The sequence below is a fragment of the Dendropsophus ebraccatus genome, chromosome 2, assembly GCF_027789765.1.
Source record: "Dendropsophus ebraccatus isolate aDenEbr1 chromosome 2, aDenEbr1.pat, whole genome shotgun sequence".
Taxonomy (NCBI): Eukaryota; Metazoa; Chordata; class Amphibia; order Anura; family Hylidae; genus Dendropsophus; species Dendropsophus ebraccatus.
Genome location: NC_091455.1, coordinates 98,600,345 through 98,672,420, shown reverse-complemented (window position 1 = coordinate 98,672,420; position 72,076 = coordinate 98,600,345). Strand labels below are relative to the sequence as shown.

The 72,076-nt window shown below is 43.0% G+C and overlaps 1 long non-coding RNA gene across 1 annotated transcript; it reads left to right on the top strand.

The window, feature by feature from the left end:
• Nucleotides 1-13,669: 13,669 nt before the first annotated feature.
• LOC138783390 (uncharacterized) lies at nucleotides 13,670-48,461 on the top strand. Its single transcript, XR_011361669.1, has 3 exons — nucleotides 13,670-13,848; nucleotides 19,803-19,868; nucleotides 48,304-48,461. It is a non-coding gene; the product is annotated as an uncharacterized lncRNA (long non-coding RNA).
• Nucleotides 48,462-72,076: the final 23,615 nt, after the last annotated feature.

The window sequence follows — 72,076 nt, the reverse complement described above, 5'->3', positions numbered from 1 at the left end:
CCAAGAGTCAAATAACAAGTAGAACAATAAGATACCGCTGGTGTAGATGGAGACCAAACCAGGGGCGTAGCTAGGATTCATGGGGCCCCATAGCAAAAAACTGTATGGGGCCCCCCTCCCCTACACACTAATATATATATATATATATATATATATATATATATAAAAAGAGATATATATATATATAATTCTCTTGTGGCCAGAGGCAGAATCCTATGGTTATATACTGCAGTGTGTGAGTGACCCAGTGTTCTCTAACATGCTGCAACACAAAAAAGGGTTAATACAGAAGACAATTAGCTCTCTCCTTCTACTCCTGCACTGATAACCCCTGACCTCTGCAGGAACTCAGAGAACAGAGGTCAGAGGTTATCAGAGTAGTCAGGCAGAGAGCTTATTGTCTTCTGTATTAACCCTTTCTTTGTTTTGCAGCATGTTAGAAAACACTGGGTCACTTACACACTGCAGTAAATAAGGGGTTAAGCAAAAGGATACAGGAGGCTCTTATCTTCCCTGGGCCCCCTTTCTCCATGGGCCCCATAGCAACCGCCTTCCCTGCCTCTATGGTAGCAACACCACTGGACCAAACATACACTGGCAACTACAGGGTGTAAATCACCAGCTTAAATGCTACCAGAGCTCCCGCCCCAGCCCCTGATAGGAGCAAGGAGTCTGTCAGCAGCATGAGACACCAATAGCAGCCAGGGAGCCCTCCCCTGTACTCAGACAGGAGCAAGCCTCAGGAGAATGTAACACCTGAAGGCTTAACCCCACGAGCACCAGAGAGGAGTCAGGAGAAGCATGAAGCCGGGTGTCGGCTCCCTGGCAGCACAGTATGAAGTGTGTGAATCAGGTCAGAGGGATAGGGATAGGGCGTCGGCTGGTTTTTCCAGCTGAATTCAAACACAGGAAACAAACTCTAACACCATGTGTAAGAAGCCTGTTAAAGGGTGTTCGACAGTTATACAGATTTGTAAAATACAGTGGTGCCTTGGATTACAAGCATAATTCGTTCCAGGGCCATGCTTGTAATCCAAATCCACTCTTAAACCAAAGCAAATTTTCCCATAAGAAATCATAGAAATGCAGACAAATGGTTCCACACCCAATGGTTCCAAAAATAATGACTTATTATTCTGAATAACATTTAAAACAAATGAAACAAACATTCAGAAACAGCAGAATATGTAATATTATAAGTTACTGTACAGTAATGGAGAGGATGGGAAACACAAGGGCTGTCAGAGACTGCAGGGAGCATGAAGGAATAAGCAGGGCAGATGTGGGCACATACATGCAGCACTCTCTGTCCGGGGAGAGAGGGGTTACAGCTATGAAGAGATTACCTCCACAGTCCTGTCCCCTGATGTAAGCCCCAGCCTGAAGTGGATCTGCTATGATTTGGAGGGTAAGGAAGACTTCCTGGGTCAGAGTACAGTGCTATAGACCCCACTATGCAGGCCATTCCCCTCCCACACTTGCGCTCCCACCCAGTACAGGGAGCTCTTTAACCAAAGCAATGCTCTTAAACCAAGTCGCAATTTTGAAAAATTGTGAGCTCTTAAACCAAAATGCTCTTAAACCAAGTTACTCTTAAACCAGGGTACCACTGTACTTTTATTTAAATATCTCAAGTCTTCTAGTACTTATCAGCTGCTGTTTGTCCTGCAGGAAGTGGTGTTTTATTTTATTTTCGGTGTGACACAGTACTTTCCGCTACCACCTCTGTCCAAGACAGGAACTGTTCAGAACAGTAGTGATTTTCTTTAGGGACTGCTTTACTGCTTCCTGCCAAGGACAGAGGTAGCAGCGGAGAGCAGCGTGTCTCAGACTGAAAGGAATACACCATTTCCTGCAGGACATACAGCAGCTGATACGTACCGAATTGAGATTTTAAAACAGAAGTGAACTGCCAATCTATATAACCTTCTGACCTCAGTTGATTTGAAAAAAAAAAAACATTTTCGCCAGAGTGCCCCTTTAATGACCACCAATACTACTTTTTATGGCAGTCCAGCAGTAATTCATATAGAGTAGGCTCAGGAGCTGAGCTCTCTGAATATCAAAAGGGTGATGCCTGCATCTAACGGTCAGTTCACACTGAGGAATCAGCAAGTGGAATCCCCGTTGCGGACTCTGCTCAGAATTCCTGCCTCAGGGCCTCAATGTAAACTGACATGTCAATTCTTTGAGCAGAGAGCTGTGAATAGCCGTGGAGAGGTGCCCTATATCTTACATTGAGGTGCTAAGGCAGGCTGAATTCCAAGGGAAGTCTGTCATGGGGATTCCGCTCAGAATTACGGCGCTGATTGCTGAGTGTGAACTGACCCTAACAGCCAACACCTAGCTGAAGCAACCTACAGCAAGCTTCACTCTCCGCCTGTGCCATAGACTTTATTCTATGGTCAGGCAAATTCCACCTTCCGCCCAAAGAATGGATGGGTTCTTTCTTTGGGCAGAATCTGCCTGACTATAGAATTGAGTCTATGGCACAGGTGGAGAGTGAAGCTGGAGCACGTCGGGACGAGCAGTAGAATCCGCCGCAAGTCCTCCATGTGTTTTCCTTAGGGCCCTATTCCACCGGACGAATATCGTTCGCATAATCGTTAACGATTAACGATCTCTATTGCGAAAGACCTGAAAACGTTCACTCATTTCCATTGACCGATAATGGTTACTTATGATCGTAATTGCAATAGTTTTTCTTCGTTATTTATTCGCTATTGCGTTCGTATCTATTGCAAATGACCGAACAATGTCTTATTCAATGCGAACGTTTTGCGAACGAGCAACGATAAAAATAGGTCCAGGTCTTATAAGCGATAAACGATTTCTCGTTCGGCCGTTAATCGTTAAATGCATTTCAACCGAACGATTATCGTTTAGATTCGAACGATTTAACGATAATCTGAACGATAATTGTCCAGTGGAATAGGGCCCTTAGTGTGCACATACCCCTCTATAGCTGCAATGAATATCAAAAGCAACATGTAAATTGTGAACTGACATGAGGGGAATGATCAAAAGCCCTGCAGCACAATCATGTGGTGCCAATCAGGTATCATGGCAGCTGAAAGCCTTCTGATGGCTTCCATGTCTGCTCTGGTACATCTGTATATCTGCCTCAGGTCCTATTGAACAATATTATCAATCTAATGATTACTTGTAAATAATTTCTCCCCTAATAAAAGTTCCAGTCACCCCACTTTTCCCATTAAAAAATAAATAAATAAAGTTAGTAAACCATGACAATGTATTAATTGGTTGTCACTGTAATCATACTGACTAGCAGAGTAAAAAAAAAAAAAACATCAGTTTTACTGCACGGTTAAATCTTTCAAAAGTTTTAAAAAAAAATTCCAATTTCAGGGCACAAATATTTTCTCTTCCTATTTCACAGTAACTTTTATGGTAAAATAAAGGGTATGTTAAAACGAATACTTGGTCCCACAAAAAACAAGCCCTTAGGTGGGTTCTTTTCACCTGTAAGCATCCAGGAGAAGACAGCATAATAAAATGACATTGCTTGATCAGGGAGAGGACCACACTGCAGCATGTCCTGTCCCTGCTCTGAGTTAGAAAAACAAAATTGGGCTCCATAGAACTCCATTATAAGTCAGACTCTTTTTTTTACTTAGGCCATGTTCCCACTGCGTAAGTTTCGTAATAATCATGGTAAATGCTAGGAATGAAAAAAATACAATGCAGATACAATACAATACAATGCAGATAAAATACAAAGTTTGCAAATGGTTATGTAATATATTTAAAAAAGTAAACAGATAAAAATAAATAAATAAATAGTTAAAAAAAAACACTTGTCAAAAATCTTTTAAAGCAATAGAGCTTGAAAGTTAGTGTCACTTTTCACTTCTGTCAATATCTGGTGTCCAAATCTGTTGTGTCAGCTGCAACAGAAGAGAATAATCATCCCTGGGGAGTTCAACATTAAAACATCAAAGTAAGTGTTTTTCACTGAAGAAGATCAAATACTGTGTTGCTATTTATAAGTGATTTATATCCTGTAATAAAACAATCACAATTACAACCAGCATCACCAATGATGATATTAGAAACATAAAAAGAGATGTCTTTATCCAGCAATGTCTGGAAGCCACAAGTAATTAATACCGCTTGAATTTTCTGGACAAATCAATTGCAATTGCAGCAGCCTTGTTGAAGTAATGCAGCCTAATATTCCCAAGGTGTGAAACCTCCAACATATTCTGACCAAACCTGATTAAGTTCTCATTATTGGCTTCAATGTATCCAATAAGCAATCACTGCTTCCACTGCTGTCTCCATGTTAATTATTTAAACTGTATCCAATTTAGCTTCAGAAATCAAATGTCCGCATCTCGTTAATAAGGTAAATGGAGGCAGTCTGTAAGCCGGACTACTTATTCAAGAAGTTATTGGTTATAACTAAAGTCGTATACTAAAGGGCACATTTATCAAAGTCTGTCCCTAGCGCAAACTTGAAATAAAACAAAAAGTTTTGCACAGTGATCCCCTGTGTACAAAAAGCTGAGCTTTTTTCAAGTTTGTGCCTTGTTTCCCAATGGGCAGAGAGGGGGCGAGGAGGGGGCACCACACAATTTATCAAATTTTTTGCCTGGAATTGGGTCAAAAATAGGCTAAAGATCTGTAAGCTCCGAGCAGCCTCCTTCACCCTAGATTTATCAGGAGGCATGTACCTCTTGATAAATCCAACGTCGGCAACATTTTATTAGAAATGTGCAAAGAAAAGCACATTAAGGCTATGTTCACACTACGTATTAGACCGGCCGTTCCGTGACCCCGGCCGGGTAACAGAACAGCAGTTCTCTGGCCGGATCATCTCTGGACGGATGATCTTTCGGCCGCAGAGCTCTGATGCAGGCGCATCAGCGCATGCCCGCATCAGAGCTTCCCATAGCCCACAGTGAAGCGAGCGGCCGGAGCCGCTCGCTTCACTGTGTGAACTAACAGGTCTTTCTGCGGCCGGAATTCACTGAATTTCGGCCGCAGAAAACTGACATGTCAGTTGTTTACGGCGGCGTATGGGATACCGGCCGGAGCGCACACGATGTGTGTACGCTCCGGCCGGGATCCCATAGAACAACAGGCATTGTTCCACCGCGGTAAAAGTACGGCCATTGTTGCCATCGGCAACAACGGCCGTACTTTTACGTAGTGTGAACATAGCCTTATGATGTAATTCTATGGAGAGAATGAGCATAAACTTATGACTGACCATCTGCGTCTCAGCACTATATACTTCTAACATAGTTATTACAAACTTATACATTGTATATTGTGTCCCCTTTTTTTGCCTTGGTTTAGCTCTCCAGGTGGTTTTAATTAGTGTAGATAGGGTCGACGCCTGGCTTCTCTCAGTCTAGTGACTGATAGCACAGGGTAAGATGTCTTTTTTCAAACTGCTTTTCTTTGTGTGATGTGGTTCCATCAGCAGCCATTGCTGTGGTGGCACTGTGTCTACAGGTGGTGTGGCCTAGAACCCAGGGGGGCTATATCTAGCAGCATTGGGGTTGCTGGACACCTGGTCCACTCCCCCCTGTGGTGCTGTTGTTGCAGTGGTGGTTGCTGTGTGGGGACCCACATGAATCAGGAACCTTGAAGTGGTGAGTGGGCTTATGCACTTTGGCCAAATTGTAACTAACTCCTGATGTTAGTAGTATACAGTGCTGAGAAGCAGATGGCCAGTCATAAGTTTATGGATGTGCTGCCTTGTTTTTTTCTCTATAGAATTGCTGTGTTTTGCTGCGATTTTGATGCTATTTCACTGAAAATTGCACAATAAATAGGTAAAATAGTGCCATTTTGTTGTGATTTTGATGTTTGTGATTTTTTTGGAGCTAAAATGGCACTATTTTAATGCAATTCTGCAATTAGCGTCAAAAGAGCATCAAAAACACATCATTAATGCAAATGTGTGAACACAGCCTATTGACAGGGGCAGATGTAAATGAAGAGATGAGCGAACTGAGTTTGGGTTTGCACTAACCCAAACTTATGGTATTTGAATCCAATTAACTGGAGAAGGATCCGCGACCACGGACAATTTTAGGGACCACTGAAGTGAATGCAGGCATGATCTGTGCTGCAATCTGCACCGCGAAAAAAGAGGGCATGTCCTAGCTAGTGTGGATTGTGGCACAGATCACCCCCTTCCCCTTGCTGCCCAGCCGCAGAGATGACAGAGGCACATGATGTGCGCGTCTGGCATTGCATCTACTACTCACCTATTCTCCAGTGCTGACCTGCTTCATGTTCACCAGAAATGGCCTGGGTGGTCATTAGAGATGACGAAACCGGTTCGCCCGGTATGGGACCTGGTTCGGATTTTCCCGAAAATCCGAGTCCGATCGGATTTATGTTTTTCTTTTCCGCTCCGATTTATGTTTTTCTTTTCTTGCTTTCTAAAATGGCAGCCGCCATTCTAGAAAGCAGGAAGTGTTCCGGGCGGGAAAAGCGCTTTCCAATGATGCCTGGAACACATCCAATCAGCAGGGATCTTGTACTAGCCCACCCCCTGTGTGACGTCGGTATTGCTTTAAAAGGAGCGGTCACATGACAGCACCACGCAGTGTGTAGAGGGAGAGAGAGAGAGAGAGAGAGAGAGAGAGGAAGCAAGCTGCTGTTGTGTACTACAGACTAATGAGAAGATATTGTGGGAAAGGAAAGGAAAGATTAGGAAAGCAGAGAGGAGAAACATCCAGTGATTGAGAGAGAAATATAGAGAGGGCGAAAGATAGATAGATTAGGCATTGGAAAAGGGTGCACGGAACCAAAACGTGCAGTACAGATATACAAGTCCTATACTTCTGATAGTGTGTATATCACATCTGTCTTATCCTGAGAGACAAAAAAAACTGGTTCAGGTGTATAGCATTGTATCTTTAAAGAGGACCTGTCACCCCCCGTGCCCCCCGGGTGACAGGCTCCCGACCCCCTGTTAGATCCCCCTATACTTACGTGATCCCGCCGGGTCCCGCTTCCTGGGCCGGTCGGGTCACGGAGATTTCAGCTCCCGAAGCCCGGCACGCGTGCTGAGAGATGAGTCCGATGCCCATAGAGAATGACGGAGCATCGGACTCCTCTTTTATTCTCTATGGGCATCTCACTCTGCTGTCAGCATGCGCGCCGGGCTTCGGGCGCTGAAATCTCCGTGACCCGACCGTCTCAGGAAGCGGGACCCGGCGGGATCACGTAAGTATAGGGGGTTCTAACAGGGGGTCGGGAGCCTGTCACCCCGGCACGGGGGGTGACAGGTGTCCTTTAAAAAAGTGCTATATACCCAATTTTTATACTTGGACCCTTCTGATTGAAAGTGTGTATATCACATCCGTCTTATCCTGAGAGACTAAAATACCTGGTTCAGGTGTATAGCATTGTATTTTTAAAAAAGTGCTATATATATACCCAATTTCCATACTTGGACCCTTCTGATTGAAAGTGTGTATATCACATCCGTCTTATACTGAGAGACTAAAATACCTGGTTCAGGTGTATAGCATTGTATCTTAAAAAAAGTGCTATATACCCAATTTCTATACTTGGACCCTTCTGATTGAAAGTGTGTATATCACATCCGTCTTATCCTGAGAGACTAAAATACCTGGTTCAGGTGTATAGCATTATATCTTTAAAAAAGTGCTATATACCCAATTGTTGACTACTGCTGATCCTGCTTGCCCTCCATGTTGGCTACTGCTGCTCCTGCCTGGCCTCCATGTTGGCTACTACTGCTCCTGCCTGGCCTTCATGTTCACTACTGCTGCTCCTGTACTGGCCTCAAATGACTATTGCTGGACTTCCACTGGCCTCCAATGACTACTGCTGCTCCTTCACTGCATTTGTGACCTTTCTCCTGCATAGACCCTGTAATGGTGAATTTCCTGCATAGACCCTGTAATAGTGAGTTTCCTGCATAGACCCTGTAATAGTGAGTTTCCTGCATAGACCCTGTAATGGTGAATATTGAAGTCTAAAAAAAAAAAATTGACTTCGAAAAGATAATGATGTTACTGACATGTAGAGCACCAAATTCAACCAAATACACTACCCCTGTATCATATAGATGCTTTAAACTATGAAATCCGAAGAAATCCAAAATTCGGTCGGACCAAACTTTCCGAAAAAAATCAGAAAGTCCGGTCGGACCGCACTTTTGAAAAGTTTGCTCATCTCTAGTGGTCATCCGGTGAGTTCGTGTAGCCGGTTAGCACGGGGGAGTAGGTGAGTAGTAGAAGCAATGACAGGAGTGCACATCGTGCTGCCGGGGTGGGGGGGATCCATGCTGGGTTTCGGAGGGGGCTTCGGCTAGGTGATCCGTGCCGCAATCCTGTTTCGGATTGTGGCACGGATCGTGTGCATAAGGCCTTACTGTAAGTTTACTCATCACTGGTGACAATCTCTGTACAGTATTGTGAAATGTTTTAGTGTTATTAAAGCCATCAGAAAATAAAATACTGATAAAAGTCAAGGTTTACATTGTGTTCATTGTATAAACTGGATAATGCCAACCTCTAACAAACTCATTGGTTAGCCAAACTTACATAAAAAGACCATTCTATTGGCATATATTTGGCCACTATATATTATTATACCTTTCCTTTAAATGTAATAAAAGAGCAGTGATATGCTTTCCAGTGCAACCATATGCCAAGAACATGAATACTGCATGGTGGATGTTTTTCTGTTTTTATGGGACACAGTGACAACCATATGCATGTGTAGGTCTTAAATTGCATAGAGCTTTGATATTCATTTAGTGTATCATCTTTCAGTTTTCGACCACATGTAATGCCCAAATGTAATGTCAATCTAACCTTAGACTAAATTCTTTAAAGATACTAGATACATGAAGGATTATAGTGTAACAAAATTTACATGTTTTGTCCCCTCTATTTGCTAACAAAAAAGGAAACTTTTCTCTGCTGTAGAAATCATTTCTGAATAGGTATATTACCGCGCACTTGTCGAAAGTCCCCATTGACTAATAAAGCTGCCTGGCAGCTCTGGAGTTTATGGAGTCAGCTTTAGTAAAACAGCCGTAAATAACTATAAATTGTATGACTACAAGCTCTGCAATTTATAATCTTCATCTACAGTTTGTTTATGTTGCAATGTGCTTTTTGCAAGTACAATCCCAAATGAAATCCCAACTGTTACGTAATGATTGGAACTTTAAAGGCATTTTATTGCATGTGTGTGTTCCCTGAAGTGGATTCCATTGTTTGCCTCTCACAGAAGCAGAATAGGTTCTCATTCTCTGTATAATGTCATATAGACTGAAACTGGACTTATCCTTTTATTGCACCAATACATTCTGCATCATTTCCATCCATTTGACACAAGGTACAATCCCATAAATCCCAGCACTGGCGTGGCAGAGAGGCATACCATTACTGCATCACAGAAGAATATGCTGTTCCTGATGTGTTACTACTACCAATATGATCTGAGACAAAACATAACAAAGCTAAAATTACTGTATAACCACAGGAAAATTTCCATGTATTTACTTGCAAAAAAAAAGTGTTTTTTTTTCACACAAATTGACCACATAAATATAATGAAATATAATGAAACTTTTTTAAATTTTTGTTTTTATTAATCCATCAGTATGTTAAAAGTTACTTAAAAAGAATCCATACAGAAAAGTCAAATTGGCAGATAGGATACTGAGGGCTCCAAGTAGAGTAACATACACAATGTTTATGCACAGGATAAATGACTTATTGTTTAAACAATGTTTTTATGTTAAAACCCTTAGGGGACACAGCCAGTTTTCATTTTTGCGCTTTCGTTTTTTCCTCCTCGTGTATATAAGGCCATAGCGCCTGCATTTTTCCACCTAGAGACCCAAATGAGCCCTTATTTTTTGCGCAACTAATTGTACTTTGCTATGGCAGATGTAATTTTTGCCTATAATGTGCCGGGAAACCATAAAAAAATTATATGTGTGGTGAAATTGAAAAAAAAAAAATGTTTTTTTTTTATTTTATTTGGGGGGGGGGGGTTGTTTGTACTCCGTTCGCCCTAGGGTAAAACTGACTCGTTATATATGTTCCTTAAGTTGTTACGATTACAACGATATGTAACATGTATAACTTTTATTTGATTTGATGGCCTGTAAAAAATTAAAACCTTTTAAAGAAAATATATGTTCCTTAAAATCGCTCAATTCCCAGGCTTATAGCGCTTTTATCCTTTGGTCTATGGGGCTGTGTCAGGTGTCATTTTTTGCGCTATGATGTGTTCTTTCTATCAGTACCTTGATTGCGCATATACAACTTTTTGATCTCTTTTTATTACAATTATTCTTCATTTGATGCGACCAAAAATTAGCAATTTTGCACTTTGGGATTTTTTTGCGCTTACACCGTTTACCATGTGAGATCAGGAATGTGATTAATTAATAGTTCGGGCGATTACGCACGCGGCGATAGCAAACATGTTTGTTTATTTATTTCTTTTTATTTATAAAATGGGGAAAGGGGGGTGATTCAGACTTTTATTAGGGGAGGGAATTTTGTGTTATTAAAAATACATTTTTCTTTTACTTTACACATATACTATTAGCCCCCTGGGGGACTTCTAGTATATGCACTCTGATCTCTCATAGAGATCCATGCAGTATAGTTATACTGCATGAATCCATGAGATCGGTGTTCTATTGCTTTTGGCTGCTGCAGCCAAAAGCAATAGAATGCCGAGCCGAGATCAGCGCCATTACGGTGCAGACCCCGGCCCGGGATGGATGCGGGGATCGCCCCCCCGCAATCGCGCTGCGGGGGGGGCGATCCCCCCACTAGACCACCAGGTATTGAGATAAGCAAGTATTTAGAAGCAGCTGTCAACTTTAACAGCTGCTTCTAAGTACTTAATTAGCGGGCCCGGCGATCGGACCGTGCCCGCTAATAGCCGCGATCCCGGGCTACATGCGGCACCTGGGATCGCGGCAGTTCAGAGGGGGGTCGCGCGGCGACCTCCCATAGCGGCACAAGGACGTTCAGTAACGTCCTGGTGCAGCTATGGGTTAAACATATTTTTAAGAATTTTTGATTTTTTTTCCCTAATTTTCAGTTTTTTCTATCTATTATAAAATAACCTGGAAATCTTGCAGTTTTCATTGGGGTAAAGCAATGAGTTCTGTCTGTAGACTGTAGTCTGTTGTAAAGTGATCTGTACAGCATTACAGCCTCATGTGACACCAGTAGGTAGATAGGATCAATACAAGACAATAGAAGCTCCCTGCGAAATGACCTTTTCAAAGGTCACAGAGCAAGCTCAAAGACAAATACAGTCATCTCAAGGGGACAGATTCCGTCTATTGTTGTCTATGTCCACAAGTCTTGTTGCAAAGTAAGTCACTAAATGCTTTTACAAGCAGCCCAGGCAATTCAGCAGCCTCCATAACAATGTACAAATAGTGAAATCAACAAAAATTTAAGTCAGAAAATAGAAACAGATCAGAATAAAAGAACAAGTTTTAGTATGTGGAGTCGTAAAGCTAGAAAAACACACATATATCCCAATATGCATTAATTCCAATGCCACTCCGGCGCAACTCACCCTCCACTGGTAAACCAATAAATTTGAAGACCTGGTGTTGTTCCCCACACGTAATGGATATTTAATGGGTACCAAACAGAACGTGCTAGTACATATGCACACTCGCTAGGACCTACTTGTAACATGTGCTCTAATGGGCCCACCATCAACAACTTATGCAGTCTAGCACCAATCCATCAGTGCATGCTCACCTATAGACACTATAGTCTGCCCTCACCAGTGTATAATACAAGTGGTGTGTTCTACTTGGGTTGATTGGAGCTGAAGTCCAGTGACCATGGAGCAGAGCGTGATGGTCCGCAGTGTAGTCCGCAACAGTCAATGTAATGATCCTAATGTCAATCCCAATCATGGGTATATGAGCAATATACAAGAGATAGTCCAGCTGTCTGGGCAGTGTCCAGCAGGTCTGCAATTCCAATGCTGGTGCGGAGTCTGGATTGTGGGCATGCTCCGTCAGCAGCGTGCACCACTTGACTTCCGCCAACAGATGCCTATGTCACAGGCAAAGATATGGAGGCCGTAGAAGACCAAACTCTCCAACGCGTTTCAGAAATTCACGGAATTGTGGGCTTTGTCCATTGCTCCGTGCAGCACCATCTAGAGGTAGTGGGGCAACCTGGTCTCTGTCTATGACGGACGGATATTGCTAGTTGTTATAAGTTTTAGTATGTGATTCTAATCAGTAAAAGAACATTCAGGTGACTTGTTCCCTTTAAGGACAATAGGGAGAGTTACAAGCAAATACAAATAGGGATACAAGTGTCTGCACTTACATAGAAAGTGTCCCTTAATGCAGAGAAGCTAATAATATAAAAATGGGTACATAGTTACATGTGGCATCTCACTATCCTACTACGGTATACCCTACACATGGAATTTAGAAAAATGGATATGCACCACCTGTTAACAAAAAGTTGGGCAGGTGTTTTGAAAATGTGGTATAAATTGTCAAAAGAAGTGCAAACTCAGCTTTTTGTGGAAAGTATATTAATATCTGGTGTAAAGTTCATGCACCACTTTTTGAAAGAAAAAAAACAGGCAAAAAAATATAGTGCAAACAGTTTTGATTATTCCCTCCACCCCATAAATAAAGATATTGATTTCTATGTAAGTTTCTTGTCTAAGGCCATGTTCACACGCTGTAAAATAACAGTTGACATTGGAATTTAAAATAACTGTCATTGTTTTCATTCTTCAATAATTTGCATTATTAAAATCTATAGAAACAATGGCCGTTGGTTCGCACATATGTATAAAATGTTATTGTGCGAACAGTAGGTGTTATTTTTTTATCCAAACTTATTCACATAGCACTTTTTGTCCCCGTTCTTTGCAGAAGGAAACATCAGTGGTGACAGTGATGAAATGTTTCCTAGCACCCACACAGCCTGGCTGCTTCCCTCATTGGGATAAAGTATCTGGGTTTCACCAGTCCTGTAATCCTTCTGGTTCCTACTAGGCTGAATTCTCCCCCCTTGTGGCAAATCTAGCTCCTGTGCTGTTATCTCTGGCTGCTGGTTTCACATAAATCTGTCTTTCTCTGTCACTTTTACTACCTCACACACAACAGAACCTTGCTTCCTTTTACATCACACACAAGACCTTGTTTCTTTTTACCTCACACACAACAGGACCTAACTTCCTTTCTAACTACCTTTCTTCATTTTACCTCATACAACACTCACTGGACTCCCTTCCTGATTCTTCTATGCCCCTCATCTTCCCGCATAAACAGCACAGCTCTTACTGTTAACTCCCTTACTGCTGGACAACTAACAATGTTGTGTGCTGGCACTACTGGCCTTCTCCAACTGCCAGACAGAGATAATAAATTAACCCTTGACAGTGACAGACAAGCTTACCATGGGCCACATATCCTGCTACATAGCTAGATTAGAAAGAGAGATGAAATATCTGTTTTCTTTCCCCTATACTGCTTTGGAGGCTGTCGCTGTTCGGTTGTTTCCCTGCCCCTTGGCCAGGTGCTCACTGATTGATTGATGTTATGTCAGTAGTGGGCGGGGTTTGAGATGAGGTGTTAGAGTTTGCCTGGCAACAGAAGAGTTCAGAGAGACAGAGTTCATATGACTTTGGTCTCAAAAGCGAGGGGGAGGACAAAGGAGCTTAGACCATGTGAACCAGGAAGTGAGGATTTTCTGCAGCTCAAGAGTGTGAATCTAGATGTGCTGCAGACAAACAGCCAAATTCATCTAAAAGAAACCTATTACAAACCATCTTTGATTATGGTAGGAATTCAACAAGGTAAATTTTTATTAAGTGGAGAACCCATTTAAAGACATACCCAAAGACATACCCGCTATTACAATGATGGCCTTTGGACATGCTGAACCACAGATGTTGTTTGGTTCTCAAAACAACGGCTGTTTTGTGTATCTGAAAATAAAAAATAAAAGTAAAACATTTTTTGTGTGAACATAGCTGAAATCATGGAAAGTGTGTTACCAGAGTGGGATGTGCTACATAACTGTAGAGTAAAAGTTGCCCATGGGTCCTATTCTGAACAGCTGGAAAGCTATCCTCAGCACTGTCATTTGGACTTATGCACAAATTGCCTTAGAGTGTACTATATTTATTGGTTTAATTAAGAAAAAAACAAGTGGGTGATGTTTCAGCCATGCAGAGTTCATCTTCAAAAAATCCCTTAGGGGAGGAGTGGGGGATAACATCAACATAGCCTTATCACTGTAAAAATGTGGGCATATATACTAAATGAATGCATAGAATCCACCTTGCATAGGCCATAAGTGTGTCCTTTTGGCCTGCAGTTGGCAGCATACTATAGGAGGTGCATAGGCTAGGAGTCTATGTCATCTATGGCATCCATCTATAGCATCTAGGAATATGTTAGAAGCATATATTGAAGAATCCACCCAACATATGTTTTCAATGCAAAATGCAGTATAATGAATATTACAGCCAATTGGCGTTAATGCCGGTGGTCATTATAAAATGACTCGACTGTGTAGAAGCTCTATAGTAGTAACTCTGCTTTACACACGAAGACAGAAGAAAATTGATAGAAAATCTATCTATCTATAGATCTATCTATATTGTAATACATGTGATACACTGAGATGTAAGGTGGCTTTAGCTAACATTCAACTAATATAGCATTACACTACAAGTGTCAAACTAAGTTACTTAGTCTAGAGAAAGAAGTAAAGGAACCTTTGCGCTCTTGGCTGCTTACTCCAATATTTTCTAGTCCTCACATAAAATGTCTTCATTTTCTTTTCCAAAACCCACAGTTACAAAAAAAGATTATGGACCTTTCAAGCTCGGCACATCCTGTACAATTTATTATTCCTTGTACTGTTCTCATCTCTCCTTATTCGCAGTTCACTAGGCCTTTTCCACTACTTTGTTGTGTAGGATGTTTGATTATTGAATCAGTCAGCATCTTATTCAAGGGACAACTGCAGCTATCCCAAGCCATCATCTCATATTAAAACCAGACCCATGTACTGCATATTGACTCTGTCCCACTCCCTACAATAAAGCAGACAAGTATAGTCTCAAGGGATTGAGATTATATTCTTAATATATAAAATTTTACTTTTCCTTCTGCAACAAGTCAGTAAAAGGGCACAATCCTGTATATACCTATCCGTTTTTCTTGAAAATATTACATTCTGAAAGACTTCATTCATGGTTGTGTGGTGTTCACAAGGAGAACTGGAGTAGTGGTGCAGGGCCAAGTGGGGGTAGTAGTACGGTAGTTTTGTGGTCTAGTTGAGCCCTTAATGTCCTCTTGTGTATGATTTTTGTAACTTTTATAGTCAAGGCTCTAAACAAAAAAGGTAGTCCTTGACCCCAGGAACACTATGGTGTAAATGTCTGGGTGCTAGTGTGCCTGTGATGTTTAGTGCAAAAGACTTGGAGAATCCGCAGAGCACTCCAATACAAAATACAGTCTTTTCAGAGCATAGAGTAGTGATGTGTGTATGCAGGTTTAATTTTAGTGTGTGAGATGTGAGCACAGTCCTCTGTAGTTTCCTCTAAAGGAAGCTACACCACTCACTATTAGTATACAACTAGCCGATAAGTCCTGGAGGATTCCGTCGCTCGTATCGGCGCGCATCTCTGCCCATGCCATAGACACCTTTCTATAGACAGGCCAATTCTGCCGTCCACCAAAGAACTGACAGGTCAATTCTTTTGGCAGATGGTGGAATCGGCCCAGCCATAGAATAGAGTCTATGGTACGGGCAGAAATGCGTGTGAACGCCAGAGTTCGCAAGCGGGTGTGAGCTGCGGAATCCATGACGGGTTTTCCTCCAGGATTCCGTAGTGTGCACATACCCCTATTCAGCTCTGGCAAAATAGGAGCAGAATTTGAGCGGAATTCAAGCAGAATGTAGTGACACTGACACCCCTTTTTGCACTTTTTGCACTTCTGTACACAGGTGTAAAGGGTAAATGTTGCAGTTTTCATACCTTACTTTAAATCATACGTCATGGTGCTTGTTCTAGTGAAAAGTAATTTTTTATCAACTGTGGATACCTGGGCGGGGCTTCACGGCCGAAGTGCCACTTAGCCCTGCCACAGCCCCACCGTAGGCCCTGCCCACCGTGACATCATTGCCGTGTAGGTCCCGCTCCCTCAGCGGCCATTGGTATGGACTGACCTAGAGGGGGTGGGGCCTAGACCTTTAGGCTGGCCTGTTCCAATGGCCATTGACGGGCGGGGCCTATGCGCTGATGACATTTCATAGGTGATTTTTACTGGAACAAGCATGTAAAGGGGGTGACAGTGTCACGTTAAGCCCCCACTGACTTCTATAGGATTCCTCTAGCAGAATCCGCCCAAAGAATTGACATGTCAATTCTTTGGGCGTAAAGTGGATCTGCAGCAGAAAATTCTGCAGTGTGAACAATAGAGCAGAAATTTCATTGAACACAATGGGGCATTGCTCTGTTCATATTTTATGGGAGGAATTTCAAGCGGAAATTAAGAGTAGATTCCTCTTCAGTTCCTTGCCTATTTCTTAGTGTGCACATACCCTATAAGTGTAATGGTTTTAAAGGTACAGTATACTCATACACATCAAATAAACATACTGCCACAGTCACAGGTTACACCTAGACAAAAAGTCAATTTTGCAGATTCTCATTAAAAAAAACATATTTTCAGTATGACTAAACACATTCCACACTTTCTTTTCTTTTTTTTTTGTTTAATGTTTATTGATCCCACACCTATCTTTCCAATAGTCGTATTTATTTCTACATATTATTTCTGCAAGCCACAAATCCAATCTGCTTCATTAGTAATAAGTGGCATATACCTAACTGACCTGCACTTATGTTTTTCAGTGTTTGTCTTATATGAATTACATATTTTTATACCCACAGGCTGTGTTAATCATTGAGCACTATATAGGCTACAGACAGATACGGCTTGACAGAGACCAATAAGATACAGTATAACTACTTACTGACAAAACATTACAACCCGGGGCTACTCGCCAGAGAAGCAATTGCTTTCTAGCTCACTTGGTATACTGTTACATAGGATCAGTCTCCAAATGATCCTGGTTCCATTTTGGAACAAATGTCAATCCACATTGCACTAAAAATAAAAGAGAATGCACCAAGTTGCCATTCTGAAACTTTCCTATAACAAAAGGGTTTACTTTAGAGAGCTCTGCATGATCTCATCACTTATCAGTCAGAATTCTGAAGCTGAAGACTGTAGCAAGAGCAGATCAGCATGATTCAACATCTAGAATTACAAAGGATTTGACTAAGCTCGATCCCTGTCAGAAAACTATTGAGCTTCTGCCATTAGATGAGAAAGTGTGTTATAACCCAGGGTGGCAAGCAAAAAAATAAATAAAATATGTCTTTTTGGAAACATGTAAACTTTAAGAATAATGTATTCACTTCTATGTGAAGGAAGAGATTTACAAATGTTTTATTGCTAAATAACACAATGGATACCTTACTGGCATAAATGCAAGCTAAGTGGCAACTTACAAAGCAGGCAGCTTGTTGAAAGTCTTTGAAATAACTAGAAAGATGTAATTGAGCTGGACAGTGCAAACTTACACAGGTCATTCTGCTGTGATAAAACTGATGCCTTTGTAGACTGTCCAAGCTTACACTGTCTAATCCTTAGACAAGTCCTTAAAAAAATTGGCACATCTGTAGATTGTCTAGCCAGAAGGCCCCCATACACCTTCAATAACTGACAAATGACAATCATTCAGTTGTCAGTTATCTCTCCCGTCTGGCCCACAGCTCTTATCTCTTCCAGAACAAAGGGGCCAGGCAGCAATTATCCATCACATTCGACCCCTATCACCAAATGCTCTTTTTGGTGGGTCGAGCAGTTTTTGTTCACTGTTATGGCCTGTTCACACAGAGCAAAAGAGGCGGAATTTCCAAAGGAGCCTGCACCATGGACGTCGCTTGAAATCCTGCCTTCTGCTTATCCCTATGATTCAATGGGTTTTCTGGTGCGCCTCTGCTCTCCACTCAAAGAATTGACATGTCAATTCTTTGAGCGGAGAGTGGAGGCACACAAGAAATCCTATTGAATCAACGGGACAGGCAGCATTTCAAGCAACATCTGCGGCACGGGTTTTGCTCTGTGTGAATCATTTGCTCTGGATCATTTTTATGAATGTCAGCTTGTCCACATTGGCTGTAAATTGGCTGATCTGCTTGCCAGTGATGACACCACCTGTGGTGCTAAACACTTTTTCAGAGAGCACACTTGCTGCAGGGCAGGCCAGCACCTCCAAGGCATAGAAACTCATGAATGAATGAAAAAGACTTAGTACCAGGAGACATGTAGACACATGCTAATCCACTATGTAGCTAAAATTCTATCTCCTGCTAATATTTGCCATATCAGGTGGTGAGGGTGAATGTTGAGGAGTACGGAGGAAGGTTTTCCATTTTGCGGTCATGCTCACCCTCCCTTCAAAGGTGGTGATGGTCCCTCAGCTGCATTAGCAACTTTCTCCTTCTTGGCCTTCTTCTCCCACCAAGCTCTTTCTGCCAGATGGGAACTCTGGCAGTAGTGCATCTACTTGCACTTGCATTCCTGCATCTCTCTATCATGCTCTACAGATGCTATAAAAGATGCATTATTGTCCTTGTAGCGAAGATCCAGCAGGGTGGCCACCCAGAGGCTTTTCTGTTGTTTGATCCGCTGCAGCTTTTGAATTAGGTGGCGCAGCTTGCCGTATAAGCCAAGGTCCACTGTGCTTTTGCACCCTGTTCCCTCTTTTGCTCTGTTGTTGAGTGACCACCCCCTCTTCCGCTGGACCTTCAATACATATGAGGTCTAGGACCTTGTCATCACTCCTCCCATCGGCTTCCACCCACTCATCTCTCCTGTCTTTCATGACTGTCTCCACACAGCTGGGTCTCATCATCATCTCCTGACAGGGCTGTTTTACGACACTGTGCTGCCCCTAGTAGTAAATTTTCAAGGGGGTGAGGCGAGCTCTTGACTGACCATTCGGCGAGCGTTGTTGGGACCCATTAAATGACACCACAGACCCTGGCACCTGCTTGCACCAGATGAAGATGTATTTCCCACATCTGCTCCCTGCAGCGGCTGCTTATCCAAAACAAGAGTGCAGAGAACAAATAAACACACCAGGTTGACCTGTTGCATTTATTTGTTCTCTGTACCCTTGTTTTGGATAATAAAGAAGCCGTATTTGACTACATCCTTGGAGCTGGACTTTCCTTTTGCTCTTCATATTGCCCTGTATCGGGGTTTTCGAGCACATGAGAGTGGTGAGGAGTGGCTGAGCTGACATCTACATGTTTTTGCAGTCCATTAGCATTGTTGCATCCACACTATCGCTGCAGGTCCCAGTCGACAGTGTGTCTGATGACTGGAATTCACTGCCAGGCCATCTGTCTTTAATATGGACCAGCTATATGCCTGTGTGAAGCCTATGTGTGATTTTACATGTACAGTAGCATTTTGGTCAGTATTTTTACCAAAAAGTGAAACCGACACAGAGAAAAACTATAATGCAAAGGTTTGCACCTTTGTCTTTGTTTGGGACCCACTTCTGATTTGGCTAAAAATGCAGACCAAAATTCTGTGTGTAAAGCCAGCTTATATCTTATTCCTACATAATACTCTGATAGTAGGAATATATAAAACATAACTATATATAAGACACAACTAACACTTATCAACAAGTAACCATTTTGCCTTGCAGAAAATGTGAGCAAGACACAGTAAGAAATGATTGGAAAGTAGGCCTCGATAAGAAGATCTTTGTAAGGTATTCTTTATTAGTGTCATATAGCAATTGGAAAATATGACCCATAGTTACAGAATTCATCACAGATTCGAATGTCAGAGGTAACAAAAGAATAAGAGCTTGCACATGCATTAAGATATTGATCTCCATGTCTGTGACAGATACTTGACAAAGGGCAATGCAAGCTACCATTTCATATAGTTGGTGTATGTAAGGAACTATTGCTTTAGTAACATAATTTAGGCCTTTGTACTATAGTTTCATTGTCCTTCAAAACTACCAGAAGTGTATCTCATAAAATCCAAAAAAGAATCAGTACATGGTAGGAAGTAGTGTAGATCCAAAGGAGACTGGAGCTGCACAGAGCTGGAGAGATAGAATACATAACCACAATGAGTCAGAACTTCCCCAGGGAGTGCTAATCCACAGTAATGCTATATCAATTTTTCCACAGAGGCTATAACATAGAGTGATGATAACCTCATCACAAAGATACTGAGAAACACCAGCAGTACTGTGGAGAGATCTGAGCACAATATTACATTTCTCATCATGAACTTTTCATATTACAGTTGGGTCACAAGACTAGACTAGGCCTCTTAAAGGGAATCTTTTTTTTTAATAGAGTTCTTGTTTCAATCAAGTTTCAATGTTAAACAAATTTAGAAATTAAAATCACAAGACTTTTATTGTCCCTATAAAAAAAAAAATCCAGAAATCTTTCAGTTTTCACATTGGCACAAAAATAAGGTTGTTTGGCAGCCAATTTATGGATTTCTGCAAGTCCCATTCACATGAATGGAACTGCCACAGACATATGTGCAACCAATCTTCCATTTGTGAATATACTTTAAAGGGGTTATCCAGGATGAGGCTGGCTTCACATTGCCTTAATTTTTCAGAAAAATGCTAATAAAAAACACCATTGCCCTTTTTTTTTTGCTGGAAGTCAATGAAAGTTTATGATATGCCTTACTCCAGTGCTTCTCAAACTTTTTGTTCTCAGGCTTACCCAGTGATCCAGGTTTATGCCCGGGCCTCACCACAAACACATACTATTACGCAGTGCCAGATATCCCCTTATAATGGCACAATAATGCACACAAACAGCTAATTCCCCTTTTAATGCCACAATAATGCCCTACAAACAGTTAATTCCCCCATTAGTGCCCCCGAAAAGTTATTCCTCCCATTAATGCCCCCCAAACAGTTATTTTTCCCCTTCTTTTCTTGAGCATGTGCATTCGGGTCAGCGTTTGGACCCAAATATAGGTTTCTATGATAAAGTCCATGTTTGTGTCCGAACGCCGACCTGAAAAAACTTCAAAGTTATACTAGTTAAAGGGGTTATCCAGCGCTACAAAAACATGGCCATTTTTCCCCCTACTGTTGTCTCCAGTTCAGGTGCAGTTTGCAATTAAGCTCCATTTACTTCAATGGAACCGAGTTTCAAAACCCCACCCAATAGGGGGAAAGTGGCCATGTTTTTGTAGCGCTGGATACCCCCTTTTAACACAAAAAAAGCAAACACATTAAAAAAAAAAACTGCCATTCTCTGCATTGGAGTTTTTCCTGGCATTTCTGTGGTGGCCAGAAAGACACTACAAGAAAACTATGTGTGAGGGCACCCTTACCTTTAGATCAAGACTTTCACAACAGCAAATAAGATTTTTCCAAAATTAAAAAATGAATGTAGCTAAAGAAAGTGAAAAACATCCCCAAATCTAAAAATCTATCCATTTCTGTCTCCCATTGACATCAATGGGGAATGTTGAGAGGGAAAAAATATGGTTTAAGGGTGCATGTGAACACATGTAAACACAACTTTAAAGTGACATCAACTGGGATTGAGCTATTTTTTCAGAGCAGATTTTACCAGTTTGAACAATGAGTCCATGGATTCTGTAGTGTGAATGCGACCACAGTCCCCAAACTGTTCGAGCTAGCGATGTCCTCTTCTTGCTCACTAATTTCCCTCAACCCTTCCCCCTCCATAGGTTATAATGGACTCCGCAAACACGTTTTCTCCTTGCTCCTCTGTAATAAAGACAGCTTTGCCTGATAATGAACAGATAAGAAGTGAGGGGGGGGGGGGAGGCTGGAGAACAGCTTTTTGAGTACAGAAAGAGGCTTTTCTGTCTAATAAAACCTATTACAGAGTTTCTTGCAATAAAAATGACAGTTACACCTTATAGATATATAAATTTAAATTTGTAGGTCTTTTTTTAACATAGCTGAAAATTAAATGATTGTCTAATAAAAGGCAATTATGTCTTAAACAGAAAGATTCAGAAAAGTCAGTAGTTTATCATGAGATTGACTTCAGTTGTTCTGGGGGGGAAGAAGCCACATCACAGGAATGTAGAATTAGATGTAGGCCATGGAATAACCCCTTTAAATCATTTACATTTCGCATACATAGATGATATTAATATGTAGGAAAAGTACAATATTTTTAATCCAGTTTGTATCTCAGTCTTAAAGAGGATGTACCATCAGGTACATCCTCTTTAATACGACCCACGGATAGAAGGGCGCTGTCACGGGGAAGCCGGTGTCGTGGTCCGTTTTTTAAACTGCAGCCCGGTTCCCGTGTATGGCACTGTTCTATCCACGGATATCGGGCCGGGGCTGAAGCACTGGAGGCGGGCCCGCCCCCACTGGGAGGGAATTCCATTCCCTCTATGACGCGGCTCCTTTAGAATCAATGGAGCTGCGTCATAGAGGGGCGGGGGTTTTCTCCCACTCTGGGCGGGCCGGCCCACCTCCAGTGCTTCAGCCCCGGCCTGGTACCAGTAAATAGAATGATGCCGTACATAGGAATCGGGCCGTGGTTCAAAAAAGGGACCACAGCATCGGCTTCCCCGTGATGGCGCCGTTCTATCTGTGGGTCATATTAAAGAGGATGTACCTGATGGTACATCCTCTTTAATGCAAAGTTATTAATGGAGTAAGGTTATTAAACCAATGCCATTAGAACTGCAGGCATATCATGGAATCCACCATAAGCAAACGCATAATCCAGACACCAGGCTTCTGAAATAAAGACCAGTGATCTATTTTATAAGATAATTACTCTGCTTTCCCCTCATCATCTCTAAAACCGTATGAAATGGCTTAGAGAAAGCAGAGAAAAATGCGCACAATTTAACATGTGAAAGAAAAACAAGATAAAATACTTGTTACTTATTGAGCGATATTTGTGTAATTTAAAACATATGTCACTTGGGCAAAGGCATAAATAAGACAAGTACCATCATTTTCCAAGCATAAAGGAAATGTTAGTTGTTTTCGAGTGACGGGTCAATTTGTTCTACACTGAGGTGATGTATTCTTTTTCAGTCTGAGTGAATATGTCAGGTTTGACATGGGGAAGTGATTGCTGATGGAAAGAACAGATGAGCTGGAGCAGAGGAGAAAATTTGTCTGCTTTAAATTCAGCAAGGCCAGAACTGTTTGTCTTGCATAAAATTTGTTAGCAAACAATAAGAATATATTACAGGTCATGATGAAGTCTCAGGATGGTACGACATCTATCTTAATAGTACTCGCACCATAAGAAAAGGACGTTATTTTAGTTCTGACAGTCAAAGCTTAGCAAATATTTAATTTTTAATGACACCGGCTAATTTTGCTCCTATCAAGAGATGTAGTTGTCCTCAAATATATAATATAGTATTCATTGTAGAGCCAGCTTAGTGTTAACATATTAAATAAGCTGCTCTACCACCCCTGCATACTAAACATGCTATGAGACTTCATTTGCTTTTTTGCAGTAGTTGAAAGATAGAAGTCAAGCTTCCAGATGTAATTTGATCATGTGACATATATGTCCTTCATCCTGGTAAATCCTTCTCTAAATTTAAACACATAGGGGGACATTTATTAAGTCGGGCGTTTTTTACAACGGACTTATAAATGTGCCCGCATCTCCGGCGCTACGGGGATTTATGTAGAGGCGGACTGCCTCTACTTAAATCCCGTGCGCTCTGGTGCGCACCGCAGAAAACCTACGCCAGCTGAGGACTGGAGTAGGTTTTCGGCGTATCTTTTTGCGGAACGAATGGTGAATCGCGCGGACTCTGAGTCCGCGCCCTCCATTCCACCCCCTTCACACCCTCTCCCTGCCCCCCCGCCGTACCCGTCGGAAAGTGCCGATTTGCGAAAATTTTATTCGCAAATCGGCCATTTGCAAATAAAATATTGCGCAAATCGGCAATTTCCGACGAAAACCCCCGGACCGCACGATGATATATGTCCCCCATAGAATTTAAATTCAATTATAATTTATTTCTAAGTCCATATTTGTATGCTAATCAGAGGTGTAGCTAGCTTTTCCTGCACCCGGGACAGAGGTTAAGTTTGGCACTCCCCCCCCAACACACAAACTTCTCGGCACTGTAACTGCACACTGGACTGAAGGCCACTATACAATACCTGCTGAGTATCGTGTCAGTGGCCTCAGCAACGCTACAGCTCACTGTCAAACCAGCCAACCATTTTTTCTACCAGCAATAAACCAGTGTGTTATTTGCTGGTTAGAGCAGTATTTGCAATAATACCAGTATACAAATAATACCACCCCAACATGACCACTGACCACCATACTGCCATACTGTTACTGAATAAAATCCTATAGTATTCTAAGACAACTATCACCCTATACAATACCATATACTGGTAGATACAAGCTCTACACCAGGGGTGGGGCCGCATCCCGCCCCTGAGACTTCCAGATGAGGCCCGCGGCTCTCCTGTGATGTGCACCGCTCTGGTGGGGCAGGAGCCGGCATACATAGCATTCTCCTGTGTCTGTGACAGGTGCCAGACACAGGAGGATGCTGTCTGTGCCGGCTCCTTCCCCACCAGAGCGGTGCACATCTTCTGTCTCCTGCGGGCCGGGCGCGATGACGTCATTTCATCGCTCGCCACCTGCAGGAGAAGATGGGCACAGACTAGGAGACAGAGGAGGACCTGGGCAGTGTGGAAGCGGAGGAAAGGTGAGTTAAATGTTTATTTTTTTATTTGGAACAGACACTGGGGCCTACGTACACTACCAGGGACATGACTGGGGGGTTAGCTAGACTACCAGGGCATCACTGGGTGGTTAACAATGACCAGCAGGGGCATCACAGGGGGTTAACTATGACCATTAAGGACATCACTGGGAGTTAACTATGACCAGCAGGGGCATCACTGGGGGATAACTATGACCAGCAGGGGCATCACTGGGGGATAACTATGACCAGCAGGGACATCACTGGGGGGTTAACTATGACCAGCAGGGGCATCACTGGGGGTTTAACTATGACTATCAGGGACATCACTGGGGGGTTAACTATGACAAGCAGGGACCTCACTGGGGGGTTAACTATGACCAGCAGGGGCATCACTGGGGGGTTAATTATTACTAGCAGGGGCATCACTTGGGGTTAACTATGACTACCAGGGGCATCACAGGGGGTTTACTAGACTATTAGGGGCATCACTGGGGGGTAAACTAGACTACCAGTTGTACGCCGTTGTGCAGCCCCAGGGCATCCGGGGTGAGCTCCTTCCGGCACACGCTGCTCGGCGCGATGACATCACGTGCGCTGCAGCAGGAAGAAGTTCGGGCACCGCGGGGCTGCAGGGGTAAGCTGCCGGCCTGAGATAGAGGCAGCGTTTGCGGGAAGGAGCTCACCCTGGATGCCCCGAAGCTGCTTTGGGGGGACCTGCCTAGTCTGCCTCTGCCCCCGGCTGTTCCCTCTCCCCCCCCCCAGCTTCTCACCCTGCCTGTGCCCCCATCTGCTCCCCCTGCCTGAGCCCCCATCTGCTCCCCCTGCCCCCATCTGCTCCCCCTGCCTGTGCCCCCCATCTGCTCCCCCTGCTGTGCCCCCATCTGCTCCCATCTGCCCCCCCTGCCCCAATCTGCTCCCCCTGCCCCCATCTGCTCCCCTGCCCCCATCTGCTCCCCTGTCCCCATCTGCTCCCCCTGCCTGTGCCCCCCATCTGCTCCCCCTGCCTATGCCCCCCATCTGCTCCCATCTGCCCCCCCTGCCCCATCTGCTCCCCCTGCCCCATCTGCTCCCCCTGCCTGTGCCCCCCATCTGCTCCCCCTGCCTGTGCCCCCATCTGCTCCCCCTGCCCCCATCTGCTCCTCCTGCCTGTGCCCCCAGCTGCTCCCTCTTCTCCCCTTGCCCCCCAGCTTCTCCCTCTGCCCCCATCTTCTCCCCTGCCACCCCAGCGGCTCCCCCTGCCTCCCCAGATTCTCGCCCTGCCCCTGCCCCCCCAGATGCTCCCCCTGCCTCCCCAGATTCTCGCCCTGCCCCTGCCACCCCCAGCTGCTCCCCCTTTCCGTCACCCCAGCTGCTCCCCCCCTGTCACCCCAGCTTTTCCCCCCCTGTCTCCCCCAGCTGCCTCCCTTCCCCAGCCCCCCCCCCCAGCTGCCTCCCTTCCTCAGTTCCCCCCCCAGCTGCCTCCCTTCCTCAGTCCTCCCCCAGCTGCCTCCCTTCCCCAGTCCCCCCCAGCTGCCTCCCTTCCCCAGTCCCCCTCAGCTGCCTCCCTTCCCCAGCCCCCCAGCTGCCTCCCTTCCCTAGCCCCCCCCAGCTGCCTCCCTTCCCCAGCCCCCCAGCTGCCTCCCTTCCCCAGCCCCCCCAGCTGCCTCCCTTCCCCAGCTGCCTCCCTTCCCCAGCCCCCCCAGCTGCCTCCCTTCCCCAGCTGCCTCCCTTCCCCAGCCCCCCCCAGCTACCTCCCTTCCTCAGCCCCCCCAGCTGCCTCCCTTCCTCATTCCCCCCCCCCAGCTGCCTCCCTTCCCGTCACCCCCAGCTGCCTCCCTTCCTCAGCCCCCCCCAGCTGCCTCCCTTCCTCAGCCCCCCCCAGCTGCCTCCCTTCCTCAGTCCCCCCCCCCCCCGCTGCCCCCCTTCCTCAGTCCCCCCAGCTGCCTCCCTTCCTGAGTCCCCCCCAGCTGCCTCCCTTCCTCAGCCCCCCCCAGCTGCCTCCCTTCCTCAGCCCCCCCCAGCTGCCTCCCTTCCTCAGCCCCCCCCAGCTGCCTCCCTTCCTCAGTCCCCCCCCCGCTGCCCCCCTTCCTCAGCCCCCCCAGCTGCCTCCCTTCCTCAGTCCCCCCCCCCCGCTGCCCCCCTTCCTCAGTCCCCCCCAGCTGCCTCCCTTCCTCAGTCCCCCCCAGCTGCCTCCCTTCCTCAGTCCCCCCCAGCTGCCTCCCTTCCCCAGCCCCCCCCCCAGCTGCCTCCCTTCCCCAGCCCCCCCAGCTGCCTCCCTTCCTCAGTCCCCCCCAGCTGCCTCCCTTCCCCAGCCCCCCCCCCCCCCCAGCTGCCTCTCTTCCCCAGTCACCCCAGCTGCGCGCCTGCACATGAGTTGTGGCTGGAGAAGTCTTCATGATGTCTGCCAGATGGAGAAGAAAGCAAAAAGTGAGCGACGGCAATTGGAGAAGACGTCACCTGTGAGTCATTAGTAACTGCACTGTAATCACTTCTATAGTGTGCAGAGCCTGTGTACCATTGGGGTCTAAATGGGTCAGTGTAATGTTTGCGGTAGTGTACTGACACAGCCCCGCGGACACTACAGTACACTAGTGCAAACTTTTTAACTAGAATCAAACTACAACAGCTGCAGGCACTACAACTCCCAGCATATGCTGAGGTCTGCAGACTGTCAGTAAATGCTGGGAGTTGTAGTGCCTGCAGCTGTTGTAGTTGGGTCCTATACACTGGATGCTTTGTGGTATATAAGTATACATAGATCTGTGGGGGCTCAGTGCAGGGAAGTGACCCCAGAACATCACTAATAGGGGATAGGGGGAGATGTTTTTTGTTCTATCCCCTATTAGTGATGTTCCATACACTTCCCTGCACTGAGCCCCCACAGATCTATGTATTCTTATATGCCACAAAGCATCCAGTTTATAATGCACCTAGGACCCAACTACAACAGCTGCAGGAACTACAACTCCCAGCATTTACTGACAGTCTGCAGCCCTCAGGATATGCTGGGAGTTGTAGTACAGTGTAGACAGATGTATTGCTGGACCTTTAGGGCTGATGGTTGTCACTCACAGATTGCAGCCACCAGGAGTCTCTGCACACAGTGGTTTATTAAAGGGTGGTCCACTGAGAAACTACAACTCCCAGCATAGCCTGAGAGCTGTATAAATGTAGGGATTTGTCACAGATACAGATGAATCCAGGAGAGGAGCAGGTCAGCATGTCGTGTCTCACTGGTTCTATATTGGTGGGCTCCAGGTACCCCAGTCCCACACTGGACAGAACCGGTCCCCAAACTAAGACGTCCCCGACCTCCTTCCTTCCTCCATCACGTCTGTTTGATGAGAATAGCGGGCATCAAGCAGAGCGGCACCCAAGTGCCACGGTATATACCATGCATGTAACCTGCCAGTGCCGGGGGAAGGGCGCCTCAGCAAGCAAGGTGCCTAGGGCAGCATGAACTCTTAATACAGGCCTGCTCACAAGTGACGTCTTCTCTGATCAGAGTCACACACTTTTTTTTTTCCATCTGTGCCAGGTCATGACTCTTCTTATCATAATCTGCCAGAGAAATGTCTTAGTTTCCTTACTCCAGCACATACAGCATTAGGGCTCCTCTGTGCCCCATATAGTTGCTAAGCCCCCTCTGTCCCCTCATATAACAGGTTCACTCTGAGCCCTCATATACTAGTTGGGTTTCTCTTTATCTCATAGAGTACCCAGGTCCCCTCTGTGCCCCCATATAGTAATTTGGCCCATCCTATTAATCCATTTATTAGGGTGTCCCCCTCTAGGGTGTCCCTAATAAATAAGGAAGGTATCCTCTGTGCATCCATAAAGTAGTGAAAGCATACCTGTCAGGACAGATGCTGCCGGACTAGAAGTTTGGGTATACTTGGTAAAGCGCCACGCATGACAAAAATGCACGCATGTTGGATCACATGTGGTGTGTTTCCAAGGATACATGGATTTCCAGATTAGAAGTCGACGTTGCTGCTAGTCCGGCAGCATCTGTCCTGACAGGTACTCTATAAATCCCTTTGTGCCCTTTTAAATCCCTTTCTGCCTCCATTTAGCCCCCTGTATGTTGTATCCTGTAGGTAGCCCCCTGTAAATGTTAGGCCCCTGTAGTTAGGACACCAGTAAATGTTATGCCCCTGTAGTTAGTATCCCAGTAAATGTTAATGTTATACCCCTGTAGTTAGTACCCAAGTAAATGTTTTACCCCTGTAGTTAGTACCCCAGTAGATGTTGTGCCCCTGTAGTTAGTACCCCAGTAAATGTTAATCCCCTGTTGTTAGGACACCAGTAAATGTTAGGCCCCTGTAGTTAGTACCCAAGTAAATGTTAGGCCCCTGTAGTTAGTACCCCAGTAAATGTTTTACCCCTGTAGTTAGTACCCAAGTTAATGTTTTACCCCTGTAGTTAGTACCCCAGTAAATGTTGTGCCCCTGTAGTTAGTACCCCAGTAAATGTTAGGCCCCTGTAGTTAGTACCCTAGTAAATGTTAGGCCCCTGTAGTTAGTACCCCAGTAAATGTTAATGTTATGCCCCTGTAGTTAGTACCCCAGTAAATGTTGTGCCCCTGTAGTTAGTACCCCAGTAAATGTTAATGTTATGCGCCTGTAGTTAGTACCCAAGTAAATGTTGTGCCCCTGTAGTTAGTACCCCAGTAAATGTTATGCCCCTGTAGTTAGTACCCCAGTAAATGTTAGGCCCCTGTTGTTAGGACACCAGTAAATGTTATGCCCCTGTAGTTAGTACCCCAGTAAATGTTAGGCCCCTGTTGTTAGGACACCAGTAAATGTTAGGCCCCTGTAGTTAGTACCCTAGTAAATGTTAGGCCCCTGTAGTTAGTACCCCAGTAAATGTTAATGTTATGCCCCTGTAGTTAGTACCCCAGTAAATGTTGTGCCCCTGTAGTTAGTACCCCAGTAAATGTTAATGTTATGCCCCTGTAGTTAGTACCCAAGTAAATGTTGTGCCCCTGTAGTTAGTACCCCAGTAAATGTTATGCCCCTGTAGTTAGTACCCCAGTAAATGTTAGGCCCCTGTTGTTAGGACACCAGTAAATGTTATGCCCCTGTAGTTAGTACCCCAGTAAATGTTAGGCCCCTGTTGTTAGGACACCAGTAAATGTTAGGCCCCTGTAGTTAGTACCCAAGTAAATGTTAGGCCCCTGTAGTTAGTACCCCAGTACATGTTATGCTCCTGTAGGTAGCCCCCTGTAAATGTTATGCCTTTATAGTTAGTACCCCAGAAAATGTTAGGCCCTTGTAGGTGCTCCCCCACTGTAGCTAGTGCCACAGGAAATGTTAGGCTCCTGTAGATGGTCCCCTGTAGGTCCTATACACAGTCTATTCACCTCAACACTTCTAATGGACAGTGGAATCAGCAGTGCTGATGCACACACACACACACACACATATATATATATATATATATATATATATATATATGTATACACACACACACACATATATATATATATATATATATATATACACACACACACTAACACATCCATTAAAACACATACAAATCCAACCCATCAAGTCCATACACTATACACATGACATGTAACACATACTACATTCATCCATCATACACCTACAATCATACACGTTACACACTACATGTACAGTGTACTTACTCCCTCTAGCAGCATGCTGGGTGTAGTGGTCTTTGTCCATGGCAGCAGCAGCAGCTACAGGCTCTGATCCTCTCACTGCAGCCCTCTCCTCCATCGTCCCGACTGCTGTAACATTACGCCAGTCTCACCAGGAGGACGGAGGGAGGTCACATAGTGCAGGAGGGAAGGGGAGAGAAGGGAGAACACACCCGGAGCAGAGCGTCCTGCAGACTCCGTGTGACCCCTGATAGCAGCCATTAGCTGCAGCCAGGGATCACTGCCAGACACTGCAGGACGCTGTCAGTGCACTCCTGCCCCCTAACACTCACTGTAACTGCGGTACGTGCATGGATGGGTTAGCAGATCTAGCACTCACCCGTCCTGATGGCCCCCCCTTCAGCCCTGCGCCCCGAGCAGCGCCCCCCCCCCCCCCCGCTCCCCCCTCGCTACACCCCTGATGCTAATTAATACCACAATATAAATGTATAGTGGTGGGAGCATCTGACACCCTACACCAAGACCTATATATGGATATGGTATGTGAGCAACCAAGCCTTATGCATCCCTTCCTCTTGAACTGCACTGTGATTAGTGTGTAACAGCTGTTGGGACAACATATTAGGGGGCAACTGGCAGCACAGTATTTGATGGTTGCTTAATGTGGCCTACACAGCACCAAACCAGTGCTGCACCCCCTTCATTCTTGGAACTGAGGTATGTAATACTTTCTATGCTGCTTTCTCTACTAAGATCAAAGGCATACCAACTATGTGCTGGACTCTGACAACCTGAATAGAAAAGGTCAACACAGTACATTGGGGAATATCAAATAAAACTTTCAAAATACAGTGGTAACTTGATTTAAGAGTAACTTAGATTGAGAGCATTTTGCAAGAAGAATTCACAGTTTTTCAAAATTGTAACTTGGTGTAAGAGCATTGCTTTGGTTTAAGAGCTCCCTTTACTGGGTGGGAGGGGAACTGGGGGAAGGGCATAGTCTGCATAGCGGGGTCTACAGCTCTGTACTCAGACCCAGGAAGTCTCCCTCACCTTTAAAATCATAGTACACCCACTTCAGGTTGGGGCTTACATCAGGGGACAGGACTGTGGAGATACAGCCATAGCTGTAACCCCTCTCCCCCTGGACAGAGAGTGCTGCTATACTGTGCTCACCCTATACCCTGCTCATTCCTTCTTGCAGTCTCTGTCATCACTTGTGTTTCCCATACTCTCCATTCCTGCTATAATGTGCCTTTACTTGCACTCAGCTATACTGCAATAATGTGATTGCACTTACACTCAGCTATACAGACTGCTGTATAGAAAAGTTTCTGTCACTGTCCTTCAAAGCTCTGTGATTCTCACTTCCTGATTCGTCCATGATGAACACCCCCCCCCCCTTCCCCATTGCTGTCATGTGACCACACAGACCTCTGACAGCAGGCTTGCTTCTCTATTCTATCCTGTTGTACTATGCTTCTGCATTTTGGGGCTCTACAGTTCCATCCTGTATTTACAAACTGCTGCTGTTTCTTCATTCTTGTGCACTTATTATACATAATACACCACATGCTGATTGCTATACTGTACAGTAATTTATAATAGGATATATGCAGCTTTCTAAATGTTTGTTTCATCTGTTTTACATGTTATTTAGAATAAAAAATCCTTATTTTAGGGGGTGTGGAACCATTTGTCAGAATTTCAATGATTTCTTATGGGAAAATTTGCTTTGGTATAAGTGGATTTGGATTACAAGCATGGTGCCGGAACGAATTATGCTCCTAATCCAAGGCACCACTGTATATTGGTTTATCCATAATCTTTGGCTCCATGGGAGCCATGGGAAACAGGTTCTATTCTGGAGCTTCTCGGAGCCTACATTTCTAACCACTGCCCTGCCCATAGTGTATAAAGCAATTACTACAGATAAAAGTAGCCAGCTACGATAAGTGGGTTAATCCTAGGTAACTTTAAAGGAAAGCAAACTGAAAAATGCATAAAGGATATTTATTTTTCTGTTATTAGTAAAATCATTTCATTCTGTGCATGAAATATTGCGACATAAACTGTCTGTACGTTTCCTGTTGTGATGATTACAAAACCTGCCTAAGCCACATTTCTGCTTTATGGGTTGTTAGTGGAAGACAAGTTGTTGATCAGTAATGCTGAAGTTCCAAAAAGCCACAGTAAATCTCCTTAACTTCCTGTTTTGTTTTATTTTTGGTTTTCTTGACCGTTTTATATATTTAACCCATAATAACTTTCCTTGAGAGAACTGGACTATTTAAAAACAAAATAAGTCTGGATTGAATCGGGATTTGGGTAGACTATACCTATCCACTACAAAAAAAGGACTACAAAAAAAGGAAAATAGTGCACGTTGTGTATCTGTCTCAAAAACACTATTTGTAGGCTGACACTGTCAGCTGCAATTCATTTTCCAAACTGCTTACACTGTTAGATAGCTGTTAGGGCATGTATACACTTGGTACCTTTCATATATCTGTCTGTGCTTCCAGAATGTATAAAAAATGGTTTTATTTTTTGTCAAAAATAGTCTTTCCCAGCTCCTGAGGTGCTGGGGCTGTAATATATCTTTGCTCCCCTTTGCACAGAGACACAGAGAAAAGCGCAGTCCTCATGCTCCCCAAGTCCATTGTTCCTGCCTACTTGTCTCAACGTGTCCTAGGCGACATGGGACAACTTGGAGCCGTTCCCTACACTTATATAGAGGGACAGGACACAAGACAAATATGAGACAAACTTGAGAAAAATACGAGACAAAGACAGATATACACAATGGTGGGTCGTCAACAAGCTAGAGTCAAACCAGGAGAGGCAGATACTAGTACAAAGTCCCTAAGCAATAAAATAAGTCAATGAGGCAAACCAGAGTCAAAAAACCAGAGGACAAAGATATAGACCAAGTCAGGAGACAAACACATAGTCAGGGACACAAGCCAAAGTCAGGAAACCAATAGATCAGGATAGTAAATCACAGGGTAGGAAGTGAGTATAGGCACACTAAGTATACGCTATAGCAGGCATCAGGAATAGTCAGTGACTGAGTTTTAAAAGAAAGTTCCAGTCTCAGAGGTGATTGGGGCAGACAGACAAGAACCTAGGCAGGAGGCTAGGGCTGTCAATAACAGTCAAGGCGAGGAATTAACCATCTAGGTGCTGGTAGATCTCACTCCAGAAAGTGCACGGGTGCTAACCAGCATACAATCGTAGGCCAGGGTAGAATCAACTCATGTTCATTCTAGGAATATACAGAATCATCTAAATTAGTATGCCATATTTTTTTTTAAATATAAATTTATAGAGGGATACAGAGGTATAGTAGAAGACTTGCATAAGTAAGCCATAAGGAATAGTTTACACTTTGCATTATAGAGCAGCTTTTCACCATGGAAAATCGACAGCATCCAGATGTTATGTTTAAATAATTATTGAAAATGTCATTCACACTTACCTAGGACTTGCTTTGTATATTTCTGTCTATAGCATACCTTATTTATCACATATTTTTTTTCCCCTGTTGATGTATAAAAAAGTAGCGGTGGAAAATGTGACATACAGAATATATACAGTTTTCGTAGAAGCAGTTCCAGAAATATTTCCTAGAAGTGCTTAATAAAACACTGTTGTCAAGCATGAAGAAACAACATTTATAGAAAGAGGTCTAACTGCATATCAGACCTGCGTGCAGTATAGATAACTTTGTTCTGAAATATCTGATTATATGAACAGAATTACATCTGAATGACATCTCTGAGCTATCTTTTATGGGTTTTTTTTTTACATCATGGCAGTAAAAGGGCTAAAAAGGTCGTCAAGCCAATGAAGAAATACTCAGCACTGTTACAGCACTATGTGGCCACTAGGGTTTCTCATACAGGCCCATAGGTGTGATACATCATAGCAATCCCCCTTTTAAAGTGCACCTTTTTGGACTTAGGCCACTTCACATGTCTGTGGCTTTTTTATGATCAGGAAACACTCAGAAGACTTCAGGAAACCATGAGTGTTTTCTGATTGTAGAAAGGGATTAGTTAAAAAAACAAACAAAAGAAAAACAACCATACCTGCTTCAGGCTGCAGCAGTGCTCCCAGTGCTCCCAGCTGGCTTCTCCTTTGGTCTTTTGGCGCTGCATGCACACAAGTGATGTCACTTGTGCACTGCAGCACTGGGGTGTGGTAGCGGCCTCCGGAGGTATAATGCCACCGGGCACAAGAGTGATTGACAGCTTGGGGGGCCGATGGCTCCTGGCCTGATCAATGGCAGCAACACATTTAACTGTATGTGCTCCTGATTAGGGGCATGTCCAGTTAAACAGCCAGTACCAGCACCTGGAGACACTTGCACAGTTCCTAGTGCTGGCCCAGGCTGTCATACAATGCATCCGGAATTCCAGACAGATTCCGAATGTATATGCAGAGCTGTCTGGAATCTTGAATGTTGCATTGTCCTTGTGGGGGGAGTTAATTTTTATAACAAATCTGCCACATGTGAACATAGCCCTGGCTAAATGATGGTACAATCTCATGGCAATCTAAGTGGTCTCACGGTATCACTTAGTTCTTTTAGACTAACCGCTTTCCCCATTGACTTTTTCCATTTTTTTGGAAGGGGGGGGGCACCTAGTCTGACTCCAGAAGTATACAGTAGCATATCAGCAAAAAAGTATGCTGAGTGCTGTGGAGTTTCAAACAGTTTTCCCTCTCCTGGCATTATATTGATATATCATGTCAAGCAAAGAAACACTCCATGACAGGGCTTTCCCGCCTGTAGTGTCTGTAATATTCCGGACGTGGGAATAGGCCCTTAGACATAACCATGATAAATCATGCGCAGGAGGGGGCCACACCTCCTTTTCAACTTCCCGAAGCCCCCCTTTCCCATCAGGTGATCAGGATGTATGTTGGGAAAAAGGCACAGATTTTGGGTTTGTGCAAAAATCTGTGCCTTTTTCCCCAAAATATCCCAGGCATTACTTTGATAAACTCCTCCCAATGGGCCGATTGTGAGTATACAGTATACATATCGACATGCTTTTTATATGTATCTGTTAAATTAGACTCTTCTGTAATATGAAGGTGATCAGGATGTGCATATTTAATACAGATTTGGTGCATTAGGAAGGATCTTCTTTCAGGTTAGTTGGTGACATGTTAAAGTATAAGAAAAAAAACCACCAGAATCACATGCACCAAATGGTTTCATTTACTTGAGTAAAACTACTCACATGTAAAATACATTTGCTGGTGTTGTTACATAACATTCCTGGCAACAAGAAATGAACTGAGAACTAATGAGCTGTAACAGAATGTTCCAGTTGTAAGCAAAAGCGTCTAATTATTAGGTTATTAGAGCTTAAGGCAGAGATATTTATAGCAATAAAACATTGCTACGTCTATTAGAGTTCATGTCTATTCACACTGGTTCACGAAACTAGTAGCTGGAAAGTGGTTGTTTTCTCAGTGTCTATGAGGATGCCATTATGCCATCATATTGGCTGCTCAATGGTCTCCCCATTATGTAGGGATAGACTGACTATTCAGCCGTTAGGACAGTACTCAAGAGCCTATGGCCAGAGCCTTGCTTATTTAGGCAAAGTGTTCCTCATTTGCACTATTGCAAATCAAGCATATCATGGCTATAAGGGTTAGTAGAAGATTCTGGATATAACATGTCTGAGGCCAACAAAATCTTGTGCTGGAAGCTAAATAATATATCCGTTTTTTGCATCCGTTTTTTTACCTGTTTTTTTTGCAAAAAACGGATTGCAAAAACGCAGTGTGAACCTAGCCTTACATGAAAATGCGGTAGTACACATACAGTAGGGCTATGTTCACACACAGTATAACAACAGCCATTGCTTAGCAATGGCTGTTGTTATACTGACTGCAGACAGGCAGGTGTTTGCATGTTCCTGCGGCCGTCAGAGCTCTGACAGCTGCAGGAACATTTTCTTTTCATATGGCCCATTCAGGGTGTGTATAGGAATCAATTAAGCATTGATTTCCACACACTCCAAGAATGAACAGACTGCATACGTGTGTGCATGGAAGATTAAAAACGGCTGCGGCCATTGTAAGTGTGGCATGTGCACCGAACCGGCTGCATTGCACTGATTTCAAGTGCATGGAAGGGGCGGCATTGCATTGATTTCAATGCAATGCCGCCCAGGCTGAAAAGAACAGTGGTTGTTTGTTCAAAAATAGTACGTTGTATGAATATAGCCTAAAGAAGCACCTACTTAAATCTGTGTCATTGGCCCCGATTTTCTATAAGGCTATGTTCCCACAATGTAATTTTTGATCAAGATCATTTAACCCATAGCTGCACCAGGGCGTTACTGAACGTCCTCGTGACACTATGGGAGTTCAGAGGGGGGTCGCCGCGCGTGATCCCGGGTGCCGCATATAGCCCGGGATCACGGCTATTAGCGGGCACGGTCCGATCGCCGTGCCCGCTAATTAAGTACTTAGAAGCAGCTGTCAAAGTTGACAGCTGCTTCTAAATACTTGCTCATCTCAATACCTGGTGGTCTAGTGGGAATATCGCCCCCCCCCCCCCGCGGCGCGATTGCGGGGGGGGGGCGATCCCCGCATCCATCCCGGGCCGGGGTCTGCTCCGTAATGGCGCTGATCCCGGCTCAGCATTCTATTGCTTTGGCTGCAGCAGCCAAAAGCAATAGAACACCGATCTCATGGATTCATGCAGTATAACTATACTGCATGGATCTCTATGAGAGATCAGAGTGCATATACTAGAAGTCCCCCAGGGGGGCTTCTAGTATATGTGTAAAGTAAAAGAAAAATGTATTTTTAATAACACAAAATCCCCTCCCATCCCCTCTGAATCACCCCCCTTTCCCCATTTTATAAATAAAAATAAATAAATACATAAATAAATAAATAAATAAACAAACATGTTTGCTATCGCCACGTGCGTAATCGCCCGAACTATTAATTAATCACATTCCTGATCTCGCACGGTAAACGGCGTCAGCGCAAAAAAATCCCAAAGTGCAAAATTGCACATTTTTGGTCGCATCAAGTCCAGAATAATTGTAATAAAAAGTGATCAAAAAGTTGTATATGCGCAATCAAGGTACCGATAGAAAGATAACATCATGGCGCAAAAAATGACACCTTACACAGCCCCATAGACGAAAGGATAAAAGCGCTATAAGCCTGGGAATGGATTTTAAGGAACATATATTTTCTTTAAAAGGTTTTAATTTTTTACAGGCCATTAAATCAAATAAAAGTTATACATGTTACATATCGTTGTAATTGTACAAACTTAAGGAACATATATAACAAGTCAGTTTTACCCTAGGGCGAACGGAGTAAAAACAACCCCCCCCCCCCAATTAAAAAAAAAAAAAACATTTTTTTTTTTCAATTTCACCACACATATAATTTTTTTCTGGTTTCCCGGAACATATTAGGCAAAAATTACATCTTCCATAGCAAAGTACAATTAGTTGCGCAAAAAATAAGGGCTCATTTGGGTCTCTAGGTGGAAAAATGCAGGCGCTATGGCCTTATATACACTTATATACACGAAAGCGCAAAAATTAAAACTGGCTGTGTCCCCTAAGGGTTAACCTAAAAAGACGCTGTTGGAACAAAGCCTTAGTTTTTTTTTGGGGGGGAGGGGGGTTACGCTTTCTCTGTGTGACATTGTTTTTTCCTTTTGATTTATTAATCTGGTGCATGATTCTGGCACATGGGTAATTTCACTGTGAGAATTTAATGAATAATCAACATGAATAACCAAAATAACTTCTTATTTGTTACATTATTTAATTAAGACAAAAAAATTATGCAACTTTTTTAGAAGCAAAATAAACACATATGCTATGGCGTTTTTTAGTGGAGCAGAACACTTCCTTTGAAGTATAAGGGCGGGTTAAGTATTCGGCGGATTCCGTTGATTGTACGCGCTCACGGCTGCGCGCCTCTCTGAGCATGCCATAGACACCATTCTATGCACGGCGGATTCCGCATTCCACCGAAAGAATTGACACGTCAATTCTTTTGGCAGGTAGCGTAATTGGCCGGCCCATAGAATGGTGTCTATGGAGCCTAACATCTGGCCACTGGCGTTTTTTAAGGCAGTGTGAAGCAAGTGTGAAGGCAGTGTGAAGTTTTTCCAAAATGCAGCAAGCTGAGGGTGTGGCATGTTTTCAGCAAACTGTGGCATTTTTTATCCCGTAGACTTCAATGGGATTGTTCTGATTATCTCAAAAATGGCATTGGTATGCATATGGCGTTGCTGTTTTTTCTGCCATATTTGTCACCTTTTGTGGTCCAGTGACCAGGTCATGTGATGGCAGGGGGAAAAAAAACATTCACACATGAAGTTAAAAACGCAGAAAAAATGCAAATGCATGGAAAAAAAAAACATGCACCGCATGTCAGAAAAACACCAGACAAAAAGTGTGTTTGAGGAAACCCTAAATGTGACTATTTCTACCCCTCCCTCTGTGAAAAAATCTCACGGTAAAAAAAAAAACAACTTTTGGGGGGTAAAAAAAAGATAGATATGTCAGGGAGTTGAGAAAATGTCATGTCCCTTTTTGTGATTGCTATGGAAACTGTTCGCTAAGTTGGATTCTATTGTCAATCTTATGCAATTCTTGTGCAAATTGTGGCACAGTTGCATTGCATCAAAATTAAGGCGCAATTCGCCAATAGCTTACAGTCAGATTGGCAAGAGTAAATCAGGGCTATTGTTTCCATTGTTCTGTTCCATCATAGGAGCAGAACTAAAATAATACCAATGCTGTTTCCTGTACATGCTGGACACTACTGATGCTGCATACTGCATTATTTTGAGTTGTATTTTTGATGGAATGTGTAACGGAGGTGGTTACCGTAATCTCTGCTACATATGTGAACATAGCCCTAGCCAGTCACCCAGCTAGTATCTTTGTATGCTTTGAGTGTTTTTGTTTTGCAAACATCATTTATACTAAATGGTAAATTCCAAAAAAAAAAGAATGTAAACCCAAAAAAATGGAAGAATTGATTTTTTTATTCCTCCAACAAAAAATTAACAAAAGTTTTTGGTAATGTATGGTGCCATTGGAAAATACAAAAGGCTATTAAAATACAATACAGGCTATGTATCAGCAAAGAAAAAAACATGGCTCTGGGAAGATAGAGATTAACGTTAAGCGAGCCTGCCGAACCCAAATGCACTGCATTTTACCCCCAGTGGCCGGAGAAGTTGGATACAGCCCTAGGGCTGCCAAGAAAACAAGGACACAGCCTATGGATGTAGCCATGTTTTCCAGGACTCCCTAGGGTTGAATTCAAGTTCTCCAGCAACTGGGAGTCAAATACAGTGTTTTGGGTTCGGCCAAATCCAAGTGTTTAGCAAGTTCCCTCAACATTATTTTAAAAATGGGTAAAAAAAAAAAAATAACCATTTGGCCACACCTTGAAAGCCAACATAAGTGATAAATGTATGACCTGTGGGAAGGTGCAACCAAAAGAAACCCCAGTAATCACAAGAACAGGGTAGACCTTTTGTACTGTGCAGCTGTGCAATTCTGTGGCTGCCACGTCATTTGCTTCTATACTGTGGATTTCAGATAAAACTCAGCTATCACCATTAGTCCCATAGCAATGAATGTAGGTGCAGTGAAAGGAGCATACTTCTCATCCCTTCATAAGAGTCACTCAAGAAACACCCTCAACAATCTTACATGTACTACCTATCCTGTGGATAGACCATAAATGCTGATACCATGAACACAGGTCAGCTCGCTGCTAGTATGTGGAGTATCAGATTGCATTCAGGGAGAACAGAGAATAACCAGGCCTATTTCTGGGTAATCAATAGCTATTCTGAAGCAAAGGGGGTTCCCAAACTTAGGGGCAGATGTATCTAGAGGCAACTTTTTTATACTGCACTTATTGTCAATTTCCCTGAGTTTGCGTCGCTGGATTTATCAAGAGGAGCACTCCCAATTTTTTGCGTGAGGGAGGTTCCTTGCGCAAAGATTTTACAGTTTTCTCTAGGCACAGACCTTGATGTATCTGCCCCTGAATGTCCATGCAAAGTAAAAATCTGAATTTACAGCTGTATTTTCACCTCAAAAAATTGTGTGACCATACCCGATTTATCCAAAAAGGATTACATTATGCACCAGTGCATGTTACAAATGTTGCAAACACATCAGCTTGTTTTGATCATCTACTGTTCTTACTCATCTATCAGTGAAAAACATTTGCTATCTGAAACATGTTGTTCCAAAATAGCCTGAATACTGGGGGGGGGGGGGGGTGACACAATGCATACGGTTACAGTATGAGCCTTCCTTGCATTCTGTCAGCCCTTAAATAACTTACCATGTATTACCACTAGTGTGCTAATAGGTAAGTCTTTCTTTTCTACATACTTGCTGACACACCCACAGTTATATTCTTTGGATATTTAAAACTAATGCCTGCCCTCTTTAAACACATTCATGGAGTCTGTTTTCCTTAATGCTCCATCTGTTTGGGTGGCACCGTGCCCATTTCTCAGATGGCTACACTTTGCCTGAGGGTATGGGTGACAGTCACTCATGGGACTAAACAAGCAGTCTGAAAATGTATGCACATGTTTCTTCCCTGACGGGTGGGCCATCTTTTATGCCAGTTCCATAGCCTTGGCACTTAAAGCACAGATCACAGAAGTATTTGCATGCCAATTGGATCAGTAATTACTATGAAAGACCTGCTCCATGAATCATATGAATAAGCTTTGAATCCATTATAATAATGATGTTCCATTCATTGGCAATGCAGGAAATGAAATATGTTACTGACAACTGTGCTCAGGGTGATATGTAGCAATGGAATATACATTTATTTAAATGTATTCAATATTTTTAACATACAATGAAATATGTGACTTGTTTGTACAATCGGACTAAGCACTGTATTATTTTACTTACAGGGTAAACTTACATTTTCTTGTTAAAATAGAACAACTATTTTTCCAGTAAATGAATTGTATCAGTAAAAATGAAAGCTTGTGTAACTAAATGAAGGAGTTATTCAGAATTAGAAAAACATAGCTGTATTCTTCAAACAGCACCACCATTGTCCTCAGATTGTGAGCGGGATTATGACTCAGCTTCATTCTTTTCAGTAGGAACTAAGGTGCAATACCACACTCACAGTAAGTACAAGAATGGTGCTGTTTGTGGGAGTAAGTAGCCATGTTTTCAACAATCCTGCATAACCCATTTAACAAGATAAATATGAGAAATGAGAGTAAGACAACCTCCGGACAGCTTTTTCATTGTGTCTATAAATTACTAATATAGTGTTATCAATAATAGTACTGGCTTCAGCATGCTTTCGCGTGATTTACCCCTGGCAGGAAGTTGAAAATAGAACAATGTGTATTGTCTACAGCTGACAATGTATCATCCTCCTATGTCACAGCAGGCTTAGCTGAACACTGCTCTAGCCCCACCCCCCCTGAGTGATGTCATCACCTCTGACCAGCCCCTCTACCTACATTACCATCGTCATGTCATACATACAGGTAGATAGATAGATAGATAGATAGATAGATAGATAGATAGATAGATAGATAGTGAGTAGGCGGGGAGTTAATGCAGCAGGTGCTGCAACCTCACTGATGTGCAAAAGTCTGCAGTGAATTGAGATGTTGAGTGCTGTGAGAGGGGAGTAGGAAGGATGGGAAGACTGTGAAAAGAATGGAGAGCTGAGGAAAGCAATGCATTCTGAAAGTGTAGTCAGGGCCGGCCTTAGGGTAGTTGGTGCCCTGTGCGAAACTTTCTTCCGGCGCCCCCCCCCCACCCCCCAATTTATGTATAGTTGTATAAAAAATGCAAGTAATTCTTTCACAAACAGCATTCTTTATTTATTTGTTAAATAAATAATAATAATTAAATAAATAATAACAACAAAACTGCAGCAATCAATTTCAACTGTACACATTTAGTACTCAGTGCAACGTAAAACAAATAAATGAGCTCCCTGGCTGCTCAGAACATAACTTTACGTGATTTTGCTCTTGCAAATTCATCAATAGTGGTATTCATGTCCAGTGTTCGGAGAATGTCATTCTCAATGGACAGCACTGCTAAAGCTGTTAGTCTGTCATCTGACATTGATGACCTCAAGTAAGTTTTAATTAGTTTTAATTTGGAAAAACTACGTTCTCCTGAAGCCACAGTGACAGGAATTGTCAATAAGATACGAAGTGCTACCCACAGATAAGGAAAGGTGTCAGTCAGACTATTTTTGCTTATGAAGTTCAGCACATCGAGAGGAGTTTTAGTATCTTGAGGTAGAATACTTTGAATGTGGAAGAATTCCTGGGCCAACTCTTCTCCATTGACATCAGATTTGGTTCCATTTACCAGGGCAGCCTGTAGATCAAAGCAACTCCTTCTCAGGTCTTCTCTAGAAAAACTATTACTTTTGATGTCGTATAAAAATCCCCATATTTTGTTATGGCTTTCTAATTGTTTGAACCGTTCTGCCAAAGATGTCAACGCTGTGTCTACTAAAGGCAAAAAAAATTCTACCTTGAATTTAGTCTGAGGGTCAGTTATTGCTTCATCTCGTCCTTCATAATCAAAGGAAGACTTCTTCAGTCGGATGCGGGCCTGTGACCTAAACACCGGCTCCAAATTCAAGTTGTCAGCAATCTCTTTTGCATTCTGCAGTGCCATGTTAAATCCATTTTCCCGGAAATTCCTAATAAATTCGAGACACTTGTGAATGACATCTGTCACTGTAGTGAGATCAGAAGTTTGTCTTTGCATGGCTTTACTAACAATGTTTATCTGAAACAATATGTCATACCATATAATAAATGACATAATAAACTTAAAATCAGTGATCTTCTGAGAAAGGGTCCTGGCTTCAAAAGACACATTTGGCTCAACGTTATTTTCCTCAGATAGTGCAACTAATGCCTCGTTTATTTCTCCTAACTGATAGCGAAAGGGTTTAAGGCAGTCAATCCTGCATTCCCACCTTGTAGTAGACAAGGGTTTCAAAGTTAGACCTGTAACATGGTCAGTCAAGATTTTCCACCTTTTAACGGAACCAGAGAAAAGAACATAAATACATTGTATTAGGCCAAAAAGATCCTTTGAGTCTTTACTTGACCTTGCTGCATCTCCAACCACAAGATTAAGACAGTGACATCCACATGGCACAAAGACAGCACAAGCATTTTTTTGTAAAATGTGAACTTGAACACCGTTGTGTTTTCCAGCCATGTTTGCACCGTTGTCATAGCCTTGACCACGACAGTCATTAATATCTAAATCTCTCTCACTCAGAAACTGAAGAATGGAATTAGACAATCCCTTTCCTGTTGTGTCTACAACATTTCTATAGCCGATAAAATGCTCCTTAACTGTGTATATGTCAGATAGTTCATCCAAGAAGCGAATGGTGAATGACATTTGCTCTTTGTGGCTCAAATCAGGAGTGCAGTCTAGTATTATGGAGTAATACTTTGCCTTCTTGCAGCGTGTAAAAATGTTGTTAACAACTTGGTTTGCCATCAAAGTAATAATTTCATTTTGAATGGTTTTACCACAGTAGTGGTCTGTTGTTTCTCTGGAGACAACACGATGAAGGTGTTCAGCCATCACTCTGTCAAATTTTCCAAGTAGCTCCACAAAACCCAAAAAGTTCCCATTATTGGGAGTAAAAAGACGATCAGAACTACCTCTGAATGCCAAATTCCTCTCTGCAAGAAACTGGACAATACTTACAAGCCTTTCCAAAACTCCTCTCCAGTGTTGCCTTTCTTGATTCATTAATGCTTGCATGTTAGAATCTATTGTTGTGTTCGTCTTGAGCCGAACCTGAGTCTCTAGCCATTTACTTTCTGCTAAAAAGTGATTTGGTGAGGACTCATGTGATTTTAATATAGATGACATATGCTGCCAGTCTTGTGATCCCTCTAAAGCAAGAGATGACCTTGGTTTTCTATCAAACAATTTACAACAAAAGCAGACTACTTTGTTTGTAGATTTTGAGTACACCAACCACTGTCTCCTGCAGTGTTGTCCATTAACCAAAATTCTCTTATAGAATTCAGCTGAAAAGTGACGGTCATTTGCATCTTTTTTGAACTCAACATCTGTTATGTAAACAGGCCCATTTTCCACAATCTGATCTACTACTTTGGTTGTTAATGTAGTAGGCCACAAAGCAGGGTCAGTGTCAATCAGTATTGAATTACTGGGGTCTTCTGGAATATCAGTGTCATGGTGATCAACTGCTGCGCCAGTTGCAGACTCTTCCTCTAGATCTTCTCCAACTTCAGGGTTAACATTTTCTATAACCTGAGGATCCCCTGTCATTGCCTCTGATTCACAGTGTGGAGAGCCATCAAGGTTTAATAATTGTCCTGACGTGGAAGGTTCACCCGGATCAATTTCAACTGGACCTTCGCTGTGCATCTCTACATGTTGTTCTGCAGCTGTCTCCTTTGAGGGGCATGGACTGCTTGATTCAGATGATTTCTGAAACAGCTTCTTTAAAGACCCTGCACATTTTTTGTCTTCAAGTTCTTTTAGTGCTTTTCGTTTTCGATTTTGCGCACCTGATAGTTTTTTGGGACCCATGGTAAATCATAAACTACCATTTGCTTTCTTATAATCTGTAATAGTAAAAGATAGGTTCCCCTTAAGTTTCACAGTTAAAGGAAAGTGCCCCGGGTTGTATGTGCAACCATTGGATTGTTCATACTGTCCAAATTAATGGCAGCCACAAACGCCTAGTACAGGATGCAACAGACCCAGATCCATCCCCCTATACCACAAGGATTCCCATTTGCATTGTTTACATACTGCTGTCAACAGGGCAAAGTCTGGACTTAATGCTACAATCAATTGTGTGGCAACTATTCCCATGTTACACCAGCTATTAGCAAAATGATAGTTTATTAGGCAAATAAATACATATATACCAGCAGTAGATATACCAAATGCATGCATATATACAGCAGTAGATATAGTAAATGCATACATATACAAGCAGTCAGTATACCAGTATTGTTTATATTTTTACTAGTTTATTGTTTTTTTAAAGGTAGAAGAAAGACCGGACTCCTTTGGAAAGAAGATTTTTTTAACTTATTTAATAAAAGGGTTCTTAGGAAAGTTTTATTTCAATAACGATCTTATTATACTATTGTGTTTTTTTCTTACTTATTTATGGCTTAGTAATGGAAGCTGTCTAATAGACGGTATCCATTGCTAAACTGGGGCTTAGCGTTAGCCCATACAACAGCTAATACTAACCTCCCCACTTATTACCCCCGTACCTACCATAACCTGGGGTACTGGGAAGAGCCAGATACCGTCAGGCTTGGAGCGTGAGAAAATTACGGTCCAGGACTGTACGAAAGCAGACTGGTGTTATTAGGCTGACAATGGCCAAAACAAGCGGACCTTGCCACCCTGATAATGTAAGGCTGCTGCTGCTTTTTTTTTTTTTTTTTTATCAGACTGATTATGGAAAATAGGGGGGATGCTATGCAATAGTCTAATAAATAAATAAAAAAGCACAGGTTACCCCCTATTTTTCATAACCAGACAGATTTAAAAAAAATACAAGCAGCAGCGGCCTGAGACTACCAGGACGACAAGGACCACTTATTTTGGCTGCCCCCAGCTTGATAGCATCAGTCTGCTGCTTTTTGCTTTTATCTTGCTGGTTATGGAAAATAAAGGTGATCCCATGCATTAAATAAATAATTAAAAAAAATGCGTGGGGTCCCCCTTATTTTTCATAACCAGCCAGATAAAAAAAAACAAGCAGCAGTAGCCTGACACTATCAGGGTGGCAAAGGCCATTTATTTTGGCCATTGCCAGCCTAATAACGCCAGCCTGCTGCCGCCCAGGCCGGGAGCGCCAATTTCTGACGCTCCAGGCCTGACGGTATCTGGCTCTTCTCGGTACCCCTGGTGGCGGTGGGTACCGAGGTAATAAGTGGGGGGGTTAGTGTTAGCCGTTCTACGGGTTAACACTAAGCCCTGGCTTACTAATGGACGCCATCTATTAGACGGCTTCCACTACTAAGCCAAAAATAAGTAAGAAAAACCCCACAAGAATTTTAATAAGATCTTTATTGAAATAAAACTCGCCCGAGACCCCTCGTTGACCCTTTTATTAAATAGATAAGTTAAAATCAGCTTTCTGCAGTAGTCCGGTCTTCTTTCTTCTATCTGTAAAGTAAAATAAAAAAAAGTACATTACTCACAGAGCCAATAACAGCCCTGGCATTTATTCTAGGTCACTCCCCCTAATAGTGACATAGAATAAATCCTACAGCCTCCCACCACTCAGGATGTTAGTGATTTGATTGTGGGGGTCTGCTGGAGGGGTGGGAGGCTGTAGGATTTAGTGTATGTCCCTATTAGGAGGTCCCAACAGAGGCCTTAACCTCCATAGGCCTCTGTTGGGACCCCCTAATAGGGACATACACTAAATCCTACAGCCTCCCCACCCCTCCAGCAGACCCCCACAATTAAATCACAAAGGAGCACCCCCCCCCCCCAAACAAACCCCCCCCCCCACCCCATCCCAGCGGTACTCACCAGCAAGATGACAGAAGAGGCACTGCTTCCTTTTAGGACGTGCTGAGCGGGTGCCTGGTGACGTCATGCACGCGGTGACGTCGGCGCGCAGGAGAGGGTGAGAGAACAGGAGCGGGGCGGAGCCAGGGGAAGCGCACAGGCAGAAGAGACAGCTGCACATCTAGCTATAGAAATGTGTGCTGCTGTCTCTCTGTCTGCAGGAGCGCCATGCCGATACACTATAGCAGGAGACGCTGGGGCAGGCGATCAGCTGTGCAAGCGCCCGGGCTGCCGGGCAGAGGGAGGAAGCTCTGCCTCTGCATACTTAGCTTTGGTTTAGTAGTCTGCAGGAGCGCCGTTAGAAAGGAGCAGGGTGCCGGGCGGCCAGCTGGAGGAACAATCGGGGCGGACAGTGATTTGTGACAGACTGTCACAAATCACTGTCCGCCCCGATCGTTCCTCCAGCTGGCCGCCCGGCACCCTGCTCCTTTCTAACGGCGCTCCTGCAGACTACTAAACCAAAGCTAAGTATGCAGAGGCAGAGCTTCCTCCCTCTGCCCGGCAGCCCGGGCGCTTGCACAGCTGATCGCCTGCCCCAGCGTCTCCTGCTATATCGGCATGCCAGCGGCGCTCCTGCAGACAGAGAGACAGCAGCACACATTTCTATAGCTAGATGTGCAGCTGTCTCTGTGTCTCCTCCCCGAGCGCCCCCCTGCCGGCCTGGAGTGATGCGCCCTGTGCAACCGCACTGGTCGCACACCCCAAAGGCCGGCCCTGAGTGTAGTTCTGGTAGTTTTAGAACTGGGCCACACAGGTATGAAATGCTATATGCTTCTGAAGTATGTTTATTTTTTTACCCGCTGTTGGAGTACACACATACATACATATACAGCATTTTATTGACATGCTTCTTACCATAAAATGTACTGCAGATAATTTATTTTTTTTAAAGAGTTCTCAATATTTTGGGTGGCTTTGTTTGAATGACATTCACCATTTGATAGAAGTGTTTTATTTCCCAGGTAAGATTTATTATTACCTTTTGTTATAATTATAGTGATTGTTTTTACATTTTACTATTTAAAAAATATATTTCCATTGCCATAGTCTGACCCCCCCAAACCAGAACCTTTTAATTTTTTTTTTAAGTGTTGTGTGAAAGCTTTATTTTAAAAAAATTTTTTATACTGTGACCAATAGCTTTTACCTGACTTTTTGATTGCTTTTTATTCCATGTTTTGTAGGCTATGAGGTGGCCCTGAGCCAGCCCCATACTTCCCCAGCACATATCTGCGGTTCATGCATGGTGGATGCTGCCAGAGGGTGAAGCTGATTATCCAAGTAGGTCCTTCTCATGGTGCCAAAACAGTTCTGACCTATTCATTCATGTATTCCCCAAGACCTCATACCTCCTTTCCCCTATTAAAAAAACCAAGAAAAAAATTAAATAAGGAATTTAATTATAAAAAAATGTTTTGTGTTATCTGGCACCACGACATTAGCATCTCGTAACCTCCCCCCCCCCTTATGCTGCGTGTACACAGAATGATTATTGTTCGAATTTTCGCAATAACGATCGCATTTGATCGATAATCATTCCGTGTAAACACAGCAAACGATCAAGCGACGAGCAAGAAATCGTTCATTTTGATCTTTCAACAAGTTTTCAAATCGTCGTTCATCGTTTGCTAAAAATTCGCAGATCGCTTCGTGTAAACAGTCTTTCAAAGATTCACCCTATGTGAAAGATGGGCTTAAGCGATCTTAAAAACGATCGCAATAACGGTTTTTCTTACGAATTTTCTAAAGATTTTTCTAACGATTTATTTGTCTAAATGCTGATCGTTATATAAACCAAATTGTTGCATCAAAACCGTTAAACGATCAATTGGGTGAATTATCGCTTTGTGTAAACGCAGCATTAGGGACTGAGATTTAGAGAATTTGGAGGCAAGTCAATGCCTAGGGCCTGGAGGGCAGTTACATACTCATCATCCATCATAACTATGTAAAGTTGTTTACTCCCTAGTTTATTTATTGGGAGTTTATTTATTCAGCTACTTTATGGTGATGCTCTTTGGACGATGGATGGACATTATTTTGCTATTGTACGGTACACCGTTAGAAGACACTACATGGGCATCTGCTTGTTTTTCTCATTATTATTTTTATTCAATTTTTTTTCGATAATATTTTAGGGGCTTTAAAACTGATTATTAGTTTTCCATAAAGTTATGGTAATGAATTAATATTGCAAAAAGGCAAAAATACCATAGCACACCTAGTCGGTCTCTGAACAGACTCAAAACAATATGAAAAAAATTATATAAAAAATAGATGAAACAAAGTTACCATTCCTGTAGTCCAACAGGACAAAGTCCATAGAAAAATGCAAAAGGTAGCAGCATCAAGGCGTTGATAAAGTGCAAAAAAGTGTGTTTATTCCCTCATGGCAATAACATAGCAGCAACGTTTCGACCAAAAAGGTCTTTCTCAAGCTGATACAATATACAAGTGAACAGAGTATATATACATCATACAGCCAATCACATGTTTATGCTAACAAATAGTTGCCAAGTACATAATTAACTTTATTAACCCTCACCACCAGAAACAGTGTGTCAGTGAACATATATAACTTACATACTAAAATCAGAAAATATCCCCAGGACTTGTATCCAACCGACTCCATGGTATAGCTAGAGCGCGCAAACATCGGCGTCTTGCCGGTGTCACTGCGCAGGTGCATTTTTCTATGAATTAATATTGCAATTTGAGAGACCAGTGTATAAAGTTACGAGACCTTAATATCGTCTCTAAGGGACTATGTTAAAACATGAAATATATTTCTTTATAGAACTATAAAATCTCCTTGCTTGTATGGTATGAAATGCAGGTTAAAGTGCAAGTAGATGAGAGGTGCATAAATCTACATCAGGTGCCAGCCCTTGAGCAAAAAAGTGACCTGCTGTATGGATGCTATATTATTGCTGTGTCTGCTAGTTTGCTTCTTTTCCACAATCATGGGCATCCCAGAGGTCAGACCCCACCAACGGATGATTTTTTGCGGAAAGTGCCGATTTGCGTATTTTTTTATTCGCAAATGGCTCAGGGAGCCAGTATATTGACACCAAACGGCTGTTAACGGGGTGAGAGCCGTGCTTACAGCTGTGGATGTACAAGCAGGCTCCCAGAGCCTCATAAAGCAGTCGCGTGGTTAAAAGTGGGCGGAGCTGAGTGGGGTCGCCACTAGTGTGGCTGTGAAAAGTTAGAGTCTGGCTTCTATAGTATAGATGCCGCAATGCCAGCTCCACAGTGATGTGTAAGTGCCAGAAATGTAGCGAGTTTGGAGATATATATATATATATATAGAAATCTGTAGGGTTGCTAAACGGCACTGTGGGCTCAAGGCTCAAGTCGGGTGCTCTGCCCCAAGGTTCCAGACCCAGGTTCCAAGGTAATTCACAAACAAGGCAAGAGGCGGCACTCCAATTTAAAGTGAACAAAAAGTGGTGTTTATTCACCCAGTATGCAACGTTTCAATCTACTCGTTGAGATCTTTGTCAAGCATCACAGTGAATCATAAGGGGCTGGTATATAACACGCCATAAGACAGCCCACTAATCAAGTGACATCATCATAATTAATAATAAATATATATACATAAATACATATCCGTGTAATACATAGTGATAAAAAGTGTCCCAGTGTCATGTGAACATGATCAAACATATAGTGTAAACGTCCGATCGACATGTGAATGTCCTGATCCCTATAATATCCTCAAAACAATAGCTTCACTGTTAATGGAGGGGGCCGGACTCACCGCCATGTCTAACAAGCCGCTACTCCGTCACGCTGTCTTCCATCGATGTTGTCTTGTTTGTACACAAAGTAACTGCGCATGCGTGAGGAGCGCACCAATAGAGGGGAGTTTAGGAGTGTCATAGCGTCCGGCAGACCAATCCGAAGATAAATGGGAGGATCAACATGTCCAGTGGGCAGAGTTCCATTATCACAGTGCAAATGGCGCATGCGGACTAACGTCATGTCTCCCCCGCCGCCATCTTAGATGTTGGCGAAGTGTCTGGACAGCACGGGAATAGCCATCCCAAAGAGGTGATATCCAGATTTTCAGCGCCTGCGCACCGTAGTGGATCTCTGTGCCATCTTTGTGTAAGGAAACCAATATTCATATTGGAGCGGCATCGTTCTGATATTACCCGGGTACCAAGGCTGCTCCATTCTTGGGGTCCTTCTCGGTCATCCCAGGCTGGTTGATCCTCTGGCACTTATTTTCAGCCATATCTCGAGGTCTCCCAATAAAATTCAGGAGGTGAGCCGCGTCTTAACAAAATTAAAAATTAAAAAATTATGATGATCCTCAAAGTAGGTCTGAATCGGTCGTCACGGCACTCCACATCTCCCCTATGTAAATAATAAAACGTAAAGACTATATATTGGTGAGTCATTGGCCCAACTCCATCATCAGATCTAAAAAGAAACAAAGAAAAATATATATTAAGCATCCAATCATGTATGTCGATCGTATGTTGTGCAAGCAAAAAGTTTTTAAATAATTACATATGTACACAGTGTCAAATTCCTTTACCCAGTCAAAGGGCAGAATATAAGGGTGAAAATAGGGCAAGGTCTACATAAATGCCTTCAGTGAAAAGTCAATGTTCAGTCCAGTGGGTTGTAATGTATTCAACTTGGCTATCCAATATGCCTCCTTTTGTTTAAGCAATTTACGTCGATCACCACCCCGTCTAGGTGGGGAAATCCTGTCAATAACACAAAATTTTAATTGTTGAATCGTATGTCCACATTCTTTAAAATGGCGTGGTACTGGTAGTTCAAGTTTTCCCGTACGGATTGAAGATTTGTGATTATTTAATCTGATTCTACACTCAGTTGTAGTTTCGCCTACATAGATCCGTGGGCAGGGGCACTGTAGTACGTAAACAACGTAGTCAGATTTACAGGTCAAATGATGCTTAAGTTTGTACTGTCTCTGTGAGATCGGATCAGTAAATATGTCACCCTTCAACATCAATGGGCAATTCTCACATCCCAGGCAGGGAAAACTTCCAGGTTTTAATTCTGATGAGAGGTCTGTCTTCTCTCGGTAGTTGTCAGCGTGTACTAATTTGTCACGTATACTTGGGGCTCGTCTATAGGAAAATAAAGGGGGAGATTTAAACAATGTTACGTTAGAATGGAATTTGGACACAATATCCCAATGCTTTTTAATGATACCAGAGATTTGGGGACTAAATGAATTGTACGTTGATATAAATGGTATCCTACCATGTGAGGTGGTCCTTTTGGTCTGCATAGTGTCTGGGTCCAACTGTCTAGTCTGCATAATGCTCCTCTTGACTAATTTACCTGGGTACCCTCTATCTTGGAATCTCTGTCCCATCTCCTCCAATCTCCTTACTAGTGTACTAGGATCTTCAACAATCCGTTTGACACGGAGGAGTTGGCTACGTGGTAGGGATTCCACCATCTTTCTAGGATGTAAACTGTCGAACCTTAACAAATTGTTCTTATCTGTCGGTTTCAAAAAGATATCAGTGTGTAGCTTACCATTTCTCACGGATACCCAAGTATCCAAAAACTGCACCCCCTCCCTGGAGTGACTCATAGTGAATTTAATATCCGGATCAGTGTCATTTAGTGATCTAAAAAAATCATCCAACTCTGTCTCTGACCCCTTCCATACAAGGAACACGTCGTCTATGTATCTCCACCACCCCAGCACTTGGCTAAAGTGGGGAGACACATAGACAACGGTCTCCTCGAGTTCGGCCATAACTATGTTCGCATAAGTTGGGGCCATATTAGACCCCATGGCCGTACCCCTCTGTTGGATGTAAAATTTTTCCTCAAACAAAAAATAATTACAGGAGAGAATTAGTTCCAACAAACTCAATAGAAAATCCCTGCAGGGCATGGACCATGTAGATGTCGATAGGGCATTGTACACACTACGTAACCCTCGTTCATGACCAATGCAGGTATAGAGACTGGTGACATCAAACGACGCCAAGATGGCGTCCGCGGGTATATCCAGAGTTTTAATTTTGTTGATAAAATCTGAGGTGTCGCGGATATATGATTTAGCACCAACCGCGTACTGCCTCAAGACCTTATCAACCACAATGGCAGATGGACTATTGGTCGACCCGGGGGGTTACTGAGGGACTTGTGAATTTTTGGGAGGATGTACAGTACCGGAGTAATTGGAAATGTCGGGAGAAGGTAGTCATGCATGGCCTCATCAACAATATCGGCAGCAAAAGCATCATCAACAAGTAATTTAAGTTTCTTCAAGAAAATAGGTTTAGGGTCAAAAATAGACATTCTATAAACATCCTCATCAGCCAGCTGACGCAATATCTCCTGTCTATACTGGGTCCTGTCCATAACGACGACCGCACCGCCCTTATCGGCCGGTTTGATCACGATCCCGTCGTTACGGGCAAGGCCCTGCAAGGCAGCACATTCCTCCCCACCGAGATTATGTGGACCATCACCCCTCCTAATAGATATATCCTCTCTGAGTGTGTCAAAATCCCGCTGTACTAGGGTTGAAAAAACATCGATGGCATCCGACGAGACCGGGGGGATGAAGTCACTCTTGTTAGAGAGACCCCATTCCCCCAGCCTCAACTCAGACCCATCCCGTATAGCTGGTTTAGTGGGTCTATCAGCAAACCATACTTTAAGTTTAACACTACGCAGAAACAGCTGAAAATCTACATCCAAGCGTAACCAATCCACACCTGTAGTGGGGCAAAATGAAAGTCCATGATTTAACACTTTCAGTTCAGTCTCAGTTAGAGTATAGGAAGAAATATTTACCACTAATGTAGGGTCATTAGAAGGAGAGTCCATGGTTGTCATTTGCCCCCTGTCTTCGTCGCTTTGCCGCTCCGTGTTGGCCTTACTTGATTTTCTTCGCCCACCCCTTCTGATGGGTCGCCTCCGCCTGCAACGTCCATCTTGTCCTGGTCCAAAAAAGACGGCTTCCTTTCTTTTCCTTTATTTTTGTTGGATTTTTTTGGGATTCCATGCTTACTTATGATTTTATCATCTTTTTTCACATCCTTTTGCCATTCATACACAAACCCAGATTTGTAGTCCTCACAGTCTCTGTGCCATTTGTGTCGCTTAATCTCCTCCTGCTCCGCTTGAAATTTAGCCATCACATCTTTTGTTTTCGCTTTGTACCGCCTGATTTCTTCCTCGTCCATCACGTTACTCAGTGCTCCTTCACTGAGTTCAAGTCTCTGTTGCACCTCCAGGATCTCCTGCTGCAGATACTTAATGTTCAGAAGGATTAGATCAAGAGCATATTTATTAGTCAGTCCTTCAAAACTATCACAAAACTCTTTGTTACGTGGAAATAGATTTGGCCTCAAATGTGGGCGGAGGCCCCTTGGGACCATTTTAGTTTGGTAGTAATTGCTTAACAGCGAAAGGTGTAAATTCAAGGTGATAAGTCTCTTAGAATCTGTCTCAAAGGCTCTCTTAATATCAATCTTAGATGGTACACTGAGGTATGCGCCATCTCCCAGATTTCCACTCAATATCCCGTTAACCTCATCGGTGGTAAAGGAAAAGGTGATGGGTGAAGAAATAGATGATGAATCCATAACTCACGTGCTCTGTTTTGCAGGGTCTAAATCCAGAAATCTGTAGGGTTGCTAAACGGCACTGTGGGCTCAAGGCTCAAGTCGGGTGCTCTGCCCCAAGGTTCCAGACCCAGGTTCCAAGGTAATTCACAAACAAGGCAAGAGGCGGCACTCCAATTTAAAGTGAACAAAAAGTGGTGTTTATTCACCCAGTATGCAACGTTTCAATCTACTCGTTGAGATCTTTGTCAAGCATCACAGTGAATCATAAGGGGCTGGTATATAACACGCCATAAGACAGCCCACTAATCAAGTGACATCATCATAATTAATAATAAATATATATACATAAATACATATCCGTGTAATACATAGTGATAAAAAGTGTCCCAGTGTCATGTGAACATGATCAAACATATAGTGTAAACGTCCGATCGACATGTGAATGTCCTGATCCCTATAATATCCTCAAAACAATAGCTTCACTGTTAATGGAGGGGGCCGGACTCACCGCCATGTCTAACAAGCCGCTACTCCGTCACGCTGTCTTCCATCGATGTTGTCTTGTTTGTACACAAAGTAACTGCGCATGCGTGAGGAGCGCACCAATAGAGGGGAGTTTAGGAGTGTCATAGCGTCCGGCAGACCAATCCGAAGATAAATGGGAGGATCAACATGTCCAGTGGGCAGAGTTCCATTATCACAGTGCAAATGGCGCATGCGGACTAACGTCATGTCTCCCCCGCCGCCATCTTAGATGTTGGCGAAGTGTCTGGACAGCACGGGAATAGCCATCCCAAAGAGGTGATATCCAGATTTTCAGCGCCTGCGCACCGTAGTGGATCTCTGTGCCATCTTTGTGTAAGGAAACCAATATTCATATTGGAGCGGCATCGTTCTGATATTACCCGGGTACCAAGGCTGCTCCATTCTTGGGGTCCTTCTCGGTCATCCCAGGCTGGTTGATCCTCTGGCACTTATTTTCAGCCATATCTCGAGGTCTCCCAATAAAATTCAGGAGGTGAGCCGCGTCTTAACAAAATTAAAAATTAAAAAATTATGATGACCCCCGGGTCGACCAATAGTATCCGGTACTGATTCCCTGTTCAGTCCATCTGCCATTGTGGTTGATAAGGTCTTGAGGCAGTACGCGGTTGGTGCTAAATCATATATCCGCGACACCTCAGATTTTATCAACAAAATTAAAACTCTGGATATACCCGCGGACGCCATCTTGGCGTCGTTTGATGTCACCAGTCTCTATACCTGCATTGGTCATGAACGAGGGTTACGTAGTGTGTACAATGCCCTATCGACATCTACATGGTCCATGCCCTGCAGGGATTTTCTATTGAGTTTGTTGGAACTAATTCTCTCCTGTAATTATTTTTTGTTTGAGGAAAAATTTTACATCCAACAGAGGGGTACGGCCATGGGGTCTAATATGGCCCCAACTTATGCGAACATAGTTATGGCCGAACTCGAGGAGACCGTTGTCTATGTGTCTCCCCACTTTAGCCAAGTGCTGGGGTGGTGGAGATACATAGACGACGTGTTCCTTGTATGGAAGGGGTCAGAGACAGAGTTGGATGATTTTTTTAGATCACTAAATGACACTGATCCGGATATTAAATTCACTATGAGTCACTCCAGGGAGGGGGTGCAGTTTTTGGATACTTGGGTATCCGTGAGAAATGGTAAGCTACACACTGATATCTTTTTGAAACCGACAGATAAGAACAATTTGTTAAGGTTCGACAGTTTACATCCTAGAAAGATGGTGGAATCCCTACCACGTAGCCAACTCCTCCGTGTCAAACGGATTGTTGAAGATCCTAGTACACTAGTAAGGAGATTGGAGGAGATGGGACAGAGATTCCAAGATAGAGGGTACCCAGGTAAATTAGTCAAGAGGAGCATTATGCAGACTAGACAGTTGGACCCAGACACTATGCAGACCAAAAGGACCACCTCACATGGTAGGATACCATTTATATCAACGTACAATTCATTTAGTCCCCAAATCTCTGGTATCATTAAAAAGCATTGGGATATTGTGTCCAAATTCCATTCTAACGTAACATTGTTTAAATCTCCCCCTTTATTTTCCTATAGACGAGCCCCAAGTATACGTGACAAATTAGTACACGCTGACAACTACCGAGAGAAGACAGACCTCTCATCAGAATTAAAACCTGGAAGTTTTCCCTGCCTGGGATGTGAGAATTGCCCATTGATGTTGAAGGGTGACATATTTACTGATCCGATCTCACAGAGACAGTACAAACTTAAGCATCATTTGACCTGTAAATCTGACTACGTTGTTTACGCACTACAGTGCCCCTGCCCACGGATCTATGTAGGCGAAACTACAACTGAGTGTAGAATCAGATTAAATAATCACAAATCTTCAATCCGTACGGGAAAACTTGAACTACCAGTACCACGCCATTTTAAAGAATGTGGACATACGATTCAACAATTAAAATTTTGTGTTATTGACAGGATTTCCCCACCTAGACGGGGTGGTGATCGACGTAAATTGCTTAAACAAAAGGAGGCATATTAGATAGCCAAGTTGAATACATTACAACCCACTGGACTGAACATTGACTTTTCACTGAAGGCATTTATGTAGACCTTGCCCTATTTTCACCCTTATATTCTGCCCTTTGACTGGGTAAAGGAATTTGACACTGTGTACATATGTAATTATTTAAAAACTTTTTGCTTGCACAACATACGATCGACATACATGATTGGATGCTTAATATATATTTTTCTTTGTTTCTTTTTAGATCTGATGATGGAGTTGGGCCAATGACTCACCAATATATAGTCTTTACGTTTTATTATTTACATAGGGGAGATGTGGAGTGCCGTGACGACCGATTCAGACCTACTTTGAGGATCATCATAATTTTTTAATTTTTAATTTTGTTAAGACGCGGCTCACCTCCTGAATTTTATTGGGAGACCTCGAGATATGGCTGAAAATAAGTGCCAGAGGATCAACCAGCCTGGGATGACCGAGAAGGACCCCAAGAATGGAGCAGCCTTGGTACCCGGGTAATATCAGAACGATGCCGCTCCAATATGAATATTGGTTTCCTTACACAAAGATGGCACAGAGATCCACTACGGTGCGCAGGCGCTGAAAATCTGGATATCACCTCTTTGGGATGGCTATTCCCGTGCTGTCCAGACACTTCGCCAACATCTAAGATGGCGGCGGGGGAGACATGACGTTAGTCCGCATGCGCCATTTGCACTGTGATAATGGAACTCTGCCCACTGGACATGTTGATCCTCCCATTTATCTTCGGATTGGTCTGCCGGACGCTATGACACTCCTAAACTCCCCTCTATTGGTGCGCTCCTCACGCATGCGCAGTTACTTTGTGTACAAACAAGACAACATCGATGGAAGACAGCGTGACGGAGTAGCGGCTTGTTAGACATGGCGGTGAGTCCGGCCCCCTCCATTAACAGTGAAGCTATTGTTTTGAGGATATTATAGGGATCAGGACATTCACATGTCGATCGGACGTTTACACTATATGTTTGATCATGTTCACATGACACTGGGACACTTTTTATCACTATGTATTACACGGATATGTATTTATGTATATATATTTATTATTAATTATGATGATGTCACTTGATTAGTGGGCTGTCTTATGGCGTGTTATATACCAGCCCCTTATGATTCACTGTGATGCTTGACAAAGATCTCAACGAGTAGATTGAAACGTTGCATACTGGGTGAATAAACACCACTTTTTGTTCACTTTAAATTGGAGTGCCGCCTCTTGCCTTGTTTGTGTATATATATATATATATATATACACACATACAGTGGTAGTTGGGCATAACTATTTAAAAAAAAAAAATTTTAAAAAATAAATATACACATACATACATACATATATATATATATATATATATACATATACACATATACATATATACATATATACATACATACATACATAAAACACACACATGTATAGTGATAGTTGGGCAAATAACATGTATATAATAGATGGATAAAGGAACAACTCTAGATGAGATGAATGGATATTATATAGATGAGAGGGTACTGATGATACAACTCCACTGAGCTATGTGTCAACATGATGAGTGGATGCAACTCTAATGATGGTGGTATGGATCATCCATCGGGTTCCACCCCTCAGCGGAAAAAGAAAAGAAAGAGAGGATCAAGAGGAGGTGCCATCAATCAATCCAAAAGACAAAAGAAACAAAAAAGACCCTCCACACTCCCAATAGATCCCGACCCGATTGAGAAAGTCAAGATCTTCAACATCTCCAAACACAACCTTAGCGACATTGAAAACAATGTTCTGGAGAAGGGCCTCAACTTTTGCCCTACAGCTAGAAGTTATGATTTTGGCCTTTTTTTAGACCTTAACGCCTTTATTAGAAAACTCACTCTGAAAAGGCATTTCAAAATAAGAGAACTCAATCACCAATCTTATACACCCACAGACCCACCCGCATGTCCACTAAGCCCCCCAGCAATCAACAGTGGCCTAAAACCCAAGTCAATCTTTTATCCACTCCAGAGCCGGGGGAACTATTTAGAAACCTTTTCAACCATGGTGATGTCTGAATTCGAATCTCTTCTACGTCAACCTACCAACTCCACCCAAAACCTCACACCAGCCGAGAAAAAAGCTCTCCAGAACTTGTCCAAAGATACTTCAATAGTTGTTAAAGCAGCAGATAAAGGGGGAGGCATTGTCCTCCTGGACAGAGAAGACTACCTACTCAAAGCAAGTAGACTTCTCTCGGATACACAATTTTATACTCCTCTGACCAGTAACCCCCTGCAAACCTATATCATCAAATACCGACAATTCATTAACACTGGCCTCTCACTTGGGGTCATCACCAAATCAGAGTTTGAATTTCTAAATATTACAGAACCCACCACAGCTATTTTTTACTATTTACCGAAGGTGCACAAGAACATCACCAAACCACCCGGTAGACCGATCATTTCTGGCATCAATTCATTGACTTCCAACCTCTCACGTTATGTCGACACATACCTACAAAAGTATGTACAGGAACTCACCTCATATACCCGAGATTCTTCACACTTCATCAGATTACAGCCCTTACCTGGCAAGACAGCTTCCTTTTTGCCACCATCGACATTTCCTCGCTCTACACGGTTATTGACCACCATCTAGGGGGACAATCTGTCAACGAGTTCCTTGCCGGAGACCCCAGCATCCCATACGCACAGAAAGGATTCATCCTGGATGCTATTCAGTTCATCCTTCAGCATAATGTATTCAAGTTTAACAATAAAATTTTCAAACAAAACCGTGGGAATGCGATGGGCAGTACATTTGTGCCCAGCTTCGCAAATCTGTTCGTGGGCGACTTTGAGAACAAGATCATCTACCAGCATCCACTCTTCTCTAAATGTGTACACTATGGCCGCTACATAGATGATATATTCATCATATGGGATGGAAGCGAGGCTGAAATACTCAAATTCATTAATGATATCAACACCAACAATTGGGGGCTTGAATTTACACACAATCTTTTTCACAATGCAGCCGAGTTTCTAGATATTGTAGTGTGTCATGAAGTCACCCAGATTTACACAAAAACCTTCTTCAAAAGTGTAGATGGTAATAGTTACCTACACTATCAGAGTGGCCACTACAATAAATGGCTGAATAACACCCTTCGGCCAATTTCGTATGATAAGGAGGAACTGTACTAGGACCAAAGACTTCAACCAACAGAGCAAAGTGATTACGAAAAGGTTTCTTGCCAAAAAATACCCCACTTCCCTCATCCGCAATTCCCGGAAAAGAGCATCCCGTCTCAACCAACAACAATGCCTCCAGCCAGGAAAGAAAAGATCAACAGCCCTAAACCAGAATGATAACCAAGAATTCCATTTGAATTTCATCACCACTTATTCCTCAGATTCCAAGGCATTGAAGGCAATCCTGAAGAAACACTGGAACATCCTCCAAAGTGATCCATTTCTCAAGGACTCACTCCCTTCAGGTCCAGGCATTACCTTCAGAAGAGCACGTTCTTTCAAAAACATCCTAGCACCAAGCAAACTTAAAAACAACACTGGAGCCAACCTAACCTCCTCCACTCCATTTCTAACCAAACTGATTGGAAGTTTTAGATGCGGTGCTAACAAGTGCAAATGCTGCCAAAACATCGCACACAGGACTACAAGTTTTATTTCTTCTGTTACAGGAGACACTTTTCAAATCAAATCATACATCTGTTGCAGTTCATCTTTTGTTGTTTATCTACTCACCTGTGGTTGTGGCATACAATATGACGGTCGCACCACACAACCCCTTCGTGTCCGCATGAACCAACACAGGTCCAACGTTGAAAGAGTTTTATGCTCCACAGCGTCTCACGACATCACCTGCAACAATTGCAAATTTTCATCATTTACTATTACACCCTTTGAGACGATCCCTGCAGAAGGTCAAAGATTCCAAAAACTGCGGAGACGTGAAAACTTTTGGATCTTTAAACTCAAAACATTGACTCCACAAGGTTTAAACGAGTACATTGAGAATGTACATAACTAGTCCATTTCACATCTTTCACCCGATTCTGACTCCATAACATTTCTCTTTCGCACCTCTGACCCCATCCATTCTGTACCCTACACAGCGCTCCCATTATCATACATATACACAGCCATCTCATGTTCTGTTTTTTCCATCATGCATGCACACAACAATCTCATGTTGCTCCTTGTTTTCTCATTTGCCTTTTTCAGTCATTTGTTATTAATTATGTAGTTGACACTTTATTCATGTCCCAGTTATGTTATACACTGTTTATTACCATTCTACTGTGTCCATGCCACCATCATTAGAGTTGCATCCACTCATCATGTTGACACATAGCTCAGTAGAGTTGTATCATCAGTACCCTTTCATCTATATAATATCTATTCATGTCATCTAGAGTTGTTCCTTTATCCATCTATTATATACATGTGATTTGCCCAACTATCACTATACATGTGTGTGTTTTATGTATGTATGTATGTATATATATATGTATATATGCAAAAAAAAGGGGTCCGTGGAGCCTCAGTTACGAGTCTCAAAACACGGGAATAGCCAGATATCCCTCTCTCTCCAGAGAAGGAAGCCCATTGCCAAGGGGTGCCTCCTAGTGGGGAGAGCACCAAACCACCCTGATACGTAGTCCCTCAGGTCCTCACTCTGTTGCGAGCTTTGGGACCTAAATAGGGAAACACCAGGGTGGCCCCTGTGAGTCAAAGTCTAACTCTGTGGTGAGTATAACGACATAAGACAAGGGTAACCAAGGCTAGGCATCCATCCACAGACTGCAGTTTCGGGGTATTTGCCCCTCGTCAGTGTGGAGCAGGATTCTGGTTACTGGGGCAATGATAAGTAGACCAACAAAACACAACAATCACTGAACTCAGGGAGAACAGTGAAAAATTCCAATGGAGTACTCATTTACGAGTCTCCATTGATTGTCCCATACAAAATTTGAATATGCAAAAAAGGGGTCCATGGAGCCTCAGTTACGAGTCTCAAAACACGGGAATAGCCAGATATCCCTCTCTCCAGAGAAGGAAGCCCATTGCCAAGGGGTGCCTCCTAGTGGGGAGAGCACCAAACCACCCTGAAACGTAGTCCCTCAGGTCCTCACTCTGTTGCGAGCTTTGGGACCTAAATAGGGAAACACCAGGGTGGCCCCTGTGAGTCAAAGTCTAACTCTGTGGCGAGTATAACGACATAAGACAAGGGTAACCAAGGCTAGGCATCCATCCACAGACTGCAGTTTCGGGGTATTTGCCCCTCATCAGTGTGGAGCAGGATTCCGGCTACTGGGGCAATGATAAGTAGACCAACAAAACAAAACAATCAGTGAACTCAGGGAGAACTGTGGAGAGAGGGATATCTGGCTATTCCCGTGTTTTGAGACTCGTAACTGAGGCTCCACGAACCCCTTTTTTGCATATTCAAATTTTGTATGGGACAATCAATGGAGACTCGTAAATGAGTACTTCTTTGGAATTTTTCACTGTTCTCCCTGAGTTCAGTGATTGTTGTGTTTTATATGTATATATGTATATATGTATATGTGTATATATATATATATATATATATATATATATATATGTATGTATGTGTATATATGTATATATATATTTTTTTTTTTTTTTTTTTTTTAAATAGTTATGCCCAACTACCACTGTATGTGTGTATATATATATATATATATATATATATATATATATATATATATATCTCCAAACTCGCTACATTTCTGGCACTTACACATCACTGTGGAGCTGGCATCGCGGCATCTATACTATAGAAGCCAGTCTCTAACTTTTCACAGCCACATTAGTGGCGACCCCGCCCAGCTCCGCCCACTTTTAACCACGCGACTGCTGTATGAGGCTCTGGGAGCCTGCTTGTACATCCACAGCTGTAAGCACGGCTCTCACCCCGTTAACAGCCGTTTGGTGTCAATATACTGGCTCCCTGAGCCCTGCCGTCCATTCTACCACCCACATGAACTGTATGTACCAATTTCTGAATGGTTTTTATCTAATAGTTTTATCTTTATATGAATTTTACTCATCAATTGAATGTTTAGTGTTTTTTAACTTTGTTTCATCTTTTCATTGATTATGTTACTGACACTCTGTCATTTGACTCCCCCTCCCTCCCCCTGGTGGGTGGGATTGGTGGGTTTTTCCTGTTTTAAACTCTGACTGTTCCATCCACATGCATGCACGCTGTTCTGAGGAAGTGAGAGTGTCTCCCGAAACATGTTAACCTCGTGCTTTTCTGAATAAAGTGCAATCTGTTCTCCTACACGTTGGTGCAATTGTCTGCATACAGTGGCAGCGCTCGATCTTCGTACCCGATTTTTCTCTCCTCTCTCCAAGCAACACTGTCATTACAGGTCCCCAATCCAGGAGTATCCCGTCCGTGCGTTCATCTAGCTTTGGCAGCCACTGTTTGCTTTCACCACTTTCTCCAGCCGTAAGGTGCAACGTATCCAGTACCCCTAAGTAGGGTGATACACTTCAAGCCCAAGTGGCTACCAGGTGAGCGCATTACCTCTCTCACTCTCTCATCCACCCTCTGGTATCACACCAGGCGCCGGTGCCTTGTCCTTTTTTTTCTTTTTCAGCTTATTTTCAATGGGATCGCGGCCGGAGCGTACACACATCGTATGCGCTCCGGCCGGGATCCCATGCGGCGCCGGAAAAAACTGACATGTCAGTTTTCTGCGGCCGAAATTCAGTGAATTCCGGCCGCAGAAAGAGCTGTCAGTTCACACAGTGAAGCGAGCGGCTCCATCCGCTCGCTTCACTGTGGGCTATGGGAAGCTCTGATGCGGGCGCGTGCTGATGTGCCCGCATCAGAGCTCCGCGGCCGGAAAGATCACTTAAGTACCACGGAACGGCCAGATGTTCACGTAATGTGAACATAGCCTTATGCTATTATCTCTGTATTGTGACATCACTGTTTATGTGGGTGCTATAACTTTAATATCAATTTGCTGCTATTGTTTGTAGTGCTTTTATGCTGTCGTATTATCCCTGTAGTTCAGTCATGTCAAACTCTGGCCCGTGGTGGCATTATTTTTGGCCCGCCAGGCAATTCAGAGTTTGAATTACATCTGGCCCACCATGACTACTATATAAGAGACTATGGGGAGGGCTGGCTACTATATAAGAACACTTGGGGAGCTGGCTACTATTTGGGCACTATTGGAAAGGCTGGCTACTATATGAGACTACAGGGTGGGCTGGCTCCTATAAAAGAGACTATTGGGGAGGGCAGTCTACTATATAAGAGACTTTGGAGGAGGGTGGCTACTTTATAAGAGAATATGGGAGGACTGGCTACTATATGAGACTACTGGGGAGTGCTGGCTACTATATGAGACTACTAGGGAGGGCTGGTTACTATGAGACTACAGGGGAGGGCTGGCTACTATATGAGACTATTGGGGAGGGCTGGCTACTATATGGGACACTTGGGGGGCTGGCTACTATTTGGGCAGTATTGGAAGGGCTGGCTAATATGTGGGGCAATTTTGGTTGGGTTGGCTACAACATGAGGCAATTTGGGGGGGGGGGCTGGCTATTACATGGCTTTGGGTTTAATCATATCATAGCAATTTACCATGTCATTTATCACAGTGCACAGTGCTGGGAGACTGAATTCGCACTTCAATAATTATCAAGGTTGGCCTGCGACTTTGTTAAATTTTTTAAGTTTGGCCCACTGTGTATTTGAGTTTGAAACCACTGCTGTAGAGTAGAGCAAATTTACAGTACAAACAAAGTGAATCACTTTGTTAGCTCAGCAATCTGCTTATCAGCCAGCGGCCTTTAAAGTCTGTGGTGCTCCACCCCGGGTGCCTGGGAAAGCTGCATGCAGTGCTGGGGTATGTTTTCCAGGACTGGATCCAGCTTTTCCAGGCAAACGGGGTGGAGCAGCACAAACTTCAAAAGCCACCAGCTTATAAGCAGATTGCTGAGCTAACAAAGCGATTCAATATGTTTGTGATGAAAAATTAGCTCACCACTTCCTGTAGTATAACATCACTTATTCCTTGTATTATCATTATATATAAGTGGAAATAAATATTATACATTTTTCACATCCTGAACTTGCTGCTAAATGTGGTCATGGTGGAGTATGGGCCACATGGTTACTTGTCGTGCAATTGCATCAACCTTATAATTTTATTAATTTAAAACACAAATGTTCTTTCTACAATTTTAATTTTAGGAAACCTCAATTGCAAATGAAAGTATTGTCAGAATATAGGCCTGGGTTAGCTTATGAGGACCTGTAACAAATTAGGTGCCATCTTAATGTTGTAGGGGCTTAGCCTAGTGACAGAGCAATGTTGAACTTGAAGAAAGTTTTTTAGTTTGTTCAGAGGATGTCTCTAGCTGGAGCCCACTTACAGGGTTTAACCCAACATCAAAAAGTATCCCCTGTCCACAGGTCCAATGGCTGGCGACATTGATCACAAGAATGGGGGTCAACTGTCTTATGAATAACTAGAAGGGCAGCTTGCATGCTTGGTCACCACTCCATTTATATTCTAAGGAGCTGAGCATTTGTGCTGCTGGTCATGCACTGAGGGGTCAATTGACCTTAGTCCTTGTTATCAGATGGGGTCCCAGCAGTCCTGTGGGTAGGCGATAAAAAAAATTTAAAACTCTTTTTATTAAGAATCATAAGCATAAGCATCATTATAATGAACAGGAGAGTACAAATACAGGTATCCATCTATATATCAAAACAATATACAGATTGGAGATCGCTGCAGGAGGTCCCAACAAGCAGAGTGACCAGGAATATCAGGCGCTGACCGGCTGTCCGTTTGCTACTCCCCAATGGATGATTGGAGACGTAGTTCAGGATAAAAGTATTTATTAGTAGATGGATTACACGTTTCAAGAACCTTCTCTTCATCAGATCCGATAAAGAGAAGGTTCTTGAAACGCGTAATCCATCTACTAATAAATACTTTTATCCTGAACTACGTCTCCCATCATCCATTGGGGAGTAGCAAACGGACAGCCGGTCAGCGCCTGATATTCCTGGTCACTCTGCTTGTTGGGACCTCCCGCAGTGATCTCCAATCTGCATTCTTCTACCGGTCATCCGGAGCTCCAGAACGGGCTGCAGACGGCTTCTACTAATCTGCGCAAGGCGGTGTCGGGCTTGGAGCTCGTCCGCCGTAGGTGAGCGGCATCTTATGTGCCTTTTTATTATACAGTTTCAATACAGTATCACGCTATGTGCGCCCGCCGGTGCTCTCTGTCTTTCTAGCAAAACAATATACAGGAGATAGATCTTGAGGTACTTGAGATGGACTTGTACAATGCAAAAAGGACGAGGGTAGGGGATAACTTTAATAGTTCTCCACCAGGTGGTAACCATCCTATAGACTACAAGTGGTAGAAATCTGATGCAGACAGGAAGGCAATAAAAAGTATTTCAACTTCTCTATTAATTTAACATCTGCTGTAGAAAGTAAGTTACTATTAATGTGTAGGATATAAAAGAACTATCAGACTAATCCAGCAGTCACACAGCCCTAGGGTTCAGACCTAATACACCTTTAATCTAACATTAATGTACGTAATGTATATTTCAATAAAAAAGGGAAGCTGCAATATACTGCAGCTGTATTTAAAAAAAGGGCAGAAATTATTATCAAACCATTATATTTGTGGAGATTACATAATTTACATCCATAGGTACAAACAAACACAGTGATTCTTATATATTCGATTTTAGAACTGCTTTCAAATTAGGATTAATTACCCCCTTCCCCCAGGCTGAACATGGCCTTCAGGCTGCCTTCACACTGCCTCTTTTTTTTTTTTTTTTTAGGAAAAACAGCAATAAAAACACCATGACATGTTTTGTTTTTTTCTTTGCAAAAATGCCTGCGGACAGATGTTAGTTGGTAGTCAATGTAAGTTTATGAGATGCCTTGCACACATGGCGTTTTTTTTTTTGGTTAGCGCTTTTCCCTTCCTTTCCGGAGCAGGTGCATTTTAGTGGGCATTTTGACCTGAACACGGACTTCAGCATTAAAGTCCATGTTCAGGGAAAAACACTGACCCGAAAAAGGCCCAAAGTCTCAAAGAGACTTTCAAACAGAAACCCCAGAACGCACCAAAAAAGCCATTAAAAAAACGTTACCGTTACCCATACATAACCAGGCAGAACATTGACAGAAAAGGGAAAACAAGCTGTTGGTGCCCAACACAAACTACCAATGTGCAGTTGCTTCAGCTGTCACAGCCTATATTATTACTCCCTAAAGTGTCCGTGGACTGCCTAGTTTGTTCACATTATTCAAAAATCTAACATCCAAAACATATAGAAGACTACGACTATGTTCACATACCATTGAAATGATAGCCATCATTTAACGACAAATAATGGCCGTATTTGTCATTTAATGACAGCCATCCAATAAAAAGGTGTGTGAACATAGCCTAAGGCTACAGGAACATGCTGACAAAAGTTGGCTGTATTTTCATAATTTCATCCGCAAATAATGTTCATGGTCATTATTTGTGGCTGTCATTATCAATAGACATCCTGTCTGACTACCTCCTGTACTCAAAGAAAAATCTATCAAATCAACTGGTGAAAGAAAGTTATATAAATTTGCAATATGCGTCTATTTAAAAATGTCAAGTCTTCAAGTACTTATAAGCTTCTGTTTGTCCTGCAGGAAGTGGTTAATTGTTTCCAGTCTGACACAATGATCTGTGCTGCCACCTCTGTCTGTGCCAGGAATCCAAAGCAGCAGCAAATCCTCATAGAAAACATCTTCTGCTCTGGACAGAGGTGGCAGCAGAGAGCACTGCGTCAGACTCAAAAGAATACACCACTTCTTGTAGAACGTACAGCAACTGATAAGTACTGGAAGGCTTGAGATTTTTAAAAAGAAGTAAATTGCAAATATATACTGTATACATTTCTGACACCATTTCAAAGAAAAAAAATTGCCGGAGTACCCCTTTAACTTTATGGTTGTATGAAATGAAGCCTCTGATTTGGAAAGCTGTAACATAACAAAAGAGCACTCATTCCTAAGTTTGTGTTACTGTATATATATCAGCCTAAATTGTCCTATCCAAGTTACACTGTATACTCCTAATGGCTGAGTTATAAAAATGTGTATGAACACATACAGGAACCCTATTATGTACTGTCAATATGTCAATATGTAAAATCTTTTGTAGAATAAAGTCAACCCTTGGTGTATTTACTCTTTACAATACACAAAAGCATCCAAACTTTCTCATCATTCCTTCCCTCAGTTGCTGAACGAATATAAAGAAAAGTGCACTCTAATCTGTACTGAAGGAAATGTAGAAGAAGTTGCTCCTCTCTCTTCTCCATTTCTAATCAAACTTACCATGCCAAAAATCCTGCCCTCCTAGGCACCTTGTGAAATGAAGCTAATTACAGTAGCTGGGGCACAATGAAACCAAATCTTCTCCTATTGATCCTCCTTCCCTCCCTGATAAAGATAAAGAGATGTAATGGAGCATTGTTTGTCAAGCTTTCAGATAGGTCATTTAGCTAATAACCATTTGTGCCGTTGAAGATAAACCATTCTGTAGAGAAAGTGGTTATAGTAAAACAAAGAAACACTGTGTAAAGGAAAATAAAACAATTATGCAACATATGTATAAAAGACGTGGATAAATAATGGAGTTTCCTTTCCTTGCTGACAACTGCAGATATTTGACTGCGTTGGTTGTCTCATCTCCTTGTCTGTCTCTTGGATAATGGATCCTTGCCTCCATTTCTACTTGGTGCTGTGGTGTTTGATATCGATAAAGTAAGACACTTACAGTCAGATCTTTCCATAGACACAACTAAAATGTAACTAAGATCAATGAAAAAGTGGGTGTAACTCACTCAACCTTAGGGCGCCGAGGTGACTATAGACGGTGACTAGCCTGGTCACTAAAAATCCACAAGAAATAATTAAAAGGTGTGCCTAGACCTCAAGGCAGTTAAATATGTATGACAGAGATTTAAAGGAAAAGTTCAAGTCAGACATTTTTTCGAAAGAGTCGGGGAGGAGATGATAGCAGTCTCCCGCTCTAGTTCTCGGTTCCTTGGCCGCTGACTGGCTGAGTGGAGCTGACAAGTCACAACCCGGATCACCACTCATACCAGAAAGCGCCCAGGCTGCTTTATATTAATGTGCCAGGAGTCTGGGATAATGACAGGCAGAAGCTATCACGAAGCTGTATGCAAGTAACCCCTTACATGCCACAATCTATAGGGATTGTGACATTTAAAGGAGTCAGTGACAGGAGAAGTCCCTGTCACTGACTGATCAGGACCCCCATAGCTTTGGGAGTCCTGATCACTTAATAATGCTTACCTCTGTCCTGTCAGATCAGCAATCTTCTAATAGAGTTAGCTGTACATAGCATTGATCAATACATGCAATCTAATGATTGCTTATATAAGTCCCTAGGGGGATCTATATAGCGTGAAAAGATTTTTTTTTTTTTAACTCCACAATAGAAATTTAAATCACCCCCTTTCCCATTATACAAAAAAAATTTTAAAATAAAAAAATAAAACATATGTGCTATTGTAGAGTGCAGAATTGTCCAATCTATTAAAATATAACAATATTGTTCTTGCATGGGGAATGGCATAAATAAAACACCTTTGTGTTCAAACACTTTGGTATGCAAACAAAATTTCCCTTTGAAGTTTTGTTCGATACTAAAACGTTGTTCGGTATCCCAACAAAATCAGGGGAGATAACTGTCAGCTGAATTATTGTTCAGCTGAAAATTACTAAGGTAATTGGACACCAAGGCTACAGGAGCAGGGATTCCCATCTTATTGAGAAGTGGCCTGTGAATGCTGTGGCCAGCAGCTGCCCAATGAGTAGCGGGGAGGGCGGGCGTCACTGAACCAAGGGCATCGGCGACCTGGAGATGGGTGCCTGCAGCTGGGGCAGGCCGGTGGAGGTATTCCCCAAAGTGAGAAGAAGCAGCAGCGGATGTACGCTGTGGCCGGCTGCTGGCAGCTGAGCGGTAAGAAGGGCAGCGGGCGATGAAGCAAGGGTACCAGCAGCCTGGAGATGCCGCTCTCTGGCTGACACCCACCTGTTTAGAGCGGAGATTCTTGCCATTATGATGCAAGATGCATCACTACTTACTGATAGTCCAGAGGAGGTAAGTGGCAATGCCCTGTAGGCCAGTGGCTCTGAACCTGACCCATGGAGTGCAAAAACCAATTATACACATTTACATTGTTCCCTTTGGGAACACACAGCTCGGTTATCGAACTGCTCGGTTTTGGAACAGCTTTCCAGAACCGATGGTGTTCAAGAACTGAGGTATTACTTTACTTGTTCTAGAGATTAGTGGGTGTCTGAACATCCAGGACCTGAATTAAAAAAAAAAACAATTAGAATGTCCTAGGACAGGGATGAGGACTAGGGATGGTCCGAACCCTCCGAGGTTTGGGTTCGTATGAACCTGAATGTTAGGCATCAGAGTCCCGCTGTCTGCCCACTCCGTGGAGCGGGTGGATGCAGCGGGAGGACCGCCTGGAAAACTGGGATACAGCCTACGGCTATGGCTGTATCCCAGTTTTCCAGGCGGTCCTCCCGCTTAATCCGCCTGCTGCACGGAGCGGACAGACAGAGGGAATCATTACCGAGAGTTCGGGTTTGTACGAACCCGAACCAAACTCTGTTCGGACCATCCCTAATGAAGACCCTTTAACTTGTGCAAAACTACAATTCCCATCACGCCTATGATGGGAATTGTAGTTCTGGAACAGCTGGGGGAGGGAGAAGGTTCCCCATCCCTGCCCTAGGACATGTGAAATGTTTGTCAAATAATGGTGCCAATTTAAGTCTTTACTTTATATGGTACCAATTGACATAGTCACTGATGCTGTTCTATCTAGTTTATATGATCTTTTGATTGATTCTTTAGGCCTTGTTCACACGTTTCAGTTCATTGCAGTACTTAAAGTGAAACTGTCATTAAAAATATCTTTGCAGAAATCAATAGTACTAGCAATTTTAAGAAACTCTGTAATAGGTTATACTAGAAAATGTACCCGGCGCTGCCCGGGTATAAAGTGTCAGTGTGTTAATTAGATTTGTTCCAAGAGTGCACAGGAGGCCAATCTATGCCCCCTTTTTTGTTTAAGGGGGAATTGCCAGGAGCCCTATATAGCCCTAAATACCCCGACATTTCTGCACTGTTTATGTAAATTGTAGCTTATGCACATTAGAAATAAACTAAAAACTTTAAACATCCTAAATACTTAAAAGCCAAACTGAGATGTCATGTGATCAGACTGTATACAGAGCCTGGTTATATGCAACATTGACAGTTATATACAGCCTGGTTATATACAACATTGGCAGTGTTGTATACAGCCAGGTTATATAAAGCATTGGCAGTGTTATATGCAGAGCCTGGTTATCTACAGCATTGGCAGGGTTATATACAGAGCCTGGTTATATATTAAGTTGGCAGTGTAATATACAGCCTGGTTATAAACAACATTGGCAATGTTATATACAGCCTGGTTATATTCAACATTGGCAGTGTTATAAACAGCCTGGTTTTATACACATTGGCAGTGTTATACAGAGCCTGGTTATATATAACATTCACAGTGTTATATACAGCCTGGTTAAATACAGCATTGACAGTGTTGCATACAGCCTGGTTATATATAACATTGGCAGTGTTACATACAGCCTGGTTATATACAATATT